This window comes from Sciurus carolinensis, chromosome 11 (assembly GCF_902686445.1).
Source record: "Sciurus carolinensis chromosome 11, mSciCar1.2, whole genome shotgun sequence".
NCBI classification, from domain to species: domain Eukaryota; kingdom Metazoa; phylum Chordata; class Mammalia; order Rodentia; family Sciuridae; genus Sciurus; species Sciurus carolinensis.
In genome coordinates, this window is record NC_062223.1 from 24,501,515 (window position 1) to 24,573,603 (window position 72,089).

The window sequence follows — 72,089 nt, forward strand, 5'->3', positions numbered from 1 at the left end:
ATTAAATTATTGTATTTCAACTTTATTAGATTGTTCATTTCTCTGTTTTTATGTCACTGTGTTTATGAAGATTATACTCATTTGATGTATCCTTTTCAAATTTGGATGTTACTTGTTTATTCTTTCTTGGATTTCCTGGTATATTCTCTGGTAGTTTTCATAATCATTAGCATTTCTTTCTTTTCAAATTCTAACACCTGTAATAGATTTCTTTTGGTGAACTAGATTGATGGCTATATCCAGGATAATGTGAAGTAATGGTAATGACAGCTGAGATATGTCACAGTTTTACTGAAATTATAAAATTAAAGTGGTATGATTTTTCTAAACATGCTTTTTGCATTATTTAGGTGATTAAATATTTTTACCCTTGTACATGCTAATGTGATCAATTGCTACATGGGATTGTATTGTATTAAACTGTTTTCGAGTTTGTGGACTAAATTTTGGTAGGATTATATTATTTTTTTCCTTATATCAAAGGATTCTTATGGTTCTTTTCAGAGTTTTTTGCATTGATTTTTAGAATATGAGTATATAGATATCCATATATGCATCATTATTTTGAAATGTTACAGAGAAATACTTTGATCATATTTCAAACATCCACTCCAATATTTCTCATCCCTGTCACCCTTAATGTTCCACTACAGCATTTAAGGTTAGTTCTGTTGACTCACTTCACTATATATTTTTCTTAAAAAATTTTGGCATTTGTTTTTCTCTCGACTATGAGCTACTACTCAATCCTCAGCACCTGTAATAGTAATAGACACAGTAAATCATTGTTGAATTTGTACTTTATAGAAATATTTTTACCATTAAGAATAATTTATTTTCTGACACAACTTGAGTAGCACTGGGCTGATATTCTCTTTGAAGGTTTGTGAGTAACAATCACACTCAGCATTTATAAAATGTTTATCCTTTTCAGGACTTGTTCTACACATGTTATATGGGTTTCCTCTTGTTACATTCCAATGATTAAGTCTTCCAGGAACATCATGAGGTAGGCACTCTTACTAGAGCCATTTTACAGTTGCACAAACAAGGGCTCATGGACGTTGAAAACCCTGTAAAAGGTTATGACCTGGAGAGTGTCCAGACCCAATCCAAGAAGTCCTGCTTGTGCACAGGTATGGCAGATTTGGTTACCTGGTAATGACAAGGCCTTCAGACCTATTTGCATATAAGAAGTAAGCATCTGTCAATTGTGTCATTTTTAGTAGTGCTTTAGTTCTACATTTATCATGTATAGTTGCTTGTTTAAAAATATCTTAAGTGTTAAATATTTTCAAACTCATATATGTTGAAAGATATTCTGGAGACATTTTCTCCAGACTTCCCATGTATTAAAATTATTCCACATTTGCTTATTACTTTCTTGTCTCTTTTTTTTATCAGTACATATGAATGCATATATATATATATATATATATATATATATCATTATATGTGCATATATGTCACTACTCCATGTCAGTATCATTTTTATTTTTCATTTGTCTTAGTCATTTATTTATATATACCTATTTATAATTTTTTTAAAGACTGAGGAATCAGTTGTAGACTTGATTCCCTTTTAGTCTTAAAACTCTAAGCCTTTCCAAAACTCAAGGTACCTATTGAGCACAGTGCAAAATCAAAGAGTTGTCACTGAGATAGTGCTATTATACAATCCACTCAGCCTATTGCCACTACACCAACTGTCCCAATAGTATCCTCTTTGTGGCATAAGACAATACAAGGTCACTCATTACATTTTCCTGTCATGTGTAAAGCATGGATTCCTTTCATGTGAAACATTCCTGAGCCTTCATTTTTTTGTTGGATCCAAGTGTCCTTAAGTTGTTTTTCAGTCCATTCAAGGTAACCTTGAAACCAGCCTTTCAAGAATGGACTTAAGCAACAGAAGACCACCTGCCCATATTATAAACATGTGTGTGTGTGTGTGTGTGTGTGTGAGTTCATAAGCTCACAATCCTCCACATGACTCATGATAAAACCCCACCTTGAAAAGTATTCTACTTATGAAGAGGCAGAATGACCATCCAGGCCTGTACAAAAGAGCCCTAAAACACCCTTCTCGCTCTTCAGAGACTTGCAGAGTACATGACAGTTGTCTGGTGGAAAGTCCTGTGTGCTCCTATTTAGGCTTGTGTGCTGTTTCTTTGGTTTGCAGTTCAGGTCATGTCTTTGTCAGGAGGTTTGGCATGTGATCCTGAATTCCTCTTAGATGTCATACCTATGGCCATGACTGTTGTCTGAAAGGTTTCTTGCAATGCCACATTTCACGAGGCTAGTGTATTTTCTTTTGTGCATGCCTATTCTTAAAAAAACAATTTGAGCCAACTTTTAGTTGACTCTGGAAGCACTTCCTTAGAACAACTTATAGATAATTTGTTTTCCATGAAATAGCCAGGTACAGAGTTGCATACCTGTAATCACTGTTGCTAAGGAGGCTGATACAGGGGGATCACAAATCCAAAGTCAGCCTCAGCAACTTAGTGAGGCCCTCAGCAAGGTAGCAAAACCCAGTCTCAATTAAAAAATATAAGAAAGGACTGAGGATGTGTGGATTTAGTGGGTAAGCACCCCTGAGTTCAATCTTTGGTCCAAAAAGAAAGGTAATTTGTTTTTTAGGAAATTATGTCAGGTGTGTCCATTCGTTACCTGGTTCAGTTGATTCTCCATTTGTTACCAAGAATCTCTTCTTGCTTTTGGATATTACACTGCAGAAGAGAGAATAGTGAATTTATGTAACCCTGTTTATTCTAAAAGTCTGAACAAAGAATTTTTCAGGAATAAGAGTTCAACCATAATTGAGAAGCCCACATTTTTAACATTCTATCTAGTTTCTACTGGTGTTTGCCCACAAAGGTTTTGAAGGGTCTCCTCCAACAGGAACAGTAGTAAGGGGAAATTCTGGGTAGTGTGTGTTGTGGGTACTTAAATCTGCAGAGGGAGATGCCGGTGACATTGCGAGAAGCTGGATGCTGGAAGACACACACGATGAGGTCCTGTTCCCTCAGCTCACGTGGTGCAGGATGCACACTCTTCTTACCACCTATTCACAGGGTATTAGGAGCATCCTAAATGACTAGAATTCCATTTGTATCCCATGTACTTTTGTTTTGACATGATTCACATAAAGGGGAGGAATATTTTTTAACGTGACTTGGATAAAGAATCAGTGGTTTTAGAGTTTTGCTATTAAGCATGGTACTGACTGGGCTTAAGAGTCATTCCTTCACTTTATATGAAGAAATATATATATAAGCATCTTTCAGAAAGTGATATAGTATTAACTAACTATGCTTAAGAACCTATTAAAATTAACTTATTATTTTTATTTTGGATCTATTCATGAGTATAATTAAAATTTCCAATATTCAATTATACTTGTCCTTGGAATGTTAATTTTGACCATCATGCAGAAACAGAGATGACAAGCTGTGACAAGCTAATAAACCAGAGACAAAGAAACAACGGTTTTTGAACATATTTGACAATAAAAAATAATAACGAGAAACATTGAGAGATGGTAGAAAAGTGGATCTGTTGTACTATCCCTGCTTCTATTTACAACCGTAAAGATATATGCATCCAATACCTGACCACCTAACTATGCAAAAGAAATATTGGATCTGAAGGGAGAGACAAACTCTAGTATAAGGATAGATAAGGACTTACATTGACCACTTTCATTAAGGGACATATCATGTAGACAGAATACCAACCAAGAAACCTGAGACTTAAACTCTACTGTAAACCAAATGGACATAACAGATATTTGCAGAACATTTCATACAACAAATGCAGAATATGAGTTATTTTCATTAGCACACAGAACATTTTGCAGGACAGATCACATGTTAGGCCATAAAATAAACCTCAACAGATTTTTGAAATATCAAATTATAACATAAATATGTTAGGAGATCCAAGATGGTGGACTAGAGGGAGGCTGCATTCCTTGTCGTTCTGTAATTCTGGTTTCAAGAAGAGGATATTTGTTTCTTGGTGAGGCAGTTTTTGCTGCTTATCAATGCCCTGCTGTTTACCCCATTTGTCTACTGTGATCACCTGCAGTCTGCCAGCATATCCACGCCTTTTTTGAGTGCAGATTGCTCACTGTCAGGCGACTATCATCTGCCATTTGCTTACTTCTCACCTGTCCATCGCCTGCCTTACACCTGTCCATCACCCAACACATGAGGTTCACCTCCCGATCATCCGACAAGTGTCAGCAAACTGATCACTGACCGCCAGTGGAGAGCCAGCTACCTGCTGTTGCCTGGAAGTTCACTGTTACAGTACCTGCAGGTTTGATTACACATGCCTGCTGCCATTTTGAGACAACAGACAGGCCCCATAGGACCCCTGGCCAGAATGACTGGGCTCCGTCTCCAGGATCCCTCAGCCCGACCAATCACTCCGTGACTCCGGGGACCTAACATCGACTGACTGCTCACTGCTGCCAGGACCCCCAGACCAACTGACTGTGCCCTATCACTGGGACCCCAGAATGACTGATTGCACCCGGCCTCCAGGATCCCGCAACACACCAAACACACCCAGCCTCCAGGACTCCTGCCTGACCAACCACACCCCGCATAAAGGACCTCCAGCTGACCACATCCACAACCTGAGTTGCAGCTCCCCATTTGCCAACACATTTGGAAGCCAGAGTGGCCATCTTGGATAATCCTGGAAGCTGTAGCTCCGATCTTTAGGTGGGGCAAATACCATCCTGAGATGCCTGCTGGAGACTTGAAGCTCATTGTCAGTTACCTCTCATGCATCAGGCTACTGAAGACTAGGAGGTTTCATTACTGTATGACTGTTATACTGTAGATTTTCTTTTTTCTCCTTATTGAAAAATATTGTTTTTATTTCTTTATTTTTCTTGCTCTCTTTTCCTTTTGTTTACCTGTTCCTTCAGAGTCTCTTTCTCCCTTTTTGCATGCTAACATCCAATTTCTTTTGATTACACTCTCACCCTTTCTATTATCTAGAACTTCTGTATATTCTTTTCTTATCCCATTAACAGCTACATCCTACATCCCTCTGCATCCTCTCTGTCCTCCATTAGAAACTTCAGACCTTATTGCAAACCTGTTTGTTTTACTGAAGATAATATTTGAACTCATTCTGTTTATTATGAAAATTTTGTTATTGTCCTCATAGGGACTATTTGGTCTAGGATTGCATAGTGTCTGAATTGGGCACTGCTAATATTGATCTCCCCTTAAAGAAAAGGTTTTGGAAATGTATAGGGCCACTATAAGCCTATAGGGGGAAATCTGCAATACCCCAGATCTGCACTGCTAGAGGGGAAGATACATGAACAACATGAAAAACAAGGGAAGAAAATGATTCAAACAAATCTAGATTCTATATTAATAGAATCCAATGACAGTATGTTAGAAGAAATGTCAGAAAAGGACTTCAGATTATACATGATTAAGATGATTCACGAAGCAAAGAATGAGATAAGAGACCAAATGCAGGCAATGAATGATAATACCAATAAGCTGAAAGAGCACCTGCAGGAAGCAAAAGATCATTTCAACAAAGAGATAGAGATTATCAAAAAAAAATGGAAATCATTGAAATGAAGGAAACAATAAACCAAATGAAAAATTCAATGGAAAGCATCACCAAAAGACTAGACCACTTGAAAGACAGAACCTCAGACAATGAAGACAAAATATTTAATCTTGAAAATAAAGTTGCCCAAACAGAGAAGATGGTAAGAAATCATGAACAGATCTCCAAGAACTATGGGACATCATGAAAAGACCAAATTTAAGAACTATTGGAATTGAGGAAGGCACAGAGATACAAACCAAAGGAATGAACAACCTATTCAATGAAATAATAGCAGAAAACTTCCCAAACCTGAAGAATGAATTGGAAAATCAAATACAAAAGGTTTACAGAACACCAAAAGCACATAATCACAACAGATCCACAAGGCATGTTATAATGAAAATGCCTAACAATCAAAATAAAGATAGTATTTTGAAGGCTGTGAGAGAAAAGCATCAGATTACATATAGGGAGAAACCAATACAGATAGCAGCAGACTTCTCAGCCCAGACTCTAAAAACTAGAAGGACCTGGAACAACATATTTCAAGCTTTGAAAGAACATGGTTGCCAACCAAGAATCCTATACCAAGCAAAACTAACCTTCAGATTTGAAGATGAAATAAAATCCTTCCATGATAAACAAAAGTTAAAAGAATTTACAAATAGAAAACCTGCACTACAGAATGTTCTCAACAAAATATTCCAAGAGGAAGAAATGAAAAACAACAATAGAGGTCAGCAAAGGGAGGAACTACTTAGAGAAAAAACACTCAAAGGAGAAACCAAGTCAACTTAAAAACCAAAAATAAGCCAAATGACTGGGAATACAAATCATATCTCAATAATAACCCTGAATCTTAATGGCCTACACTCATCAATCAAAAGATATAGACAGGAGGAATGGATTAAAAAAAGACCCAACAATATGCTGCCTGCAAGAGACTCATCTCATAGAAAAAGACATCCACAGACTAAAGGTGAAAGGATAGGAAAATCCTGCCACACACATGGACTTAGTAGCAAAGTAGGGGTTTCCATCCTTATATTAGATAAAGTGGACTTTAAGCTAAAGTCAGTCAGAAGGGATAAAGAAGGACATTTCACACTACTTAAGGGAACCATAAATCAGGAAGACAAAACAATAGTAAATATTTATGCCCCAAACAATGGTGCATCTCTATATATCAAACAAATCCTTCTCTATTTCAGGAATCAAATAGACCACAACACAATAATTCTGGGAGACTTTAAGGCACCGCTGTCACCACTAGATATATCTTCCAAACAAAAACCAAGCAAAGAAACCATAGAACTCAATAACACAATCACTAACCTAGACTTAATAGACATATATAGAATATTCCATCCATCAACGAGTGGATTCACTTTCTTCTCAGCAGCACATGGAACCTTCTCAAAAATCGAAGATATGTTATGTCACAAAGCAGCCCTTAGAAAATGCAAAAAAAAAATAGAGATACTGCCTTGTGTTCTATCAGATCATAATGAACTGAGAGTAGAAATCAATGACAAAATGAAAAACAGAAATTACTCCAACACCTGGAGACTAAATAATATGCTATTGAATGAAATATGGATAACAGAAAACATCAGGGAGGAGATAAAAAAAATTCTCAGAGGTCAATGAGAATGACGATACAACATATCAAAATCTATGGAACACTATGAAAGCGGTACTAAGAGGAAAATTCATTGCATGGAGCTCATTCCAGAAAAGAATGAAAATTCAACAACTAAATGACCTAACATTACAGCTCAATGCTCTAGAAAAAGAACAGAATAACAGCAAAAGTAGTAGAAGACAGGAAATCATTAAAATCAGAGCTGAAATCAATAAAATTGAAACAAAAGAAAAAATTCAAAAAATTGACAAAACAAAAAGTTGGTTCTTTGAAAAAGTAAACAAAAGAGACAAACCCTTAGCCACACTAACAAAGAGAAGGAGAGAGAAAACTCATATTACAAAATTCGTGATGAAAAAGGAACTATCATGACAGACACCACTGAGATACATAATATAATGAGAAGCTACTTTGAAAATCTGTATTCCAACAAAATAGAAACTACCAAAGACATTGACAAATTTCTAGAGACATGCGCCTCCCAAACTGAACCAGGAGGACATACACAATTTAAACAGATCAATACCAAGCAATGAAATATAAGAAGCCATTAAATACCTACCATCCAAGAAAAGCCCAAGACCAGACGGATTCTCAGCCGAGTTCTACAAGACATTCAAAGAAGAACTCATTCCAATACTTCTCAAAGAATTCCAGGAAATAGAAAAGGAGGGTAACCGACCAAACTCATTGTATGAAGCTAATATCACCCTCATACCCCAACCAGGAAAAGACACATCAAGGAAAGAAAGTTGTAGACCAATATCCTTGATGAATATAGATGCAAAGATCCTTAACAAAATATTGGCAAACCATATCCAAAAACATATTAAGAAAATCATGCACCACAATCAAGTAGGGTTCATCCCTGGAATGCAAGGATGGTTTATCATCTGTAAATCAAAAAACGTAATCCATCATGTCAATAGACTAAAGAATATGAATCATATGGTTATTTCAATTGATGCAGAAAAAGCATTCAACAAAATACAAAACCCATTCATGCTCAAAACACTAGAAAAAATAGGGATAGTAGGAACATACCTGAACCTTGTAAAGGCTATTTATGCTAAGCCCATGGCCAATGTCATTCTTAATGGAGAAAAATGGAAACCATTCCCTTCAAAAACAGGAACAAGACAGGGATGTCCTCTTTGACCACTTCTATTCAATATTTTCCTCAAAACTCTAGCCAGAGCAATTAGAAAGACTAAAGAAATTAAAGGGATATAAATAGGAAAAGAGGAACTTAAGCTGTCACTTTTGCTGATGACATGATTCTATATTTATAGGATCCAAAAATCTCCTCCAGAAAACTTCTAGACCTCATCAATGAATTCAGCAAAATAGCAGGCTATAAAATCGACATGCATAAATCTAAAGCATTTTTGTATGCAAGCGATGAAACATCTGAAAGGGAAATGAGGAAAATAACTCCATTGCAATAGCCTCAAAAAATAAATAAATAAAATACTTGGGAATCAATCTAACCAAAGAGGTAAAAGATCTGTACAGTGAAAACTACAAAACATTGGAGAAAGAAATTGAGGAAGACCTTAGAAGATGGAAAGATCTCCCATGTTCTTAGATAGGCAGAATTAATACTGTCAAAATGGCCATACTCCAAAAGTGCTATACAGATTCAATGCAATTCCAATTAAAATCCCAATGATGTACCTCACAGAAATGGAGCAAGCAATCATGAAACTCATATGGAAGAATAAGAAAACCAGAATAGTTAAAGCAATTCTTAGCAGGAAGAATGAAACAGGGGGTATCGCAATACCAGAACTTCAACTATACTACAAAGCAATAGTAACAAAAATAGCATGGTACTGGCACCAAAATAGACAGGTAGATCAATGGTACAGAATAGAGGACACAGACACAAACCCAAATAAATACAATTTTCTCATACTAGACAAAGGTGCTAAAAATATGCAATGGAGAAAAGATAGCCTCTTCAACAAATGTTGCTGGGAAAACTGGAAATCCATATGCAACAGAATGAAACTAAAACCATATCTCTCACCCTGCACAAAAATCACCTCACAATGGATCAAGGACCTTGAAATCAGACCAGAGATCCTGCATCTTATAGAAGAAAAAGTAGGTCCAGAGCTTCAACTCGTTGGTTTAGGATCAGACTTCCTTAACAGGACTCCCAATAGCAAAAGAAATAAAAGCAAGAATAAATAACTGGGACAGATTCAAACTAAACAGCTTTCTCTCAGCAAAGGAAACTATCAGCAATGTGAAGAGAGAGCCTACAGAGTGGGAGAAAATCTTTGCCAATCATACTTCAGATAGAACACTAATTTCCAGAATCTATAAAGAACTCAAAAAACTCTACAGCAAGAATACAAATAACCCAATCAACAAATGGGCTAAGGAAATGAACACACACTTCACAGAAGATCTATAAGCAATCAACAAACATATGAAAAAATGTTCACCATTTTTAGTAATAAGAGAAATGCAAATCAAAACTACACTAAGACTCCATCTCACCCCAATTAGAATGGCAATTACAAGCAAGAAAACAAGCAACACTAGGTGTTGGAGAGGACTTGGGGAAAAAGGTACACTCATACATTGCTGGTGGGGATGCAAATTAGTGCAGCCACTCTGGAAAGCAGTGTGGAGATTCCTTAGAAACCTTGGAATGGAACCACCATTTGATCTAGCTATCCCACTCCTTGGTCTATACGCAAAGAACTTAAAATCAGCATACTACAGAGATATAGCCACATCAATGTTCATAGCTTCTCAATTCACAATAGCCAGATTGTGGAACCAACCTAGATGCCCTTCAGTTGATGAATGGATAAAGCAACTGTGGTATATATGTACAATGGAATATTACTCAGCTATAAAGAATAATAAAATTATGGCATTTGCAGGCAAATGGGTGAAACTGGAGAATATCATGCTAAGTGAGATAAGCCAATCTCAAAAAAACAAAGGATGAATGACCTCACTGATAAGCAGATGATGACACATAATAGGGGGTGGGAGGATGGCAAGAATGAAGGAAGGAGGGATTATATAGAGGGAAAAGAGGGGTGGGAGGGGTCTGGGGGAATGAAAAAACAGAATAAATCAGACATCATTACCCTATGTAAATGTATGATTACACAAAATGTATGCTGTTAGTCCATATACAAACAGAAACAACATGTATCCCATTTGTTTACAATAAAAATAAATTTAAAAAATTATGCCATGTGTTTTCTCTGACTATAACAAAATAAGAAGTCAATAACAAAGGAAATTGTGGAAGTTGTGCAAATACATGGAAATTAATCAACCATGTTCTGGTTGCATGAAACAACAAATGCTCTGAAACAACAAATGGATTAATGAAGATAGAAAAAGAGAAGTAAAAACCTTTTTAAAACCCTCAAACTGACATAGAACATTCATAAACCTATAGGATGAGAAAAAAGCATTACTAAGAAGAAAACTGAGAGCTGGGAAGGCAGATTAGCAAGAGAGCACTTGCCTGGCATGTGTTACATCCTCAGCCCTGAATACAAAGGCAGAATGAGTAAATTTGACACCAGTAAAAATTGAATTATTTCAAAAATAAAAATCACAGCATGAAAAACATAATAAATCCTTTTAAATGTTCTACCAAAGTTATCTTTAAAAGTTAAAATAATTAACAAAATTTTAGCTAGCCACATTAAAAACAAGAAGACCCAAATAAACAATATCAGAGATGATAAAGAAGGTATTGCAACTGACACCACAGAAATATGGAAGATCATTAGTGATTTTTATAAGACAAAATACACACCAACAAAATGCCAACAAATAAAAGACACATAAATTCCTGTGCACATACAATACTAGTATTGAAATGTGAAGAAACAGATTTAAGTAAAACAATATTGGGAAAAAAACTCAATCAATAATGAAAGTCACCCAAGAAAGAAAATAAAATCCTGGGACTGGATGGCTTGATTGAATTCTACCAAACACTTTGAGGGGGAAAGCTACTGGGGACTGAACCCAGGGGTGCTTAACCACTGGACTACATCAACAGCCTTTTATATATTTTTTGAATTTTGAGACAGGGTCTCTAAAGATGCTGAGACTGGCCTTGAACTTGTAGTCCTCCTCCCTCAGCCTCCTGAGTGACTGGGATTATAAGTATGTACCATTGCACCTGGCTCTACCAATCTTTTAAGGAAGAATTAATGCCCCTTGCTCTCTCTTTGAAAAACATTTTTAAAAATATTTATTTATTTTTTAATTTTTTACAGACTGTATTTTTTTAAGGGAAATTTTGAAAAGTTCAATTTCATTAAGTCAAATTTAGAAATGTATTTTTTGCCAAGAAAACTTCCATTTCCTGATACAGAATTCCATGCAGTAGTCTCTTATTTTAACTGTTTTTTTTTTAATTCTTTTTTTTTGGGCAGATTTATACAGACTGTATTTTGATTCATTGTACACAAATGGGGTACATTATTTCATTTCTGTGGTTTTGCACAATGTAGATTCATTCATACTATTCGAGTAATCATACATGTACATAGGGTAATGATGTCTGTCTCATTCCACCATGGTTCATACCCTCGCCCCTCCTCCCTCTCTTTTCTCTCTACATAATCTAAAGTTCTTCTGTTCTTCTCACACTCCACACACCACCACCCCCATTATATATCATTTTCCACTTATCAGGGAAAACATTTGACCTTTGGTATTTTGGGGATTGGCTTATTTCTGTGTTATATATATATACCATGGAATACTATTCAGCCATAAAGAAGAACAAAATGATACTCTTATAATTTAAAATCATCATATATAGTTCTTTCCTGGAAGCACACAGGGTCTTTACTGTGTCAGTATTGAAATTATCCAAGTAAATGTGGCAGGAATATGTGCATAAAGAAACCCATGCTCAGGGAAGTATCTCATCTACAGTCACTAGGTTTTTTAAAATTATGATAGTAAAGAACTATATATGATGATTTTAAATTATAAGAGTATCATTTTTAAGAGCCTTTTTCTTTAAAACTGTATCAAATTATTTTTATGGTATAATGTTAATTCCATGGTTTATAGTCATATTATTTTTTCACTGTTTATAGTATCAAATCCTTGACAACTTAAACTATACATTCATGTAATTTATATTGTATAGTTTTATACATTTACATAGTGTATATAGTATAGTTTGGGCACTCTGCTTTTACTGTATGGTCTATAGAATATTCATCCTGGTGAAATCCTACATTGACAATCAATGACAGTAAATACACTAATATTATAGGAAGTAAGATGTGAAACACGAGAATTGGGCATAGACTACCTTTTACCCTTGTGTTTTTAAGAGCTGTACCTTTATCAGTCTGTAACGTTAACATCCACAGAACTCCAGAATCAGAAAGAAGCAGTAATGTGAACAAGATGTGTAGAAGGTTCATCACAGCTGGACTCTAGAGAAAGCTCATCTTGCACATGTTCTCCCCGCTACCAAATCCATGTGAACAGCATTGTCTCACTTTCTTTCTGTCTAAATATGTTCCTGCACAGGTAAATATTGCTAGCCCTTATATATAATGAAATAGGTAATTCTTAGACATGCACTTTTATCTTATACCCCCAAATGTGTTCATAAGTTACAGGAATACTGTTCTTTAAATCCTGGACTCCATCAATAATTCTTATTGATTGATACAGATTCTAATTTGTTTTGATGAAATTTTGAAGAATATTAATAATAGCTCCCATTCATTTAGATTTTACCAGGTGCTCAATAGCACTCATTCTAAGTACTTACATGTCAGAATAACACCCCTAAGAGGTAGATTTGTGGGCATCACTATGCCAAAAATGATGAAACAGAGGCAAAGGGAGGTGTATTCTGTTGCCCATGCTCTCATGCATAGCAAGTGGATGAACCTGGGATTGCTCCAGAATCTACATTATTCATTCAGGTGCTCTATTTTCCATTCATGAATGTCTTGGGTCCTATGTTGATGACCACTGAATGAGAAATTTAGAGTCATTATTTAGTAACTGTAGTTATGACATCTATTTACCACTAGCTAGCACTTTTAAACAATAATAAACTTGGGTATTTTATTTGATTATACAAACCCTAAAGTTGAAAAAGTAAAAAGAATAGGGAAATTTAGGTCAAAACATTTATAAGATTGTAGTTGGACAGGAAAGAATTCTTATTTCATGGAGTTCATTCCCTTCATTTTCCAATGTGAAAATGGAGACATATTTGTAATTGCATTTAGAAAATGATAAAAACTCATGCCTTCTCACACAAGGTAGGGACTTTCCCTCGGGTATGCTGCCTCTTGGAATCTCCATGATGCAGTGTGCACTCTCTGTACTCAGAAACATTAGAGAAAGCCTTGCCCCACTGTTCTCTTACCTTTCAGTTTCCCTTTCTTCCTTCCTTACCCCAACTCAACCCAAGAGTTCTGAAAACAATGCCCTAGCAGCGGACACAGTAGGTAGTGATGGTTACACTGAAGGGTTAGTTCAGTTAAATTAAAAATGTTTGTTGAAAATCAGGATAGTGTATGTGAACATGTTAAGAATTTTTCAGAGGCAAGGATAAAATTGAAAGAATTATAGCTCCTGAAAATGTTGACATTCAGGACCCCATGAAGTAACTGGTACAGGGGGAAATGTACTCTATCGTTTTTGTGGTTATTTGATAAAGTTCAAGTCCATTTTGAAAATATAATGAGAGGTATATGAAAACTGAATGTCACTAAGACATGCACAGTGGATGTCGAGTAGTGCACTCTCAGAGTATTGAGCTAGATTCTCTAGAAGAGGTGATTTTTGGTGCTACAGAGATTATCTTGTAAAGTTATTCCCTGTGAATACAACCAACTCAAAGGACTAACTCTACAAGACTTCGTATAGTTAGGGTTTATTCCACCATATTATCAAATAGGAATCGTAAAAGCAGGTACTCTTTTCCGATTTATTATTTGCTAACTTCTGTGCAAGAGGAAAGATGATTGAAAGAAATATTAAATGTATGAATGACAGTGGGGCCTTTGTCTACCCTTCTTCACAGAGACCCACTGAGATCTTAAGATGGAGTCTCTTACTTGTAAGTCCATCAGAATCATCCAAAAGGAAATACAATTATCAAGGGAAGGCCTACTGGGCTCCTTAAAAGAAGACCTCAACAGGTGCTCACTGAATGTTCACAGTGTGTTCACCACTGCAGAAGACAGAAAGATGAAGGTGTGCTCCATGACAGAGGGGATTCGCGTTCTGTTCAGTGCCATGGCAGGTGCTGTTCTCTGAACTCTCATCTCTGAAACAAGCCTCATGGGAGAGTGAATGGGACAGAATAACAATGTCACAGAATTTGTCCTCCTGGGCCTCACCCAGGATCCTGATGGACAAAAAGCATTATTTGAATGTTTTTACTCATCTACATTGTGACAATGGTGGGCAACCTGCTCATTGTGGTGACCGTCATTGCCAGCCCCTCCTTGGGCTCCCCCATGTACATCCATCTTCCTTGCCTATCTGTCACTCATGGATGCTCTTTATTCCAGTGCCATCTCGCCTAAGCTGATTACAGACTTACTCTATGATAAAAAGACAATTTCATTCCCAGCATGCATGGGCCAGCTCTTCATAGAACACCTGTTTGGGGGTGCTGAGGTCTTCCTCCTGGTGGTGATGGCCTGTGACCGCTATGTGGCCATCTGTAAGCCACTGCACTACTTGAGCATCATGAATAGGCGGGTTTGTATCCTCCTGTTGGTGGTGGCCTGGACAGGTGGTTTTGCACACTCTGTGGTTCAGCTTGCCTTTGTGTACAATCTCCCCTTCTGTGGTCCCAATGTCATCGACCACCTCATCTGTGACATGTACCCATTACTAGAACTTGTGTGCACTGACACCTATTTTATAGGCCTCACTGTGGTTGCCAATGGTGGAGAAATCTGTGCAGTCATTTTAATCCTTCTCCTGATCTCCTATGGGTTCATCCTAAGCTCCCTTAAATCCTACAGCCTGGAAGGGAGGCACAAAGCCCTGTCTACCTGCAGCTCCCACATCACGGTGGTTGTCCTCTTTTTTGTTCCATGTATTTTCATGTATGCTAGACCTGTTTCAAACTTTCCCATTGATAAATCACTGACTGTAGTTTATACTGTCATTACTCCCATGTTAAATCCTTTAATATATTCTTTAAGAAATACAAAGATGCAAAATGCTATGAAAAAACTGTGGTTTAAAAAGTTAATTACAGATAGAATAAGAATGCCCCCTGCTTAATGTGATACTAATTCTAAAGTAACAGGCAGTAAATTCTATTAATGGGTGATATAGTAAACTCTCAATGTATGCTATAGATATGTTTCTCTTTATTTTTACCAAACCAGAGTATATTATTCTTTTACATTAGAGTCAAACTAATGGAGAATATCTGAAACCTGAAAAAAAAAAAAAAAAAGAAAAGAAAACACAAGTTTTATCCTATTACAAGTGCAGGTAAATCTAAAGTTTGTTCTTTATTCCATCATTTCAATCAATCATTTGTTCTATCATATTATTATATCATCTTAGAATGCTATATTTATAGTTTTACATAGCTTCAATAATATATACAATTTATTTGTAGATCACATACACACTTACCTCAAATATCATTGATATCATTGAAACTACTTGCATGTACATTCCTGTTATCATTCCTCTCTCCCTAGAAGTAAATCAAGTGCTAAACATTTTGTTAATCATTTTTTTATTATTTTAAATGTTTTATTCTTTTTAGTTATGTCACAACACCAAGAAACACCTTGACTTAATCAATCAAATAAGCATGGAACCCAACCTACTCCATTTAAATCTCCAGGAAATCCCACCCCTGTTCCCTACTGCCAGTTCTCTCCCTCCACTGTATTGATTCCTCTTGAATCCCTTTATGGCTATTAAAATGTTTAGCTTTAAATGTGCATTTTATTAAAATGTATAATTTATATTTTCTTATAACTTATATTTATTAAAATTGCTGTATATAGAACACAGTTTTCTCAACTTTCTTTTCATGTACCATGTTAACTTTCTAAGCTTTGATCCTGTTGCTACTTGTTGCTTTATTCTGATCATTTCCCTGCTGAGTTATGCCCTGTGAGCATGTGGTGAGCTATGCAGCCCATTTGGTTCTCTAATACCTGGACTTCCTTTTTCTTTCACATGTACTTTTTTTATGGACATCCTCAAAGAAACTACATTGTGTTAAGTAGGATACTTACACAGTCACTTGTATAGATGATTGCATATCATGACTCACTTTGCCATTCCTTGTTTTTTTTTATTCTTTTATTTTAATTATTTTTGTTATGCTAATTAACAAGTAATGTACACTATCTTTTTTAATTGATTTAAGTTTATTGCATATGATGCTTTCATTTTAATAGTTTTACTTTTGAAAATATAAAAGGAAAGTACAATAGGTAACAATCAACATTAAAAATATTAAAATCAGAACTTATAGGAAATAATAAAACTGCAGGATAAGCCTCCCCATCCCTCACTAACCTTCCAGTGCTACTCCCAGATATAGACACTGAACTGAGTTTCTAAGGTTCTTCAAGGATTTGTTCTTAACAAATATGAGCATATTCATATAGAGACCTGAGTGATATTTTTCCTGTGTATGAAAGTTGCACTGGATGTGGTGTCACAGACTGTAATCCCTGTGACTTGGGAGACTGAGGCAGGATCACAAGTTCAAAGCCAGCCCCAGCTACTTAGCAAGGTCTTAAACAATTAATTGAGGCATTATCTCAAAATAAAAAATAAAAAGTGTTGGGGGTGTGGCTTAGCAGTTTAGCCTCTCTGGGTTCAATTTCATGTACCAAAAAAAAAAAAAAAAAAAAAAAAAAAAAACCAAAGTTTGCATTTATTTACTTCTCAACCTCTTGAAGATCTAGTTCACAGATCTACTTTTCTATTTCTACTTTATTTTCAGTTTTCCCTTTACTGAGTTATATTCCTTTATGAAGGAATGACATGTTCAGTGTTCCTCGGGTTATTCCCAAATATTTTCTATCACAAAAAATTATACAACAAAAACTTTTTTTAATGTATCAAGTGAGTTCCTAGGAGTTGGATTGTTGCTGATGGCATACATATTTAAAATGTTGAGCTTCAAAGTTGTTACCAAAATACCACCTGAGATACACTACTGCCTAGAGTCTAGGAGAATACAGTGTTTGTCCATATTCTCAAAAAATTATGCTTTAAAGACAGTTATATGACAACTTAATTAAAGAATTATTTCAATTGTGTATTTTAATTTAAATTAGCTAAATTTAATCCAATTTGAACATAGTTTTACATGTTTAAAATAATTCATATTTTTTCTATGAATTGCCTATTAATGACTATTATCTATTTTCTGGGATTGCCACTCATTTGTGACTAATTTTTATGATTTAATTATATATGTGTAAATTATGATTTTTATAATTACACATATAATTATTATTTTCCATGTTGTGATTCATTTTTGATGATTTATGCCACATAATATTTGACTGTGTAGCAATACACAGTATTGTGTACTTGTATGATCTTTGATCAATATTTTCTTTGGTCCTTATATCTTGTTAGGAAGAGTTTTCCTTATTTTATATTTACCAAAATACTTTTTCACATTTTTTTAGAACATATTTTTAGTATTTTTATGATTTATATTTTATATTTAAGTGTTGGATCCATTTGGAGTTTATTTTGATATTAGAAGTTTACTAAGGTGTTGAATTTCAGTTATTTTTTTCTAGATGGAAATTTGTATAGGTGTATAATTATTTTTCTCAGTGTTTTGAAATCCAAGTTTTATTGTATTCTAAAACTTGCTTGTGTTTGAATCAGATTAAGTTTGCCATTCTCATATATCTATATGTATATCTCTATATATATGTATATAAGTATACATATATAGAGATATATACTGGCAATATACTTTTCACAATTAGAATTATTTGGGTTGTTTCCACATGTATGAAATTATGAGTTAAATTGTTCTAATATAATACTATGTATACTGATGGATAGGTTGTCTCTTAAATATAAGTTTTTATTCATTTGGATAAATAAGAGTAGAAGAGCTGGTTTTATGGTAAGTGTATGTTTGACTTCATAAGAAATTGCTAAACCATATTCTAAAGTCGTCTTTCAATTCCCAGCTATCATCAAATGACATTGAGTTTCTCTCCATCCTTGTCAGAAGATACATTGTTGAACTTTTTAAGTGTAGCCATTCTCATTGGTGTGCATTGATATCTTGTGGTTTTAATTTTTATTTTTTGAACGACTAATAATATTAAACAACTTTTATGTGCTTGATTGTTATTTATATATCTTCTTTGGTTATTTGTCTAATTCTTTTGCTCATTTTGAGTTATTTACTACTACCAAAAGTTGAGTTTATTATTTATTCTGCAAACAAGTCCTTTGATAAGTTTTATGATTTGCACAGTTTGTCCCTATGTGTGACTCATCTTTTCACACTCTCTCAGAAACTGTGTGAACAGTGGAATCCATCATTTTTTATGGAGTACAATACATTGTCTTCTGTTGATCATGGTTTTATTGTCATATTTAGGAAATTTTGCCTGACTCAACATGACAAAGTTTTTCTCTGATGATCCTTTGTAGATATGTTATAGTTTTAGAATGTTTAAGTCTCTAAACCATTTTGGGTTAAGTATTGTTTATGTTGTGAAGTACTAATCAAAGTCCATCTTTGCAAATTAATATTCAATTATTTCCTCACTACTTATTGGAATACTGCTGTTCTAAATTGAGTTGCCTCTGCACTTCTGTCTAACTCACTGGAAGTGTATGTCTATTTCTGAACTATCCGTTCTGTTTCATCAACCTATGTGTGTCCCATCTCCAACACTTCATAGTGTGTATGGAAATTCAGCAGTGCCAGTCCCGCAACCATATCCCTGTTCAAATGATTTTGGCTATTCTAGTTCTTTTGTTTTGCCATGCAATTTTTTGAAATAGCTTGTCCATTCTTACAAAAAAGAATTATTAGTTGTTATTTAGAATTTCTTTGAAGTATGGATCAAATAGAGGAGATTTGAAATCTTGGCCCATCTTCCAATTCATGGCTGTGGCTGTGTTTCCCCACATATTTTCAGCTCCTTGGATTTCTTTCATCAGTATTTTTGTAGTTTGAACATATTATCGCTCATGGTAACACAGCGTATATGGTCCTCAACTTTTCTTGTCAGGTTTTTGAATATTGATTCAACATTATTTAATATTGACCTTAGGCTTTCTGTTTCATCTGGATTCAGTCTTGGTAGGTATTATGTTTCCAGTATGGCATCCTTTTTTTTTTTTTGTTATTTAATTTCTTGGTATAAAATGGTCCAGAATAACCTCTTAGAGTTCTTGTCATTTCTGTGGCTTGTATTATAAAGTGTCTTCCTTCTATTTCAATTATTTAAATTTGAATTTTCTCACCATTTTTTCTTAATTAGTCTAAGAGGTTTGTCAATTCTGTTAGTCCTTATGAAAAACCAACTTTTTGTTTTATGGATTTTTTTTGTTTTTGTTTTTGTTTTGTGTGTGTGTGTGTTCCCTATTTATCACTGTTCAAGTCTTTATTATTTCCTTTCTTCTGCTAACTTTAGGATGATTTCTTCTTTTTCCAATTCATTTAGTGTAAAGTTTGGTTATCATTTAAGGTCTGTTTTCTTCTTTTGGGGGGGGTGGGTATTGGGGATTGAATTCAAGGCACTCAAACACTGAGACACATCCCCATCTCTATTTTGTATTTTATTTAGAGACAGGGTCTCACAGAGTTGCTTAGCACCTCGCTTTTGCTGAGACTGGCCTTGAACTTGTGATCCTCCTGCCTCAGTCTCCAGAGCTGCTGGTATTTCAGGAGTACACCACTGTGCCTGGCTCTTCTTTTATAAATGTAGATTTTTATTGCAATAAATTTCCCTCTAGGTGCTGCTTTTCAATTTTCCACATATCTGGTAAGGATGAATACCAAAAGAAAAAAATTGAGGAACTCATACAAGATAAGTAGCAAGATAAAGGGGGGGGGAGGAAAAAGGAAAAAGAAAAAATGAGGAAAGTATCTCAATAAATATTTTCAAAAGAAGATACTGGAAAGTGAAATTAACCAAATTATGCTATGTGCATGCACAAATATATCATGTGAACCATGTTTGTGTGTAATTTTGATGCACCAATGAAAAATGCAAGAGGACAAGTGGAGTAGAGATAGAGGTAAGAAGAGGGAGAAAGGAAGGGAATGGAGAAGTAATGGGGACTGAAATGGAGCTTATTATGTCATGAGCATGTATGGGTAAAACAATTAAAAAGAATGCATACAAATGACCAACAGACCTGTCAAGCAGAAGTCTGCATCACTAATCATCAGGGCACACAAATCAAAACTACAAAGACATATCACCTCCTATCTGTTCAAATATCTATTATTAAAACGATAAAAATATAACATACACTGTGAAGATGTGAAGAAAATAACCCCTTGTATAGGAGAGACAGTGTAATGAGCCTGAAAATGTTCCTATGTACATAGACTTATACCCCACAGGGAATCTCAACATCATGTACAGCCTCAAGATTATGATTTTAATTAGAATAATTCATACCATGTTTCTATAAATATGTCAAAGTAGATTCTATCCCCATGTGTAACTAAAAAGAAAATATAAAAATTAAAAAAAGAAATCCTTGCACACTGTTGTTAGTAATCTAAATTGGTATAACCATTATGGAAAACAGAGGGGAGTTTCCTCAGAAAAAGAAACTATTTTGTGTTCTAACCACAAAAATAAGTGAAAGAAAATATTATTAACTGAGGCAATGGATTTGTTAATTGCTTAATTGTGGTGATCCTTTCACAATGCAATCAGATATCAAAACATCCTGCTGTATGTACATTTGAAGTATATGTGATTTCTATTTGTCAATTATACATCAATAAAGTTAAAAACTTTAAAAAAGAGAAAATGATATTAAATATGACTACTATTCATTGTAGTTTAAAATTTTGGGGGTTCTTTTTACCTATAAATGTATTCCAGTAGAGTTAATTAACTTCTCATTTATCTTGGTATCTTAATTATATAGCATGGTGGTTTCAGTATTCACATAAAAACACAGTTGGGCTGAGCATGATGGTGCATGCCTATAATCCCAGAGGCTCTGGAGGCTGAGGCAGGAGTATTCCAAGTTCTAAGCCAGGCTCAGCAACTTAGTGAGGCCATAAGCAACTTAGTGAGATCTTGTCTCAAAATTCAAAAAAATAAATAAATAAAAATAAAAGGAGTTGGGGGATATGGTTCAGTGATTATGCATCCCTGAGTTCAATCTCTGGTACAAAAAAATTTGATTATTGTCAATCTCCAATTCCCCTGATATCCCTTCCTCCCCCCACCCCATCCTCTACTTGCAGTTACATTATTGTGTTTCCAATTCACTTAGATAAGACCAAGTCTTTCCCTCTAGAGAGTGATTGTTCAAGGGAAGAAACCTGTTTGGGAGAGATTATTTCATTTGAATTTGTTCCAAATACACTAACAAACTAATCTATTAAAAGTAGTTATGATGCTCAAGGTCATAGACTGTGTCTGTACATATAAGTGGAAGTATTGTTTCCTTTTAGAATGACCTGAGAGGTTTTTGAAGCCCAAATTCTACCAAGCTGGAGAATGTTTTTAGCTTATGTCTAGTCCTTGAGACAAAACATTGTCTTGTTATATCCATCATTGCTTATCTCAATTTCCTGGGAAGAGATTGAGCAGATATAGAGGGACATGATTTTAATTAAGAAAGAAGGTGCTGTTTGAATCACTGAAAGATTGAAGACTTCTGCCTCTACCTGGGAGAAGCCTCCAGCATCAGCTTTTTCATGAGGTTCAGTCCCAGCTTTTGACTTGTTAGCTGCAGAACTTAACAGACACACAAACCACCATGAATCCTCAAAGTAAAGCTCTTTTTATTTGCTTCACCATCATTGACTGAAAAATTCACTAAACTAATTTAAATGTTGTTAAACATCTTTTGTTTATTTGTGCCACCCATAATGTGTTTGGCCAAGATAATTTACACTAATTAGATCAGTGTTTTAGAAAATTTGCAGATACAGCATGAACTTTCTTCTATGAAGATGTTTTCCCAGAAGGTGAGAATATTCAAATGTTTTTGTCCAAGAAAAACTGACATTATTTTTAAATGTATTGACTTAGGTAAATTTACATTTCTCTAAAAGACTGAGATAATGGAGATCTGTGGAAATACATCTGTTTTTTGTAACCACTTGGTACTATTCATGGATCCAATGATCAGCCATATATTTTCATGTCTTCATGAAGAATCACGGGTACATGAGGCACCAAGCTGGCACCTTCAGTGAAAAAGAATTGATTTTTTAGAAAGAAAAAGACCCAAGATGTAAGTTCTTGGAATAATTCAAAATGAATACTCATTGGAAAGTCCTGTGATCTACTGAAATAAAGTTCTTACAGTTTATGCTTTCTTGTAGGAGGTATATTAATTGGGAAAATTAAGTTGGCAAAACAGAAATTAATCAGAACAAACAAAATACATTTGGTTTTTGTGTTATAGCCTAATAAAATGTTAATTTTTCATTTGACAGATAAAATTGACACATGTTACTAGCATAACAAATAATCCAGTGCATTTATTACTTTAATATTATATTTGACAGAATGTTAGAAGTATAATTATAAAATTTATTTGAATTGATGAATCTAAAATTTCATATCATATGAAGAGTGTTAGAATGTAAAGGACCAAATATCTAATTATGTTCTGGAAGCACATAGGGTCATTTATGTTAATCTTAAAATGATCCAAGCTAACATGTTAATACACACATATAAAGAAACAGGGAAGTACCTCATCTACCACCACTCAGATTTATACCACTGCTAAAGAACTACTTCAAAATCATAGAATCATGTTATGTATATATGTATGTAATGTGCCAAAGGGAATATCTCCTTTATGTTTATATAGAAAGCACCAATAAAAATAAATAAGTAAAAGAGTGAAAGGAAGATTAGTAGAATAGAAGAGAGAGAAAAGAAAGAGGGAGAATAAGAGGAAAAGGGATGTGGAATGGGGATTAAGATAAAATTCCTGGTATATATAATTTTATCAAAAGGAACCCGAATGCTTTTGTAATTATGGTGCTGTAATTAAAAAAAAAATTATTTTACTGAAAAAATGATAGGATTATCATTTTAAGAAGCCATGTTCTTAAAAACTGTATTAAATTATATTTATTTTCCTAGAAAAGAATTAACCTCATGGTTTAAGTTGAATGCATAATAAAAATTTTTATAGTATTAATTCTTTGATAATGCACACTATGCAAAATAGTTTAGTCTATTTTTACACCATTATGTAAATAATTAAACTGACCAATAGAAATTTCCTGCTGAAAGCCTACATTGATAACTAATGACAGAAAGGACATTAACTATGCAAAAAGTAAGATGTAAAAGAGAACTGAACATCTAATTACGTTCTGGAAGCACATAATTAGACTACTTCATACCCTTCCATTCTTTAACAGCTGGGCCTTTATTAGTCTGCAGCTTGGACGGTGACAGGACTCCTGAATCAGATGAAAGAAATAATGGGAGGGAGATGTGTAGAAGGTTCATCACAGCTGGCTTCTGAGAAAACTCAGACTCATTCTGCACACGTCCTTCTCCACTGACGGCATCCATGTGAATGGAATCTCCTTGCTTGCTTCTAAATACGCTCCTTCACAGGTGAGTATTGCTAGTACTTACTCATGCATAATAAAATCTACAATCCCTAAGACACACAATTTTATCTTATGTCCCAATGTGGTCCATGAGTTACAGGCTATAATCTTCTTTATATTCTGAACTATGTCATTAATTCTTACTGAATGTATAGAGAGCCCAGCAATTTCATTTGATCCAATGCTCACGGTGATGCATTCAGAAACCTTAATAACAGCTATCATTTTTAGATTTTATAAGGTTCCTAGCAGTGTTCCAGGATTCCACATGTAATTTTTAGAAAACCCCTGGTAGGTAAATGCTGTGGGTATCCCCATACTAAACTGATAAAATGAAGATGCAGCAAGGTACATTCTGTAGCCCAAGTTCACATATACTGCAATCCAAGTACTGTGTCTCCAGAACCCACATTATTCACTGAGCTGTGCTCTCTCTCCAAGGATGTCTTGGGTCCTAGTCAGGCATACAAAGGATGAGGAATTTAGGGTCATTATTTGAACACAGTAGTTATCACATCCCATTTACCTAGCCATTTTCAAGAAATAGCACTAAGTTCAGAAATTGTTATTTGGTTATGGAAATATTAAAAAAGAAAAAATGTCAACAGAATAGAAAAAGGTAGGGTTAATACACAAGTATTGTAGATAGTTGGATAGGCAATGGTGCTGAGATCATTCAGTTCAATTCCTTTATTTTCTGCTGTGCCAATTGAGATCTATTTGTAATTACATTTAGAAAATGACAAATCTATGCCTTCTTATGCTGAGTATGGAATTTTCCCTTAAGAATGCTGTCTTTTGGAATCTGGACATGACGTTATTGGGAGCACACTTTGTACCTAAGAAGCATTATGTAATTAGCCTTGCTACACTGTTCTCACCTCTCTTGTTAGTGTCTGTCTTCTCCTCCTTCACTATCCAGCCTGCCTCAAGAGTTCTTAAAGCAACCTACCAGCTGCTCCTGCAGTAGATGGGGACAGTCAAGGATTAGTAAAGTTCAGTTAAAAATATTCTGAATATCAAAATGCTGTGTGCAAATGTGTTAAGAATTTGGTATAGGAAAGGATAAAATGAACAGACTTACACCTCTTTAAAAAGTAGAGTCAGATGAAATAATCCCTGCAGGGAATAAAGTGATTAATAATTTTGTAGTCATTTGATATACTTCAGGTCTAGTCTCCTGAAATTTAGTGAGAGAGGTATGAAGACTGAAAGTGCTTGGAGAGATATGGGACAGTCATGTAATAGAAGTGTAATAGTGCACTCTCATGGCACGGAACTAGACGGCCCAGAGAGGTGCTGGTTTTGGTGTTACACACAATGCATTGCAAAGTTTCTCCCCACAATACTGATGAATCAAAGAGCTAACTCTGTTATTTTATATATTTAGGGTTTATTGCCACTTCTAGAGTAGGACTTTGAAAGCAGAAACCCTTTCCCTGTTTGTCATCGCTGGCTTCTGTGCCAAGATGAAACATTTGACAGAAGGAGTAATTAAATGTTTGAATGATGGTGGTGCCTTTCCCTATCTTCCTCTGCAGAGATCCACTGATAACTTGAGATAGAACCTCTTACTTGTAAGTCCATCAAAATCATCCAAAAGGGAAACACAATTGACAAGGGAAGGTCTACTGGGCTCCTTGGAAGAGGACCTCAACAGGTGCTCACTGAATGTTCACAGTGTGTTCACCACTGCAGAAGACAGAAAGATGAAGGTGTGCTCCATGACAGAGGGGATTCACTTCCTGTTCAGTTCCATGGCAGGTGCTGTTCTCTGAACTCTCACCTCTGAAATAAGCCTCATGGGAGAGTGAATGGGACAGAAGAACAATGTCACAGAATTCGTCCTCCTGGGTCTCACCCAGGATCCTGATGGACAGAAAGCATTATTTGTCTTGTTTTTACCCATCTACATTGTGACAATGGTGGACAACCTGCTCATTGTGGTGACCATCATTGCCAGCCCCTCCTTGGGCTCCCCCATGTACATCTTCCTTGCCTATCTGTCACTCATGGATGCTGTCTTTTCCACTGCTGTCTCACCCAAACTGATTATAGACTTACTCTATGATAAAAAGACAATTTCCTTCCCAGCATGCATGGGCCAGCTCTTCATAGAACACCTGTTTGGGGGTGCTGAGGTCTTCCTCCTGGTGGTGATGGCCTGTGACCGCTATGTGGCCATCTGTAAGCCACTGCACTACTTGAGCATCATGAATCAACAGGTTTGCCTCCTTCCGTTGGTGGTGGCCTGGGCGGGAGGTTTTGTACATTCTATGATTCAACTGTTTTTTTTCTTCCTGTCTCCCCTTCTGTGGTCCCAATGTCATTGACCACTTCATCTGTGATGTGTACCCATTACTGTACCTTGCGTGCACTGACACCACCTTTATAGGCCTCACCATGGTTACCAGAGGTGGAGCAATCTGCATGGTGGTGTTTGTGCTTCTCCTAATCTCTTATGGAATCATCCTGAACTCTCTTAAAGCTCATAGTCTGGAGGTGAGGAGCAAAGCCCTGTCTACCTGCAGCTCCCCATCACAGTGGTTGTCCTCATTTTTGTTCCCTGTATTTTTATGTATGTTAGACCTGTTTCCAACTTTCTCATTGATAAATCTATGATTGTAGTTTATACCATTGTTACTCCCATGTTGAATCCTTTAATATATCCTTTAAGAAATACAGAGGTGCAAAATGCTATGAAAAAAACTGTGGCATAAGAAGTTAACTACAGATAGAATAAGAATGCTCCCATGCTTAACACGTTACTAATTCTAAAGTAACAAACAGGCAGTAAATTCTCACAAAGTATCATGTTAGCTCAATGGAATCTCTATGGATGTTTCTCTTTATTTTTACAAAACCATCAAAAAAGCAGAATATATCATCCTTTGAATTAGAATCAAACTAATAAAGAATTTCTGGAAGATGAATAAAAGGCACAGGTTTTTGTCCTATTACAAGGAAAGATAAAACTAAGCTCTGTTACTCTCTCAGCATAGCAAATTTACGTACCTGCACTATGCACATTGTTTTAGGATCACATCTGGTCCTCAGGTCAACCTCTGTGCATTTCAGCTCTGGGTATTTGGATGGCAGATGATGTTGTGTTTAACTGAACACACCACAGTGAGCAGGTTCAACAGATACTTGGGGTTGATGATGAAAGTAGATTCTAGTTCTTGACTAGAGGATAGATAATTAATTTCTGAGATCTATACCAAGTCAAGATGTAAACATTCTTATGATGGTTCACGAGTTGTTAACATGTGACATTTTGCCATTTTTTAAAAATAATAGACACTTCTTATTTTTTCTTCATAATGCCAAAGTATTAGTAAAGGTATGTATTATTTTTCATAAGAAGCATGTTTCCATAGCATTGTATTCAACATCAATATTTCACTTAAATACTTTAGAAGAATTTACTCTCATAAAATCAAACCTGTTTTTCAATTTTATGGAAAAACAAAACAAAGCAAAAACAACCACCCAGTTTTTCTGTCTGTAGCCGTCTTAGAATATCACAAACCATGAAGTTTGAGAGAATTATTTTCTTTTCTTTGTTTTTGTTTTTGTGTTTTTGGTTCTAGGGATTGAACCCAGGGGTGCTTTGCCAATGACACACATCCCCAACTCTTTTTAAAATATTTTATTTAGAGATAGGGTCTTGCTAAGTTGCTTAGGGCCTTGCTAAGTTACTGCGGCTCTTTGAACTGTTGATCCTCCTGTGCAGCCTCCCAAACCACTGGGATTAAAGGCACGTGCCATCATGCCTGGCTGATAGAATTGTTTTCATTGCAATGTGGGAATCTCCTCTGTGCTTCATAAGTTTTCTTTTTTGAAATAAATTTTTGTTGCATTTTGAAGACCTGCCACCTGGTGATATGGTTACATACAGATAATAAAAAGGTTACTGAAATAAAGCAAATTAACATATTCATCATCTCACAGAGTTACCTATATTCTTTGCCTTTGTCAAAAGTATAGCTAAAATCTATTCATTTATTGCAAATCTCAAATATAGTGCAATACCCAATAATGAGCACTAGTCAGAGGATCAGAGGACACAAAGAAGCAGATGCAGTTATAGAGGATTAATGTGTCTATGGTTCTATGCACAACACATTTACTTTTATAACTGAAAATGTATTTTAGAATTTTGATCATTTTTCTTGTACCAGGTATTTAATCCAGGGGCACTTAACCACTGAGCAACATCCCCTTGTATATATTTTATTTAGAGACAGTGTCTCACTAAATTGCTGAGGGCCTTGCTAAATTGCTGAGGCTGGCTTTGATGTTGGGATCCTTCTGCCTCAGTCTCCTGAGCGACTGGGAGTACAGGCTTGTACCATCATGCCTGGCTAGAAATTTTATAATTTAAAATGTTATAATTTTCATGTATATACAATAAGTTATTTACGTTTTGGAGCTTCTTACCTAGAGTAGTGGAACCATCACTGAAACTACCTGTGCATGTCTTAATGCTACCATTCCTCTCTCTCCACCCCAGAACAAATTCCCATGGTAAACATTTTGATAGTCATAATTAAAAAATAGTTTAGCTACAAATGTACTAGAACTCACCATCTAGATTTTCTTATTACTTACCTTTATTATAATTGCATTACATAGCAACAGTGGTCTGAATTTTATTTTGATCCACCATGTTAACTTTCTAAGATTTGGTCATGCCATAGTCTCATCCCTTCTCCTGTTGAGTATTACTCCTTCTGTGAATATGTAACAGATTACGTATGCATTCAGTCATCGTTCACCTGGGGTGTCTCCTGTCTTTATATTGCACATAGTCTTGCTGTGCATGTCCTGACATAAATTGGTTTGTGTCAGGTAGAATATGTAGACCTTTACTTTTTCAGGTAATCATGTTTCCCCCCATGCTGTTCTACATGCTGGGCCCTCACTGTCAGTGTTTAGCAGTTCCATTGTTCTGCATCCTAAATCAAAACCTGACTTCATGACATGGTTAATGTTTTTGTGAATGTCCTCAGTACAAGGCTGAGTTCGTGTTTCCCATTTTCCTGATTGCTACCAAAGTTGCCATATTTTAACATGTCTTTCAGGTGTTCATTTTTCTATGAAATGTGTTTTTATGACTTTTTCCAACTTTTATGTATATTGTTTTCCCATTATTAAAGTACTGCAGTTCTTTAGGTGTCATGTGTACTAATTCTTTATTTATTTATTTTTTTTTTGTAATACTGAGGCTTCTCTACTTGTGTGTTTTCATTTTTACACTTTTTCATTTCATTTGATGAATCAGATTTCTTAATTTGGTATCTATTTATTTATTGGCACTGGGGATTGAACCCAAGGACACTTAACCATTGAGCCAATCCCCATCCCTTTTTATTTTTTATTTTGAGAGAGGAACTTTCTAAGTTGCTGAGGCTGGCTTTGAACTTGCGATCCTCCTATCTCAGCCTCGCGAATTGCTGGTATTACAGGCTTGCGCCACAGTGCCTGACTCTTTATATATTTAGTAAATTCAGAAAACTGCACATATTAGTGATGTATGCATGTTGCTTTGAAACATGTTTACATTATGTGGTGGTTAAATTGAGCTAGTTTAGATATGAATTACCTCACATAGCTTGTTTTTGTAGTAAGAATACATGCAGCCTCTTCTTTGAGTTATTTCAGGAACACAATAATCCACTGTTATTAACTACAGAGAGCATGCTGCCCAGTGGATCTCTGGAACATGCTCCTTATTCCTGAAATGTCATGTTCTTTGACCGCACACTCATTTCAGCCCTGGCAACCACCTGTTCTACTCCCCTCACCACTTTTTAAAAATTTCCACATCTAAGTGACGTCATGTGGTCTCTTCACTATTGTGGGCATATAATTTTTTGAACATGTTTGTGATTTTGTATTATATGTCTAATTTTTGAGTCATCTAGAGTTTATACTGATATAAGGAGTTTAATTAGGGATTGGATTTCAATTACTTTATCTAGGTGAATATTTTATATATGCATAATTATTTCTTTCACTGTTTTGTTTTGAAATTGTAACTGTATTGTATTCTAACATCTTGCATGTGTTTGGATACAATTCAGGATTCCATTCTCTTCCACTGATGTATAAATACATCACATATGTATATCTTCTGATATAAACTATACTTTGACATTTGGTAAGTCCAATAATCCTCATTTTCCCTCATCATAATTATGACTATTCTTGCATATTTGTTTTAAATGAAATTAAAATTTTCTATCTAGTAAAAATCTATCAATAGTAGTTACAGTGAAATTTGATTTAGAAAGAATGATTTAGTAATAGTTTATAACTTTAGAGAACTGAGATTCTCCTCCACAAAGAAGGACTTCTCATTTAACAAGTATTCTTTTATAGTTACTAGTCCTTTATATTTTATTGATGTATATCTATGATATTTCTTTTAAATCCATTCTTTTGGAATTTGTCTTTTATGTTAGTTTTGTAATTGGGTCTTCTCTTCTATTTTTTTTTTAGTGTTTGTTGTTTGAGCGTAGGGATTTTTCATTTTCAATACTATACAGCATTCGTAGTGTACAACTCATCCCTTTTAGTCTGTAGTTCTATGAATTTTGACACATAATTATAGTCATGGAACCATCAGGGTAATAATGCCCACTGTTTCATCATCCTAAATTTTTCTCTGTAACCTTTTGGATTCAACATTTCCCTTTCCTCCATGTCCTGGCAACACAGATCTATTTCTGTCTGTGTAGTTTTGCAATTTCCCAGAATGTCATATGTAAATAGCTATGAATGAATCATACAATAGGTGGTCTTGGAATCTGGCTTCTTTCTCACAGTATAACTTATTCATTATACTGGGTATGGTAGACCATTTACTTTTATTGCTGGTTAGTTCTTTCATATTAAAATGTATCTTTTTTTTAACCCTTTTCCAGTTAGAGTTACTTGGGTTGTTTTTAGATTTTGGAATTATGAAAAATTGTGCATATTACATACCTATACATATATATATTTTGTGGATATACATACATAAATATACATGTGTGTGTGTGTATATATATATATATATATATATATATATATATACACATTTTGTTTAAATGTAAATTTTTATTACACTTGGGAAAATACCTAGGAGTTGAAGACCTGGGTTTTTTGGTAAGTGTATGATGTTTAAGTTCATAAGGAACTGCTAAACTATTTTCTGAAGTGCAGACTTTCATTTCCCAGTTAGTAAGAAATAATATTTTCAGGTAAGCTTCTCTCCAACTTTGTCAGAAATTGGTATTGTTAAGGCTTTAAATTGTAGTCATTCTTACTGGTTTGTAGTGATATCTTGTTTTGCTTTTAATTCTCATTTTTAATAACTAAAAATATTGAGCACTTTTTCACATGCTTAATTGTCACTTATGTATCTTCCTAGGTTAAATGTTTCTTTTATTCTTTGCTCATTTTATATTAAGTCATTTACTACTATTGAAAATTGGGAGTTTATCATATATTCTACAAACAAGTCCTTTATTAGCTTTGTGATTTTCACATATCTCTGTGTTGACTTTCATACTCTTAAAAATGTCTGAACAGTAGAATCTGTCTTTTTTGGTAGAGTACAATGTATCATTTTTTCTTTCATTGATCATGGTTTTATTTCCACATTCAGGAAAACATTGCCTAATCTGAGGACATAATATTTTTCTTTCATATTGTCCTTCAAAAGTTTTATAGTTTTAGGTGTAACATTCAAGTCCATTAGCCATTTGGGGTTAACTTGTTTGTGCTGAGGTACTGATCAAAAGTTCACTTTATGCAGATGAATATCCAATTACCTCCCCATCGTTTGTTGAAAGCCTTGTATTTCTTTATTGAATTGTCTGCACTTTTGTCAAAAGTCATCCAATGTGTGGGTCTGCTTCTGGCTATCCTGTCTTATTGATCTATATGTACATCCTTTCTACAATGCACAGTTCATGTTACATGTAGAAATCCCTTGGTGCAAGTCCTTCAACTAAGACCTTTTTCAAACTGACTTTAGCTGTTTTAGTTCTTTTGTCTTTCCATAGAAATTTCTGAAAAAAACTTGCTGCTTTCTACAAAGAATATCAATGGGTTATTTTTTTGAATGACTTTGAAGCTATAGATCAATTAGAGGAGATCTGAGGTCCTGATGAGTCTTCCAATTCATGGCTATGACACATTTCACTGCATATTTTGACTATTTTGATTTCTATCATCAGTATTTTGAGGTGTGAACATACTAGTCCTATAGCAAGTCTGGTCCTCTTCTTTTCAAAAGTTTTTTGAATCCTCATTCAACCTTCTTATTTACTATCAGTCTGTTTAGGCTATTTCATCTGAATTCAGTCCAGGTAGGTATTGTGTTTCTAGCACCATATCCATTTCTTTTTTAATTTTTATTTTAATTGTTGCATTATAATTATATATAATTGTGGGATTACTGTTGCAATTTCATTGATGTTATCTAATTTGTTGGCATATAATATTTTAGAATAATCCCTTCTGATCCTTATAATTTCTGAGGTTTCTACCATAATGTGTCTTCTTTCTATTCTGATTTTATCTATTTGAACTTTACTTTTTTTTTTCATAGTCTAGTTGAGGGTTTTGTCAATTTTGTTTGATTTTATAAAAAAATCAGGCGATCCAAGATGGCGGCCTAGAGGGAGACTGCACCCCCGGTCGCTCCAGAACCCAGGAGTTAAGAAGGGGAGGCATTGAGAGACTCGGACTGAAGTGGAGCCACGGGTGAGTCTGCCCACTGGGTAAAGCTCGGCCCGGGTGGCAGGCCCAGATAGAGGTGGCTTATCGGAGCCGGGCAGGGCAGCTAGAGTCATCCACAGGCAGTCCTGCGCACTCCGGCGATGGGCCCCGCCCACACAGCCAGCTTCTCCAGGTTCTCGGAACGGAACTGGTCCGCTAGTGAGAGCCTGTCTGAACAGAGCACGCTCCGAGTCCCGGAGCTGCTGCAGTGCAGTGTACTCCTGCAAAGAACCAGCGGAGAGCCTCGATCTGCAATCAGCCTCAGGGATAAGGACAGGGCAGCCGGAGACCTCTTCAGGCGGCTCTGCCCACTCCGGCTGCGGGCTCTCTTCACGGGGCGATCCAAGATGGCGGCCTAGAGGGAGACTGCACCCCCGGTCGCTACAGAACCCAGGAGTTAAGAAGGGGAGGCATTGAGAGACTCGGACTGAAGTGGAGCCACGGGTGAGTCTGCCCACTGGGTAAAGCTCAGCCCGGGTGGCAGGCCCAGATAGAGGTGGCTTAGCAGAGCCGGGCAGGGCAGCTTGAGTCTTCCCAAGGTAGTCTTCCACACTCCGGCAGTGGGCTCTTCCCACACGGCCAGCTGCACGGTGCAGGCCCACAGTGAGAGCATTTCCGCACAGAGCCAGTTCCAAAACGTGGAACCAGTAGGGGGCTAGGGGCAGTATTCTTCGAATGAGCTGCTTTATCAGATTCCTCCAAGACATCAGGCTACTGAAGGCTGGGAGGTGATACACTGGAAATCTACTGGGACACTATAAGCCAATAGTGGAAAACTGCAATATCTCAGGGTCCCACTGACAACTGACCATTATGAGAAAACAAGGGAAGAAAATGTCCCAAACAAACCTAGATACTACATCAATAAAACCCAATGACAGCGGAGCAGAAGAAATGTCAGAAAGGGAGTTCAGAATGTACGTAATTAAAACGATCAGGGAAGCTAATGAGGAGATGAAAGAGCAAATGCAGGCATTGAAAGAGGAGATGAAAGAGCAAATGCAGGCATTAAATGATCGCACCAATCAACAGTTAAAAGACCAAATACGGGAAGCAAGAGATCATTTCAATAAAGAGTTAGAGATACTGAAAAAAAACCAAACTGAAATCCTTGAAATGAAGGAAACAATAAACCAAGTTAAAAACTCCATAGAAAGCATAACCAATAGGATAGAACACCTGGAAGACAGAACCTCAGACATTGAAGACAAAATATTTAACCTTGAAAACAAAGTGGAACAAACAGAGAAGATGGTAAGAAATCATGAACAGAATCTCCAAGAACTATGGGATATCATGAAAAGGCCAAATTTGAGAATTATTGGGATTGAGGAAGGCTTAGAGAAACAAACCAAAGGAATGAACAATCTATTCAATGAAATAATAACAGAAAATTTCCCAAATCTGAAGAACGAAATGGAAAACCAAGTACAAGAGGCTTATAGAACTCCAAACATACAAAATTACAACAGACCCACACCAAGGCACATTATTATGAAAATACCTAACATACAAAATAAAGACAGAATTTTAAAGGCCGCGAGAGAAAAGAATCAAATTACATTCAGAGGGAAACCAATAAGAATATCAGCAGATTTTTCAATCCAGACCCTAAAAGCTAGAAGGGCCTGGAACAACATATACCAAGCCCTGAAAGAAAATGGATGCCAACCAAGAATCTTATACCCAGCAAAACTTACCTTCAAATTTGACGATGAAATAAGATCCTTCCATGATAAACAAAAGCTAAAGGAATTTACAAAAAGAAAGCCAGCATTACAGAACATTCTCAGCAAAATATTCCATGAGGAAGAGATGAAAAACAATGATGCAAATCAGCAACAGGAGGTGCTAGCCTAAAGGAATAGCCAAATAAAGGAGAAACCAAATCATGTCAAAAACAAATATGAGTCAATTGACTGGGAATACAAATCATATCACAATAATAACCCTGAAAGTTAATGGCCTGAATTCATCAATCAAAAGACACAGACTGGCAGATTGGATTAAAAAGAAAAATCCAACAATATGCTGCCTGCAAGAGACACATCTCATAGAAAGAGACACCCATAGACTAAAGGTGAAAGGATGGGGAAAAACATACCATGCACACGGACACAGCAAAAAAGCTGGAGTATCCATCCTCATCTCAGATAATGTGGACTTCAAACCAAAACTAGTCAGAAGGGATAAAGAAGGACATTACATGCTGCTTAAGGGAAGCATAAATCAGCAAGACATAACAATCATAAATATCTATGCCCCGAACATTGGCTCATCCACGTACGTCAAACAAATCCTTCTCAATTCCAGAAATCAAATAGACCACAACACAATAATACTAGGCGATTTTAACACACCTCTCTCACCACTGGATAGATCGTCCAAACAAAAATTCAATAAAGAAACTATAGATCTCAACAACACAATCAGCAATTTAGACTTAACGGACATATATAGAATATACCATCCAACAAAGAATGAATACACTTTCTTCTCAGCAGCACATGGATCCTTCTCTAAAATAGACCATATTTTATGCCACAAAGCTACTGTTAGTAAATACAAGAAGATAGAGATACTACCTTGTACTCTATCAGATCATAATGGATTGAAATTAGAAATAAATGACAGAATAAAAAACAGAAACTTCTCCAATACCTGGAGACTAAATAATACACTATTATATGATGAATGGATAACAGAAGACATCAGGAGGGAAATAAAAAAATTCTTAGAAGTAAACGAGAACAAAGACACATCATATCAAAATCTCTGGGACACTATGAAAGCAGTACTTAGAGGAAGATTTATTTCATGGGGTGCATTCAAAAAAAGAAGTAGAAATCAACAAATAAACGAGTTAACACTACAGCTCAAAGCACTAGAAAAAGAAGAGCAGACCAATACCAAAAGTAGTAGAAGACAGGAAATAGTTAAAATCAGAGCCGAAATCAACGAAATCGAAACAAAAGAAACAATCGGAAAAATTAATAAAATAAATAGTTGGTTCTTTGAAAAAATAAATAAAATTGATAAACCCTTAGCCACACTAACAAAGAGAAAGAGGGAGAAAACTCAAATTACTAAAATTCGGAATGAACAAGGAAACATCACAACAGACACGAGTGAAATACAAAACATAATTAGAAGCTATTTCGAAAATCTATACTCCAACAAAACAGAAAACCTTGAAGACATCAACAAATTTCTAGAGACATATGAACTACCTAAACTGAACGAGGAGGACATACACAACTTAAATAAACCAATTTCAAGCAATGAAATAGAAGAGGTCATCAAAAGCCTACCAACAAAGAAAAGTCCAGGACCAGATGGGTTCTCAGCCGAGTTCTATAAAACCTTTAAAGAAGAGCTCATTCCAATACTCCTCAAACTATTCCATGAAATAGAAGAGGAGGGAACCCTACCAAACTCGTTCTATGAAGCCAATATCACCCTGATACCTAAACCAGACAGAGACACATCAAGGAAAGAAAATTTCAGACCAATATCCTTAATGAACATCGATGCAAAAATTCTCAACAAAATTTTAGCAAATCGCATACAATTATATATTAAAAAGATAGTGCACCACGATCAAGTGGGTTTTATCCCAGGGATGCAAGGTTGGTTCAACATTCGGAAATCAATAAATGTCATTCACCATATCAACAGACTTAAAGTTAAGAATCACATGATTATTTCAATAGATGCAGAAAAAGCATTTGATAAAATACAGCATCCCTTCATGCTCAAAACACTAGAAAAAATTGGGGTAATGGGAACATTCCTAAACATTATAAAGGCCATCTACGCTAAGCCCATGGCTAATATCATTCTAAATGGTGAAAAACTGAAAGCGTTCCCCCTAAAAACTGGAACAAGGCAGGGATGCCCTCTTTCACCGCTTCTATTCAACATCGTCCTTGAGACTCTAGCCAGAGCAATCAGACAAACCAAAGAAATTAAAGGGATACGAATAGGAAAAGAAGAACTCAAACTATCCCTGTTCGCTGATGACATGATTATATATTTAGAGGAACCTGGAAATTCCACCAGAAAACTTTTAGAACTCATAAGTGAATTCAGTAAAGTAGCAGGGTACAAGATCAATGCTCATAAATCCAATGCATTTTTATACATAAGTGATGAATCTTCAGAAAGAGAAATTAGGAAAACTACTCCATTCACAATAGCATCGAAAAAAATAAAATACTTGGGAATCAATCTCACAAAAGAGGTGAAAGACCTCTACAATGAGAACTACAGAACACTAAAGAAAGAAATTCAAGAAAACCTTAGAAGATGGAAAGATCTCCCATGTTCCTGGATAGGCAGAATTAATATCGTCAAAATGGCTATAGTACCTAAAGTTCTATACAGATTCAATGCAATTCCAATTAAAATCCCAATGATGTACCTCGCAGAAATAGAGCAAGCAATTATGAAATTCATCTGGAAGAATAAAAAACCTAGAATAGCTAAAGCAATCCTCAGTAGCAAGAGCGAAGCAGGGGGTATTGCAATACCAGATCTTCAACTCTACTACAAAGCAATAGTAACAAAAACGGCATGGTATTGGTACCAAAATAGACAGGTAGATCAATGGTACAGAATAGAGGACATGGACACAAACCCAAATAAATACAATTTTCTCATACTAGACAAAGGTTCCAACAATATGCAATGGAGAAAAGATAGCCTCTTCAACAAATGGTGCTGGGAAAACTGGAAAACTATATGCAATAGAATGAAACTAAACCCCTATCTCTCACCCTACACAAAACTCAACTCAAAATGGATCAAGGACCTCGGAATCAGACCAGAGACCCTGCATCTTATAGAAGAAAAAGTAGGTCCAAATCTTCAACTTGTTGGCTCAGGATCAGATTTCCTTAACAGGACTCCCATAGCACAAGAAATAAAAGCAAGAATAAACAACTGGGATAGATTCAAACTAAAAAGCTTTCTCTCAGCAAAGGAAACTATCAGAAATGTGAAGAGAGAGCCTACAGAGTGGGAGAATATCTTTGCCAACCATACCTCAGATAGAGCGCTAATTTCCAGAATCTATAAAGAACTCAAAAAACTCTACACGAAGAATACAAATAATCCAATCAACAAATGGGCTAAGGAAATGAACAGACACTTCACAGAAGAAGATGTACAAGTAATCACCAGATACATGAAAAAATGTTCAACATCCCTAGTAATAAGGGAAATGCAAATCAAAACCACCCTAAGATTTCATCTCACCCCAATTAGAATGGCGATTATCAAGAATACAAGCAACAATAGGTGTTGGCGAGGATGTGGTGAAAAAGGAACACTCATACATTGCTGGTGGGGTTGCAAATTAGTGCAACCACTCTGGAAAGCAGTGTGGAGATTCCTCAGAAAGCTTGGAATGGAAACACCATTTGACCCAGCTATCCCACTCCTTGGCCTATACCCAAAGGACTTAAAATCAGCATACTACAGAGATACAGCCACATCAATGTTCATTGCTGCTCAATTCACCATAGCCAGATTGTGGAACCAACCTAGATGCCCTTCAGTTGATGAATGGATAAAGAAACTGTGGCATATTTATACAATGGAATATTACTCCGCAATGAAGAATGATAAAATTATGGCATTTGTAGGCAAATGGTCGAAATTGGAGAATATCATGCTAAGTGAGATAAGCCAATCTCAAAAAACTAAAGGACAAATGATCTCGCTGATAAGCGGATGAGAACATATAATGGGGGGCGGGAGGGGCTAGCATTAGGTTTAGGGTTAGGTTTAGAGTTAGGCTAAGGAGAGCAGTAAGAATGAAGGAAAGAAGGACTGTGTAGAGGGAAAAGAGGGGTGGGAGGGGCGGGGAGGGGTGGGAGGGGTGGGGGGGAGGGGAAAAATATAATAAACATCATTACCCTATGTAAACGTAAAAAAAATAAATAAATTAAAAAAAAAAATCAAATTTTTACTTTATCAATTTTCCTATTATTTTAAAATTCACTATTTGATCTACCACTGTTCTAATCTTTATTTCATTTCTTCTGCTTCTGTATGATTTGTTCTTTTTGTAATTTCTTTTTCTCCTTTTCCTCCTCCTCCTCCTTTTCTTCTCTTTCTCCTTTTTTGTCTTTATCTTTCTCTTCTTCTTCTGTAGAATTTTATTGTAATAAGCATCCCTATTAGAATTGTTTTCCCCTTATTCCATATATCTGGTAAGCGATGAATACCAAAACATTTTTCTTAAAACAAGAACTGATAAAACTTAATGGCAAGAAGAAAAAAATCCATCAAACAACAAAAACAAAAAGGTGGGAGGAAGAGAATAGGAAAAAAATGAGAGGAAAAGGAAACTATATCCACAGGTATTTTCAAAAGAAAACATAAATGACCAGTGGGTATATGAAACAGAGGTCAATGTCAGCATTATCAAAGGAAATCAAACTCAAAACTGAAAGGAAATATCATCTCACATCCATCAAAATAGTTATTATCAAAAAGAAAATAAAGCAAATATTGGTGAGAATGTGGATAAAAGAAATCCTCACGCAATGTGATCGAAAATCATTCAATCATTGTGGAAAATAGTATGGAATTTCCTGAGAAAATTAAAAATAGAACTAATATATCCTCCAGCAATCCTCCTTCCAGATATTTATTCAAAGGAAACAAAACATGGAAAACATGGATGCCAAAGAGATCTGCAATTCCGTGATCATTGCAACATTATTCACAATAATCTGCATATGAAAACACCAGCATGTTCACTGCTAAATAAATGGATACAGAAATATATAATATACATACATGTCATGTAATTTAACCTCAAATTGTGAAGATACTTTGTCATTTGTGACAACACATGTGTACACAGTGGACATTATGCAAGTCAGAGACAGAAAAACATCTAATGTCGATCTAACTTAAATGTAGAATATAAAATGCCAAACACATAAAAGCAGAGAGCAGATTGCTATTGTTGGGTCCAGAGAGTGAAAGAAGATCAGAAAGGCTCTAAGGAAGCCTTGGTGCTTTGTAGGTTGTGGTAAAGGCTACAGAGTTCCAGTGCATGAGATAAATAATATACAGCATGGTAGCTACAGTTAGCAAGATTGTATTGTATACTTAAAATTTCCTAAAAGGATAGATTTTTAGTGTTCTAACCACAAAAATAAGTGAAAGAAAATAATAACTCTCTGAGGTGATTAGCTTAGTTGTGGTGATCTTTTCACAATGTATACAAATATCAAAAAATCTAGTTGTATACTTGAAGTATATGTGATTCCTGTTTGCCAATTATACATCAAAAGAGTTGAAAATTTAAAAACAGAAAAAAATACCAATGGTACTAGTTAAAATATGACTAATATCCAGTGCAGATTAACATTTCTTCACAGATTTTTATAATTATAAAATATATTCCAGTGATATTTACACTTAGATTATTTTTTAATTTATAGTTGCATCTGAATTACATAGAATGGTGAGTTTTGTTGTGGTGTATTTGCACAAACATAAAAGCAAAATGGGTCAATTTTACTCCCCAATTCCCCCAAACCTCTTCTGTCCTCCCACCAACCTCCTCTCTCTCTCCCCACTCTCTCCCTGGACTTTAATGGTGGTCACTCTTCTACCTGCAGTTAGATTATTGTGTTTCAAAGTCACTTGGGTTGCTGAATTTGTAAATGATTGGGGAAAATTTAGTTATGTATTTTTATCACTAACTAGTTCCTTATTATCAGATATATGTTCTATATGAGGTAAGTACTTTGAAATATTTATCAATGGGTGATATGTCCCAATATATTTTGGTGAAGATTCTTTGAACACAGGGAGATATTTAGAGTCATCTTACACCTGTTTCCTCATTCCCGGATCCTGTACTAATACACGTTTTAACAATTGGCTCAATTGAAACTACGTGATAAATGTGAATTTTTTCTTGGGGGTGAACCCTGCTTCATCTGCACTCGAATGGGTTTTTCAGTGACTTGTTCTGAAATCAGTTTCCCTCACCTTCTGATTGTGGGTTCAGAGGTCAACTGAAAACCCAGAAGTTAAACTGTATATTCACTGAATTCACCTATTTAGGTCATGATTTTCATAGGAGAGTTTGTATGATTTCATTTCTGTCCACACTAGACTCACTCCTTTTGGTGATTTGACCTCAAGTTGTTCATTTAGGATCTTTCCCCCAGAGATCATGTTTCTGTAAATCTTATTCTGTATAGTTATTATTTTGTGGCATCTCTGGAGATGCAGAGTCTACACTAAGAATTATGTTGAAGGTCCCAATGAATTTAATTAGAGAAAAGTCACCCTTGGAGAGGCTGCTCTTGCATGATTGGACAATATCTGCTGTGGTTCAAATCTAAAGCACTCAGACCTCTGCCCTTACCTCAGAGAGTGCAGTCTACATCAGTATTCACTTGACTGCTTTTTAAATTGAAATGATAAAATAAAAACATGATAAAACAGGGATTAAAATTATTCTTCATTCTTTAGACAACCCAAAAATCAGTTACGCTGTATTAAAACAGACTAGTATCCCTGACAAAATCAAAATGTTTCAAAGGCTACTTCATTATTTCACTTGTATTGGTATAAAACAAAAATAGCAAATATTTATCTTTATATATGTGATTCTCTCTTCCACAAAATTCATCTTTTTTAACCTTTGGGTGCTTATTCAATAATTATTTTTTATTTTGAATAATTTTGCCAACAATGAAGATTTGGGGTTTCTTTGTTCATCACCAATCTTCAGATATCTTGATAAAATGGCATTCTTTTTTAAAAAAATTTTTGGTTGTTTATTTTATTCATTTATTTATATGCAGTGCTAAGAATCAAACCCAGTGCCTCACACATGCAAGGCAAGCACTCTATCACTGAGCCACAATCCTAGCCAATAACAACATGCATGATATTCATTTTAGAAATGGCAACAATTTAAAAATGCAAGACATTTTTTTCTGAAAATATTATGAGTCATATTTCCTGCAAGTATGGGAAGAATTGGTCATGTGGATGCATCTCAAGGTTCACATGTGTTAAAACTTGCCTGCACTGACACCTATGCTATTGCCCTGACAGTGGTCGCCAACCATGGGGCAATCTGTGTGGTCATCTTTGTTCTTTTGCTCATCTCCTATGGTGTCATCCTGCACTCCTTGAAGAATCTCAGTCAGGAGGGGAGGCACAAAGCTTTGTCCACCTGTGGCTCACACATCACTGTGGTGGTCCTCTTCTTCATTCCCTGCATTTTTATGTATGTGAGACCTCCTTCTACCTTACCCATTGATAAATCCTTGACTGTGTTTTACACTTTTATCACCCCTATGTTGAACCCCTTAATCTACACTCTGAGAAATGCAGAGAAAGAAAACGCCATGAAGAAACTGTGGACTGGAAAATGAATGTGAGGTGGCAGAGAAATGTAGACTTATTTTCAATGAGGAGATGCTCCTTTCAGGAAAGCCATGTGTGATTATTTTGTTTTAGTAAGATTTCCCTCAGCTGTAGTATTGTGCATGATGAAAAACTTTCATTATGTGTATTTTCCAACGATCAGCATAGGTTTTAAGATTATCAGAAATTTTTATGGAAAACACATGTTCATTTTGGGGGTTTAAAATAGTTCTCTTGAGACTATAGATTTATGTGCTATAATTGATATTGTAAATTTATTTTACTTATTGAAGATGTTCTCAATTTTTTCTTAAATAAAATTAATCATTTTTCAGAATAGTGCTCATCACAGATTTGAAAGAATAAAATAAGAAATAGTATGTAAATATTTTGTAAATATTTGGTTTATTCCTTCCCTCACTGACACACATGCTAATAGATCATATTAGATTTGAGGTACATACTTTATTTTTGTAAGACACTTCAAATAAAATCTTTTGTTCATATTGACTAGCATATTAAGATTGAAGAGGAATAATACTTCAGTTTTAATGTTCATGGTAAAAAGTAAAGTATATGAAAAGAATATGAATGAACAAATGCAGAAAAACAGTTAAATCTTACTTTCCCATTTGGAAAATCACATGAATTCCTCAGGTGGAGTAGTTGTGTTTGGTGTCATATTTTCATAAGAATAAAAGCACTCCATTAATCTTCCTGGACAGCTAGAATATCTGATGATGCCTCTGCCAGTTTTCAACCTACCCATCTCTTTCTTATATGTTTATAGCCATCAGAAAGAGACCAGGCTCTGCCTTTCATACACAAGGTTATAGTCCTGGAGCTACAAGAATATAATGCAGAGACTGACACTAGACATTTTAGAAAATATTGCCAAAAAAGATGCTAGCAATATATGCTATTTTAATTCTAATCTCTGTATTTTAATTACTTCAAATTATACAAGCTTATGATTTATCCTAAAATTTCAATTCTACATATTTCTAGAAAATATGTGATAATTTGATACAAGCATACAATGTGTAATTAGTATTTCCATTTCCTTAAACTTGAAAAAAATTTTTATTAATATGAGGAATTGTACATATTTATGGGGTACAGTATGATTTTATACAAGCATACAATAAGGTACTTAATGTTCTATCTCCTTGTCAGTTTATGTTTGGAGATTTCAACCTCTTTTATTAATAGAATGCAGATTATTAGGTAATGAAGAGTTCAGACACATTGTTTTATTTGATAGAAATCTCATTTGTGTAATCTTTGTGAACTTTTTTTTTCTGATTTAGGCTTGAAATAAATATGATGCTCCTAATCTGGTAAAAAACATCAAAGAAACTAACTTTTTCAGTTTCCCCTGTTTAGTTTACATTCATAAGGAATTAAGACTTTGGAGAAATAAATGTTTTTTTTCACTGGTAAATAACACTGTATGAGTAATTTGTAGTATCATTTTTATGAACATCTTTATTACATCCTCCATATTTGGATATGCAATTAATTTTCAATTTTTTTGAGTTTTAACGAATGATGAGATAAATATCTTATCTAATTATCTATTTGTGTTCATTTGTCTATAAGTTCCCTGAAGTCAGGAAAAATGACTTCTCTGTTCACTCTGTTCCTTGAACAACATTTGGGACATAAAAACCACTCTATGAACTTTGTCAACTGCTTATTTGCTTGAATCTTTAATCTGTTGGAGCCAAAATTTTCACTGATTAAATTTGATGAACTCTTTCTGTGTTAGATATGCATATGTATATATTCTTCTTTGACATGTGCAATAAATATTTACCTTATTATGTTATCATTGAGTCTTTTCTATACAGATGTTTTTACCTTAATATCTTTTAGTTTTCAGTGCTACTATCAATACACATGAGAAGATTCCATTTCCTGCCAGCAATGTTATAAATTTTAACATCCAATTTTAAAATAACTTCTCAGAAAATTTTGAGTTCTAATCCATGATTTATTTTGTTTGTTATAAGGATATACCTAAACTTTTCCCCTCAAATAGGTAAGATAATCTGTCAATGCAATTTATTCATCATTAATTTATCAGAAATAATTTGAAATTTCTTTTGTTATGTCAACATTTTCCATCTAGAATGTTTAAACCTGGACCATTTCTTTTTTATTTTTATTTTTTAAATTTCTTTTTAATTTTTTTTTAATATTCATCCCTCTATCACTAACACACCATTTCAATGGTCAAAGATTTTTCATGCTTATTTCTTAATATTAGGGCTGTTTTTTTCCAAATACTCACCCTTCCCTTAGTCTTCCTGACAAAGCTCTAGATTATTTTGTAAAGTTTAAAACTTCCAATAAGTTAAATTTAGAACCACAGAACCTTTCATGTTAATTTTGAAGAATGTGGTACATAATAACATCTAATTTTTCCATCCAGAATGATACATCTATTATTAAGCCTTGATCAATAAATCTCAACTGAGTTTTTAATCACAGTCATAGTGTCTACTCATTTGCTTTTTTGTTTTCTCATTTAAAAAGGCATTTTATTTACATTCGATTTCCAGAAAGAACTCAGTAACTTTTACTGCCATGAATTGAAGTATAAATCTATGTATACATATATGTGTCTGGTCACCTGGCAGTCTGTATCTGACTACATGCTTCTGTCTGTGTTTGACCTCATATTAATCTGTATGAGCACACACAGGTGAGTATTCAATGATACTTTGGACCATATCCATCTGAGCACAAGCACCTTTGTATGAACACACATGGTCTATATTTGATAGCATAGATCAGTATATAAAATTTTTTATGGTATTACCATACTTTGAAATCCCACTTTTAAAGATTATTTCATAGTACACAACACAAGGCTCCAGTATTTTGTTACTTAAAAGGATCACCCTTTTATTTTATTTCAAACTTGGTGGGGAGGAGTGTTAATTTGGCTTTCTTCTGTTTCAAGTGGCAAAGACTTAAAATGTTCTCTGTTATTGAGCTAGGAAGTGGGTGAATCTAAAAAAAATAAAATAAATTGAAAAGGTCAAATGCATACAGTAGAGAACAAAACAATAAAAATCAGGGTAAAAGGTAAATGTTATAAGGGAGGAAATTGGGAAATGTGTATCTAAGTATGAAAACTACCAAATATGAACAAGTCAAAAGATCTAATGCACAGCTCCAGGATTACAGTTAATAATAGTGTATTATGTTTGTGATTTTTGCTGGATTAGATTATAGTTGATCCAATAACACCATGTTGTTGTACCTTAAATATATATAACAAATTTATCTCAAGCATTACTCTATGTACTTCAGGAGAGTCCACATTTTCCACTTTAATTTTCCCTCAGAACACAATCTGTCCCTGGATTTCTTAATCTACTATTCATTGCAACCTTGATTGCTTTAGCAAATCGTCTAGACCAGATGAAGACTGAGCAGGACTTCCCTTGCTCTCTGAGTGATGTTCTGGGTGAGATAACCATGGGTGAGCTTCCTCCACCTAATGCTGGACCATTGTTCCAGAGACCTCAAGAGTATCATAGATTCAGATCTCAAGATTGTCTAGACAGTACACACACACACACACACACATATGCACACACAAATACATATATACATATGTATATATGTATATACAAATACATATATATATACATATATATATATACATATATGCTGTGTGTGTGGTTTTACATGAAATAGATTCAGATTTTTTTCATGCCTGCTAACCCAACCTCCATTTTGAAACCTATGGCTCAAGAAGTAACTTTAACTTTATGACTTGACTTAATTATAATTAATACGTATTGGTGGTACATATTAATGGAATCCAGTGTGATATTTTCGTACATACACACAATGAGCGCTCATCACAGCTAACCATCCCTCTTCCGTCCCCACCTCCCCAGTCCCCCAGCAGCCTTCCGAGTCTGTAGGAATCACTATTCTACTTTCAGATCTTTTAATTTTTCCCATGCAAGATACTTGTCTTTCTGTGTCTGGCTTATTTTGCGTAATGTGGTGTCCTCCAGTTCCATCGATTTTCCTGTAAGTGACAGAATTTTATTCTTCGTTATGGGTTAATAATACTCCAAAGTGTATATATTGCATATTTTCTTTATCTATTTGTATGTTGATGATTAACTAGGCTGATTCCATATCTTCACTATTGTGAATAGTGCTGAAATAAACATGGGTACCCAGGTGTCTCTTTTACGTTGACTTTATTTCTTTTGAATATATACTCAGGAGTGCTGTAGCTTGATCATATGATAATTTTATTCTTAGGTTTTTCAGGAACCACCATACTGTTTTCCACAGTGGCTCTACTTATTTACATTCTTGCCAACAGTGTATAAGAACTCGTTTTTATTTCAGAATGCTTTTTTCAAAGTCTATAGCTGCCATAGATAGTGGTTTGTCTTCTAGACATGACAAAATCAATTGAAAACCTTCTAGAAAGGATTAAACATTCTAGACACTACTAAGAACATTCACTATTCATGGAGGAGGTCAAAACAACAACATTAACAGGAGTCTGAAAGTGGAGGAAGTAACTGCAGATGAGTTGGAAGTAGTAAGAAAACTAGAATCAGGAGTGAAGTCTGAAGAAGTGAATGACTTGCTGCAATCTCATGATAAAACTTAACAGATGAAACATGGCCACTTAAGAATAAGAGAAAAACAAAGTGATTTCTTAAGATTGATTCTATATCTGGCGAAGATGTTTGGAACATTGCTGAAAATGAAGATGTTTGGAGCATTGCTGGAAGGACAACAAATTATTTAGAAAATTGCATAATTCAACTGGTAAAGCAGTGGCAGGATTGAAGGACACTGACTCCAATTTCAAAAGAAGTTCAACTATGAGTAAACTGCAATCAACAATCAATGCATGCTACAGAGATTTCATGAAACGAAGAGTCACTCAATGTAATCTCCCTGAAGTATGCCTGCATATGTGGTTGTACTGCCCCACTGACCACTTACAAAAGAAGGATTTAGGATTTATTTCTCCAGTTATGACTGCTATTAGTACCCTTCCGATGTAATCCTCCTTGAGGTGTGCACAAGCTGCAGAAACCCACTTCACAAAGGACTCAAATGCTATGCAGAGCAGTCCCATATTACCTCTATTTCAATAATTAGGCTCTGGTGTCACTAGAATGCAACTAGGATATATGGTCTTATTCTAAAAGAATGTAGATTTTTCAATTAAAATTGCACAAGCTAAATGATATATTTGGGTAGGAATTAGAAGAATGTGTGTGGAAATTAACATTAGGTATATTGGAATGGAGAAGGACAAAGTATCAGGCTGCATGGGGGAATGTTCATTAATGTAAGGATAACATCTCACAGAGATACATGGTGCAAAGTGTACATGATAATTCAAACATAATGAGGGGTCTTCTAAGTATCTACATTTCTCAGCCTTTAGTAGGCCATTCCAAAGTTCAATTCATCTTCAAATTTATTCTTCATTATGGATTAATTACTTCAATTACTTCTAGGTGAAGAGACATGTGTTTACACTGTTGAACTCTATGGTTCTGGGTGATTTGCTTTACATGCTAGAGAAAAATTCTGTGGTTAGCAATGATTTGACAAAGATTTTGAAAAATGTTTCTTGTGCACTTCAAAATAATGGGGACCTTTCAGTTATTTATGCACTGTTCTTTTACATCAATGGATCAATTGTGTTAATGATGTTTAAAATTTAAATATCTTTAAGAACATTTATGCATGTCCTTGCATTTATTAAATTGTGGTGAAATCTTGTATTGTTGCTGATTTGTCTATCTCTCCTTTTAGATCAAACAATTAAAAAATATCTTATGAAGCTATGTTTTTGGGTTCATACTGGTTCACAACTGCTGTATCTTCCTGCCACTGACCTTTTGCCATAACAAAAATAAAAACAAATCAACAAAATCTCTCTTTTAAAATGTTTCTCACCTTGAGCTATATTTTATTTTTTTGTCTGATAATTGCATAGAAACAATGTTCTTTTGGTCAGGATGTATGCAGTTTATTCCACTATTTTAACCTTTATTTTTAATTTTGTTATTTAACATGTTTTTCCCCCTAAGGCTCTTGGCCATTGAATTCTGTTTTGTAAGCAGGGGAAATGTGTTTATTAAGGTTTTTATGTAAAATTGACCAAGTATTTTGATATAAATCCATCAGGCTCTTATTTGTTCTGCATTCACTGATGTTACATTTAGTTATTATTAATTTGGATTTATTCCCATGATACCTTTTCATTAATATCAGTTTTTATTCATTTTGGAGTTGGGTGCAGATCCAGGGCTGTGCACCTGCTGAACTTGTGTTCCACCACTGCACTTCATTCCTTCTAGCAGTTCCTTTGTTTTTCAGGTTAGAACTTCCTCTTCTTCCCAAAGAGCATTCCACACATCTCTCTATGGTATAGTTGGTTGGTCGTAAAATTCTCTTGTTTTGTCATGTGATCAGAAAAGCCTCTGTATTTTGTGATCATTTCTTTCAGCTTTTAAATTAGTGTTCAAAGCTATGTTGAGATTTCATTTTCAGTCAGAACTGTGATGATGCCATTCCTTTTATCTTTGAGTTTTCCATATACTTTTAAAGAAATTGCCAGTCTTACTCTTCACAAAACTAGAAAAATAGTCCTAAAATTTATTTGGAAGGATAAAAGGTTGAGAATAGCCAAAGCAATTCTAAGCCAAAAAAGTAATTCTGGAGGCATCACAATGCATGACTTCAAATTATACTACAGAGCTGTAGTAACACAAACTGCATGGTACTGGCATGGAGACAGACACATAGGCCAAAGGCACAAAATAGAAGACACAGAGACAAACCCGCATGTCTACAGTCATCTGATTCTTAAAAAAGGTGCCAGAAACATATATTGGAGAAAAGACAGTCTTTTAACAGATGGTGCTGGGACAACTGGTTATCCATATGTAGAAGAATGAAACTAGATCCTTATCTCACACCCTGCCCAGAAGTCAATTCATGGATCAGAGACCTAGGAATTAGACCAGAAATGATGCAAGTCCTGGAAGAAAACACAGGGTCGACACTCCAGATTTAGTCACTGACTTTCTCAATAGAACTCCTAAAGCTCAGGAAACAATGCCAAGAATTAATAAATAAGATGGTATCAAATTAAGAAGCTTTTTCACAACAAAGGAAACAATTACAAATGAAAAAAGAAAACAAAATGGGAGAAAATCTTTGCTAGCTACTCATTTGGCAGAGGATTAGCATCTAGAATATATAAAGAATGCAAAAACTTAACTGGAAAACCAAATAACCCAATCAACCCAATTATCAATTAGGGAAATGAAAATCAAAACTACACTATTTCATCTCATACCAGTCAGAAAGGCATGCATCATGAAAATAAGCAATAATAAACGCAAGAGAGGATGTAAAGAAATGAATCAACCCTTTTACACTGCTGGTGGAATTATCAATTAGTATGACCACTGTGGAAATCAGTATTTCCATACATAATTTTGAGGTTCCTCAAAAGACTAGGTATGAAACCACTATATGACCCAGCTATACCACTTTTTGGAAATTATCCTAAAGAACTGATGTCATAATACTATAATGATGCAAACATGGTCAAGTTATAGCAGCAGAATTCACAATAGCCAAATGGTGGAACCAGCCTAGGGATCCTTTAATGGATAAATAGATTAAAAAAATGTGATATGTGCACACAATGGGTTTTTATTCAGTCAAAAAGAAAAATGAAATTATGGCATTTGTTGATAACTGAATGGAACTAGAGAATATCATGCTAAGTGTAATAAGTCAGACTCAGAAAGTTAATTGTCATTATGTTTTCTCTCATATATGGAGGCTAAGAGGAAAAAAAAAGAAAGTTTGGATTGACTCTCATGAAAATTAAAGGGTGAACAGTAGAAGAAGGGGTGGGAAAAGGGGAGGAATTATTGGGGAGTGATATTGTCCAAATCGTATTGCTATATCATGTGCATGCTGGAATATGTAAAAACATTAGGTGCAACTATAATACACCAATAAAAAGTGTGGGTAGAAAAAAATTGGGTAGAAAATATTTATTTTTCTTAATACAGTGTGTCCTTAAGACCTCTTGTAATTATTCCATATATTCACTCTTTTTGTAAAATTAATTCTTTTTAAAATATAACTTCATGAAACTTTAAGTTCCCATGAACTTAAAATTGAATAACTTCCAATAGTTTCAAAAACATTACAGCCATACCTGTTCAAGTATTTTGCCTGCTCTGCTAGTTCTCTTTCTCTTCTCTTTTTTGGAATTGTAATTAAATTAAATACCTAAGCATATATTACAGTTTATTTTTTTGCAGGACTAGGGATCAAATCCAGGGTTTTGTGCATGAAAGATAAGTACCCTAACACTGAGCTATCTTCCCAGCATTATTCTAAAAATTTTGCTCTATCTTTTGTACTTATTTTATACTATCTCCTGAATCTATTTTATTGCTCTTGTTTGGTATGCATGATATTTTGTAAACTTTCTTACAATTTACCAATTCTCTCTTCACCTATGTCTAATCTGCTATTAAATAAATCACATCTTGAATTTCAGTTGGTATGTATTTTAGTGTTTATAAGTCAATTTATTATCCCTGTATGATTTACATATTTCAAACACTGAGCCTATTTTAAAATGCTTATTTTTTATTATCTGAATAATTTTTGTTTTTATTGTTCTTGCTTTTTAATCAGGCTTTGTCTTCTATATTTTTACTTGAGTGCCAAATACTGTGTGTAAAACTTTGCAGAGGCAATTCAAGACTTTTAAATATTGTTTTCTTCTTTAGGAGAGGATTTCCTGTGTTTCTAGCTGGTATTTAGTGTTGGAGAAGTAAAAAGAAACCAAATAGCCTTAATCCAATCAGGCAATGAGATGATGGATCTGAGTCCAAGTTTCTTTGGGGAACATTGTAGTGTTTACTGCCACCACTTCAGGAGTTAAAGGATTAGAACTTATTGACCTCAACAGACCCTCCAGTTCCAAGCTCCCTGCCTCTGACCATTGATGCTTCTTGGGTAAAAACACAGTAAGGCTTTCCTCTGATGGGGTGTGATTGGCTAAGGAAACTGGGGCTGCTTCCTCCTTCAGCCTGATTAAATGTCACTGGCTTCACCTAAATGTTTCATGATCTTGAAATCATAGTTTACTAGTCGTCACACTCTGGAATTTTTCTTTTCACATGCGATGTTTTTCATAGCATTTGGCAGTCAGCTATTCTTTCTTTGCAAGACCCAAGTCTTCCTCTAGGGATTATTCAAGGGAAGGAACTTGCTCAGGAGAGATTACTTCATCTGAATTTGTTCCAAATATGCTAACAAACTTATCTATTTAAAGGAACAAAGGTGAAAGCATTTATAGACTGCATTTGTACACCTAAGTGGAAAGATTGGTTTCTGAAAATGCAAATTCTGCCCAAGCTGCAGCATGTCTTCAGCTGGTGTCTAGGTCTTCAGGTGGATAAATGTTGTTTTGCTTGATTCATTGCTGCCCTCAGAAGTTTGTGGAAGGTCTCTCTTTCCTGGGATAAGATTAGAGAGATGCAGGGACAAGTTTTTAATTAGAAGGGAAGGGGCCCTTGGCAGATGCTGTTTGAGTGACTGCAAGATTGAAGAGATCTGCCTCTACCTGTGAGAAACTTGCATCATCAGCCTTTTCTTGAGATTAAGTCCCAGCCTTTGCCTTGTTAGTTGCAGAACTTCATAGGAAGGCACCTGAATTACCATGAGTACTCAAAGTCAAGTCCATTTTGCTTCACCATAATTGACTGAAATAAGAAAAATTGTGTACCCAATTTTAGTATTGTTAAATGTTTTATTCATTTATTTGTGCCACAGAGTAATGGGCTTAGCCAGATTAATTTGCACTAACCAGGTCAATTTTCATGCAAACATAGAAGCTTTTTTTTAACCACAAAAAAATTTTCCAGCAGGTGAGAATACTCAACTACCTTTATACTGTAATTATTTTTGAAGAAAACTGTGTATTTATTTTTATTACTGCATTCCAACTATAAAAAATATTGGGTTAATTGTGATTTATTTGTACATGCATATAACATACTTAGATCATGTCTACCACCGCACTGCCCCTTCTTCACTCTTCAGTAAATGACATTTAAATGTCCTTATTCCTTAGGCTTATACTTTTTTTCACACTTCTCTGAAAGGCTGAGATAATGGGAAGTCAACATGGAAATATGAAAATCTCTAACCACTTGGAAATATTTATAGATTCACTGATCAGCCATACATTATCATATGTTCTATGATAACATACAGCTACAAGATATCTATAGTCACCCTCAGTGAAAGCAGTATTCATTTTTCTGAACCAAGGACAAGCCCCAAGATGTGAATTCATGAAACAATTGACAATAGATACTAGTTGAAAATTACTGTAATATACTGAAATACAACTAATGTCTTAAATGAAATATGTTCTCATTGGAGGTATCTGAGTTGGGGGAATGAAGGTAGCCAAACACAGAAATTAATTAGAATTTCAAAGTACATTTGTCTTAGTATTGCTCTTTATTTGTACATTATTTTCCCTTTTGCCAAATAGTGATATATATTAAATGTCTAACAAATAAACCAGTGAATTTATTGCCTTAGTTTTATGGTATATTTTAGTCTGCATAATATGCTAACAAATAAGTATAATTGCTTTTAGATACATTTAAATTAAAAAATGGAAAATCACATAATATACCAAGTATGTTAGAATGTAAAGGAATAAATTTCTCTTATGTTCTGGAAAATTATATGATCTTTTATATGTGAATCTTAAATTCTGGACAAATGTGTTGGTACATATACGTAGAGAAAGTCATGCTCAGGGAAGTACCTCATCCACTATTACCTGGAGAGATTTATAAAATTGTTGTAAGGAACTATATATGGTATTTTCCTATTATGGTTTTATGTTTTGAAAAAAATTATAAAGCACATTTTGTATACCCTATTTTTACCATGTAAATAATTTCTAATAGGAGATTTATTCTGGTGAAAGCCAGCATTAATGATTAAAGAGATTAACATTATAGGAAGTAAGATGTGAAAACAAGAAATTTGGTCATGTACTATACTATACTCTTAAGTTCTCCAGCAGGTCTAACTTTATTGGTCTATGACTTCAGCAATTCCTGAATCAGATGAAAGCATTTATACGACCAAGACATGTAGAATGTTCGTCAGAACTGACTTCTAAAGGAAACTGAGACTCTTTCTGCACATGTCCTCTTCCAGGGCCAAGTCCATGCGAACAGAATCCTCTGTTTTTTTTTTTTTTTCTTGTTTATATATGTTCCCTCACAGGTAAATATCACTCTTGTACATACACACACACACACACACACACACACACACACATATATATATATATATATATATATAGATATATATACATAGCCCCTCAGAAATGTAGATACATATATATATGTATATTTTATATATATATAGATATCTTCTAGTATGTATTAGATATTTTCTAATATTATTTATATATGTCCAAAAAGTGTCCATGTATCATAGGAATACCATTCTTTATACCTAGAGTATGTCTACTAAATTGACTGAGATCCTGATAATTTATTCTGATCCAATGCTCACAGTGAAACATTCAGAAAATTAAATGGGTATTGTTTATTTAGATTTTACCAAGTGTCCAGCTGCATTCTAGGCACTTTGTATGTAATAAAAAAGCAAACTTCAGAGGCAGATGCTATGGCAATCCCTATGCTAAAAATGATGAAGTGCAGACACAGGGAGGTTTATTCAGTTGCTCATGCATGGACCTAAGTGACATAATGCAAGCAATGCATCTCCAAAGTCCATGGCATTCTTCATGGTGCTTTGTTTTCTCTCCAAGGAAGTCTTGGGTTCTGTCTGGTACACAGTGAGAAACTTAAGAGTCATTATTTTGTCACTATAGTTATCATACCCCATAACTACTGTCTGGCACCTTCCAAGCAATAGTCATAATCTTGGAAATTGCTATTTGATTATAAAATACCAAAAAATAACAAATTGTCAGCAGAAAAAAACAAGTTTGAGCTGCACTAATAATGTTGGACATAGTTGAACTGGAAAGGATTCTGGGATCATTTAGGTCAATTCCTGTATTTTCCAACATGCAAACTGAGACATATTTGTAACTGCACTTAGAACATGACTGATACTTGTGCTTTCTTACACTGAGTGTGGACTTTCCACTTGAGGATGCTGCTTCTCAGAGTATGTACACTGAAGTCCTATTTTTGAGCACTCTCAATCCCTAGGAAACTCTGCATCTACAACCTTGCCCCACTATTTGCTACATCTATTTTCAGTTACTATTTCTTTTTCCTTTATTGCCTATGTTAATCTAGGAGTTCTGAAAATAAAGTTCTAGCAGCTAATGTAGCAGTTGATAATAGTCATGAGATAGTTCACTTGGGTTAAAAAATGTTTGGTGTAACTTCTGAAAAGGATGATAGATAGGATGAAGTAAATGCCATAGGCAGCAATAGACAATTACTTGTGTAGCTATTTGATACACTTCAAAGTCCATTTTTTTGAAATTTAACAAGAGATTCCCAAAGACTAAGCATCCTTTGTGATGTGAAAGACTGGTCATCTAATTAATCACTGTGGGATGCAATTGGACTGAGTCAGATATTTCAGAAGTGTTAATTCTGATGTTATACAGATAATATTGTAGAGTCACTCCCCTCAAATGCGACCAACTCAAAGGACTATGTCAATTTGTAGTTTTAAAATTTATTGTTATGGATAGAGAATAGGGGGCTAGGGAGATAGCTCAGTTGGTAGAGTGCTTGCCTTGCAAGCACAAGGCCTTGGGTTCAATCCCCAGCACCACAAAAAAAAAAAAAAAAAAAAGAATAGGAATTGGAATACAGGAAATCTTTCCCTATTCATGATTGTTGGGGAACCTGTTTACAATATGCATTATTAAATATGTAAATGACTGTTGACTTTTGACTACTCTCTTCTACAGAGTATCAACTAAGGCTGAGAGAAAAATCATTAAACTTTATATCCCAAGCAATCATTAGGAGAAATAGAATAATTATAGAAAGTTTACTGGGCTCCTTGGTAGAGGATTTCAATAGATGCTTACTAACCATTTTTGTATTTTCACCACTGTAGAAGATAGAAAGATGAAGGTGTGCTTCCTGACAGAAGGAACTCAGGGACCTGCTCACAATTTCATGACAGCTCCTATTCTCCTGAACCCTCGTCTCTGAAACAAGTCTCATGGGAGAGTGAATGGGACAGAATAATAACGTCACAAAATTTGTCCTCCAGGGCCTCACCCAGTATTGTGATGGACAAAAGGCATTATTTGTCATGTTTTTGCTCATTTACATTGTGACAATGGTGGGCAACCTACTCATTGTGGTGACTGTCATTGCCAGCCCCTCCTTGGACTCCCCCATGAACATCTTCCTTGCATTTATGTCACTCATGGATGCTGGTCTATTCCACTGCCGTCTCACCCAAGCTGATTAAAGACTTACTCTGTGAGAAGACGATTTCCTTCCCAGCATGCATGGGCCAGCTCTTTTTAGAACACCTGTTTGGGGGTGCTGAGGTCTTCCTTCTGGTGGTGATGGCCTATGATCGCTATGTGGCCATCTGTAAGCCACTGCACTACTTGAGCATCATGAATAGGTGGGTTTGCATCCTCCTGTTGGTGGTGGCCTGGGTGGGAGGTTTCGTACACTCTGTGGTTCAGCTTGCCTTTGTGCACAATTTCCCCTTCTGTGGTCCTAATATCATCAACCACTTCATCTGTGACATGTACCCATTACTGGAACTTGCGTGCACTGACACCTATTTTATAGGCCTCACTGTGGTTGCCAATGGTGGAGCAATCTGTATGGTCATTTTTATCCTTCTCCTGATCTCCTATGGGTTCATCCTAAACTCCCTTAAATCCTACAGCCTGGAAAGAAGGTGCAAAGCCCTGTCTACCTGCAGCTCCCACATCATGGTTGTTGTCCTCTTTTTTTGTTCCCAGTATTTTCATTTATGTCAGACAGACCTGTTTCTACTTTTCCTATTGATAAACCCATAAGTGTGGTTTTCACAGTTATCACTCCCATGATGAATCCTTTAATATACACCTTTAGAAATGCAGAGATGAAAAACACTATGAAAAACTCTGGTGTAAAAAGTTAACTACAGGTTAAATAAGAAGGGATCTCCCACGTTGAATCCTTTGGGTACTAATTCTAAAACAAGAAACAGGTGGCAAATTCTAACAAAGGTTACTGTGGTAAACTCAATGTATGCTTCTTTTTATTTATAATCATCAAAGAGTAGAATAAATTATCTTTTGAATGTAGTATCAACTTTGAAAAGAATTTGGGATGACGTATAAATGGTACTATTGTCTGTTCTATTATAAGTAAAAGTAAAGTGCAATTCACCTTAAAATTCATTTTTTAAATTTATATTAAAATAAGACTTTTTAAATAAAGTGTTTATTTTTAAATAAAAAGAAGCAACATTTGAAATTTGATATCATCCAAAAAATGAGAAAGCAATTTCACTAATAGATAAATTCATGGAACCAAAAAAAGTAATTCTTAAATTTTAATATTCATTATTCTATCAGTATGGCACATTTCTGTAGCTGCCTATGTATTTTTGTTTTAAGATTAATTTTATTTGGTAGTCAATATAATTTTTTTGTTCAAGACATTAGCGGTGAATGATTTTGTTAATGGGATGTCACTGAAGAAAACCAATTTGAGTTCTTGATTACAAAATTTGAGTTCTTGATTACAAAGCAGGTACTTGGTTTTAGAATAACCTCTAACCCAGGTTGTAAAGATTTTTGTCTTTCTCTGCTTTAGCGATCATATGTGGTTTTACTGTTCTTTGAAGAATAAGTGAAGCTTATTTCATGTCTGATTGAAAATATCTATCCCTTGGCCAGCATCTCCTCATCTCCCTTACTCCAATTTCAGTAACCACCATTCTGCTATTTCTGAGTTTAGCCTTTTAGATTCCACACATAAATGTGAATTTGCAGTGTTTGTATTTGTGCACCTGACTTATTTTACCTAACATAATACCCCACAGGCTAACACATGTTACTATACATGAAAGAATTTCCTTGTTTTTATGGCTGAGTAATATTCCCTGTGCATATACCACCTTTTCTTTACCCATCCATTCATCCATCCATCCACTGATGGACACTTAGCTTGATTGCATATCTTTTTTATTGTGAATAATACGACAATGAAAATAGAAGTGTGGATTCTTTTAGAGATACTGATTTAATGCTCTGTAGGTTTAGACCCAGGAGTGAGATTGTTGGATCTGTGGTGGTTTCCCTTTACTCACTTTCTCAGCAACATCTGCCTTTCATATATTTTTTAATAACAGCCATTCTATTGCTCTGAGGTGATATCTCTTTGTGGTTTTAATTTCATTTCTGTGCTAATCTTGAGAAATGATCAATCAGATTCTTCACCCATCTTAAAATCAGATTTTGGTTTTAATACCATTACTACTATCATTATGAATTTTCTTTTGTTCTAAAACCATTTGTAACACATTCCTTAAAAAATCATCCCATGTTCATTATATTAAATGTTTAATATTTATGCATTTCTACATAACCTTCTTCAGGTTGATTGTTTCTATGCCAATGTCCTTTAAGTTCATCAAAAATCTAAACAGAGTTTGATAAAAGTGCCACCCCCAAAACTCTTATTAAAACAATATATTCCAACATTGATATTAGAATTTCATAAGGTTATATAAATCTAGGATTTTGACCATAATGTATATAATGTATAATTAATTTGAAATAGAATTGACATCTTGATCACATTCAATCATTCTCTTTGAAAGCATAAACAATCTATCTTTATATTTAAGACTGTGAGATTCTTCAGCAATTCTTTGTGTTTGTTTCCATAATATAAATCTTTCACTTTTTTGTTCGAGTTTATAGTTTGTAATTTGGGTTGCCTTAATTAAAGATATCCTTCCTACATTTTATTTTTTACATCACTGTTACTTGTACTAAAGAAAGTCCAACCTCAAATTCAGTCACTTTCCTCACCTCCCTTAGTTAAAATGACAGATTTTCAGTTTACTCTTGGATTTGCTTGATTAAAAAATGATACTGGGCTGGGGATATAGCTCAGTTGGTAGAGTACTTACCTTGCAAGCACAAGGCCCTGGATTCTAATCCCCAGCAATGCAAAAAAAAATGATTCCATCTTAACTACTGATTTTCTTTCTAGTTTGTCAAACCTCTCATTATTATATGTTTACAATGGTTAGTATAGGAAAACAGGGATTCATAACTGCAGAGTTCAAATTCCCATCTCAGCTGGTCCTTTCCCTTCACCACCTTTCTTATTCCTGCCTGGGTGCTCATGAGGAATATTAATTAAATTTTTACTATTCAAAATTTAAAATTATGAAATAATAATGAGAATCTGTTTATATTTTATTGTTCTTTATTTCCTCGGAACACTTATTTTCTCCTTTCCTTTGCCATCAAATCTCCCAAGAGCACTTTTCACTTGGGTTCATTCTCATCTTCCCTAGTAGCAATGCATTTTTGAGAATGACATGTCAAAGAGATTTTCTCTTTGCTCTTAGATTAGTATTTTTTCTATTAATTTTCCTAAAGTTTTCCTCCAGGAGAAGCATCTGAAAATATAGAATGCACTGGAAGGATCCTGTGAACACGTATTCATTCTCTGGGGCACACTTCCTCAGTGAATTTAATTTGGAACAGCCTTGGGAACAAGCTGAACATCTCAGTGAAGTATGTTTGTATTCATTGTTTATTAAGTGCCTCATCATATCTTCCCTTACCTGGGAGAAAAAATTCTCTTTGGGTATTAATGTTACTGTCAAGAGGCCACTTCAATTGCAGACATGAGCCATATCAACACTATCAGGTCGATGCTTTCAAAATGTTCAAAAAATTCCTTGTTTTAGATTCTCCATTACTGCACAGTATGGACTAAAAATAGGCTTGTTCAGTTTGATCAGAAAATGTAGCAGTGATGTCTTAATTTTTTTTGCTTCTTGATATATATTCTAAATAGCAACTCTCAAATTTGATGATACTTAAGCTTATTGACTGATTATTCTTGAGGCCATCTCTGGATAAATCCATGATTTAAACTGTAAAATGTTTTTGAGAGTACATGCAGGCTACAGGAGTTATATTTCTGTGTGACAACACATTTATTGCAGTCACACCTGGATTGACATGGTGCAGTCCTGACTTATCTTTATCAGACTGAGTCATCATCTTTTAGCACCAATGGTAAAACTGCAGAAGCTTGGATTTGGAGCAAGTGCCCAAAGAAGAAACAGAAACCCCAGGTAACATATTTATAAAAGCTCATCACAGCTATTATTAATAGGACAATAGAGGCTTACAATGAAAGAATTGCATACCTTTCTTAATAAGCAGGCTTTATAATTTTCCTCAAAAGTTTTATGCCTCAACCAAGAAGGGAGTAGATGCATTTCCTTTATTTTATAAAATGTTACTAGAATAAGTACAATGGCAATAATTTTCTCCAAATTTTGTATTAGAAATATTTTAAATTCATACCAAAATAGAGAAAATACAGGGCACAATAAAAAAATATAGCATGACACATAATTATTATCTTTAATATATTTTATCGTATAAAACGTCATATATGTTTTCTTTAGAGAATCTAACAATTACTTGTTTTTACAAATGGTGACCCTTGCATATGACATAAAATATCTCTCTCTAGGCATATGCCAAAATTTATTATCCATTTATTAGTTGATGAATATTTGGGTTGCTTCCACTTCTGTGCTATTGTAAAATATGCTGGTAAGAACAAGAGTGTATGAATGCTTTTTCAGGTCTTTGTTTGCTATTGTTTTTAGGTATATGCCGCAACTGACATCTAGATATGTAAACTCCATATTTGCATATCAATTGACTATCAAAACTTATATTTGAAGTATAAGTTAATAACCTCTCATTATAAAATGTGGAACCTCATGTTCAGAGAAATTTAATATTTTGGGGGGATATCCAGGATTTAACTCAGGGCCAATCAACCACTGAGCCACATCTGCAGCCCTTTTTTATATTTTATTTAGAGACAGGGTCTCACTGAGTTGCTTAGTGCTTTGCTATTGCTGTGGCTGGCTTATAACTCATGATCCTCCTGCCTCAACCTCCCAAGCCTCTTGGATTATAGGTGTGCAAAACCAGGCCCGGTGAAATTTAATTTATGAACCCACTTTTACCTATTTCAAAAGACGTTTCAATGTGAATAGAAGTTCTGAATTTTGTCAAGTACGAACTCTACAGAATCTTAAAGAAAATGCCTTTCTTACCATGGATATTTTCTTATGTCTATTGTCCTAACAATATAGTGAATGCAACTGGGCACATGACATTATGTACTTCATTAACCCTTTCCCTAACCCATGAAGTTTATATTTAGTTTTAATGACTAATTTAAAAGATGGTTATAAATTGTAGAGAAAGAAAAACAATGAATTTTTCTATAGCAGTGTGATTGGTAAAGGGAGGACAGACTTCATAACTGTACAGAATAGAGATCTAATCAATCCATCCATCCTCCAGGAATGCTCCACTGGGTACTTAGGAGAGTGGGAGTTGGGAAAAATTTATATAACTCTACAAAGATATGGCTTTAATTAGTTCTATGGGGTAAACAAATAATACTAAAATATATCTTGGACTCACTATGTTCACTATTTACCAGTTTTCTGAGACCTTACGTGCATTATGCTATTTGATTCATAAAATTCTGCGACCTGTTGGATGCTCTAACAATTTTCATTCTGTAGACAATACTGAGTAATTTATCTAAAGTCCCACTTGGGGAAACAAATTTTGAGGCTCAAATTCTCAAATCAGAATTTAGAACCTGACATTTCAAAAGCTACACTAATGTAGGCATCCCAATCTAACCATGCAAAATTACTAGGTAAAGCAAAACATTACTGGCAAACAATTCATAAGACAGGCAAATCATACTCCTTGGTTATCACTTTTTTCTATTGGTTCCAAAAGTTTATTCAACTACATACAGGTTTTCCAACCAGCAATATAATTTTCTATGAAGAAACTGACTAGGAAAAAAATGTGGTAGTTCTTTAAAATCATCTTGTTTTAAAGATACAAAATGAGTTGATTTGACTTTTAGTAGGACCTGAAATTTTAGTTGTCTCATTTCTATTATTGTTCAATCTTTGGAAAAAGCTAGTGTTTATAACAAGTTCAGTCACCACAATGATAAAGTATAGAATTTTGTGACAAATCAATGGTTTGCAACAGTCTAGAGTAATAATTTCCTTAAGAATGTTTTTAATACTGAAATATTTTTGGTGCAGTTACAAAGCTGAATCTAAAGAAGTGCTGTAAGGATTTGACAAATCAACAAGAAAGACCCTCCTATGAGAAGGTATCTCTAAATGCTCAGAAAGCATCTGTGAATGGTCTTTACTTTCCATTATAAACATAGATATAGAATCATAATTGTTAATGAAGATAGTCTTGTATATATGGAGTATCAGAAGCCATAAAGATGAAAGTTTTTCTTTAGGCAGATGGTCTTTTCTGTTGATATACACCCAAGTTCATAATCTGATTTTTCCATTTTTCTCTTACTTGTAAGTATAAATATTTCCAGAAATAAGTGCTGGTACTAATGCTCCCTTTAGGGAACCTCCTGATTGACAGTTCAAGAGATCTGAGACATCTGTACTCTCTATTAATGCAGTTCACAGTCTCCTCACCAATTTTACCAATTTTAAAGCATGTTTCTTTCATTCAGCTTATATTCTTTGCTGGTCTATCTGCTTTCTTCAGTTATGTCTTATTTCTTTATGCTCACAATTATACTCCCCCTCAGATGCTTGAGTGTAGTTTTGATTACCTAGAAACACAAAACAGAATATTTCCCTGACTTTCACACATAACCATCAAGAAATGTAACACTGAAAAAAAAAACATATTAAAATAATCCTGCCAACAAGAAATTGCACATATCATAATAAGACTAGCCCAGGATCACATCTGAATGGTCTGATACAGGATTTATTTTCCTCAAATAAGAATGTCTTTAATTCAACATGAACTCAGATAGCCAAGAGCTACCACTATGAACAAAACACTTCATGAAATGATGACTTGTAATAAAGTAATCTTTAAAGTAGGCCTAGCCAAATCAATTAATAAAAAAAGATCTACAAGAAAAATGTGACCATATCATTTCAGACAAAGTTGTCAAAGCATTCCGAAACTCATACATGTAAAACATACACAGCATTTCCAATTAGGAATAAAGATAGGACACAATTTTCACAGGATAACTTAGGTAAAATCAACAAATATTTCCAGACTATTAGTATAGAGTTTCTTCTACTACCCATGATTCTGCTTCAAATCTTTGACATTTGGAATTGATTTGTGGCTAGCCATTATTATTAACTGTAAACAAACTTGAAAAGTGGAGAAAATGTTTATGCAGTGTCCATCCACTTTGATGTACATATGGAGCTTTTCCCCATGATTCTGTTTCAAATCTTTGACATTCTGAATTGATTCCTGTTTAGTTAAAATAATTTTACTGGTGGTGATGACCTATGATTGATATGTGGTCCTCTACAAACCTCTGACAGGTTTGCAATAACCTAGGTTGCAAAAAATTTCAATTCAATGTGTGTGTGTGTGTGTGTGTGTGTGTGTGTGTGTTAACAAAATCCTTTGCTTTAATTGAATTTTCATGACTGGGAATATGTTAATACATTCATCTTTGCTCATTTGATCTCTGATGAGTTTTGAAATTCAGTATAGTTAAATAAAGTCTTCATGAGCACTCACAGTGTCCCTGGATCTTTAATTGCTATTAGTAATTCCTAGATTGCTGGAACTTATAGGAAAGTAGTAGGTGGGCAAATATTTACAAATTGGCTTATAATTTTATGCTGTATTTAATTATAGGTATTATTTTACATCAATACAGAAGTGAAATCATTACTCATGAGCTTGTTTTCACAGATCTTGGAAGATGAAATTATCATCAGGAAAATAAAAAATATATATAGTGCTACACATGAAGTCTTCTTGAGAGATATTCTGGAGAAAGTGATTCCAGATTGAATAATTTGTGATTCACTTTGTCTTATGACACATAGGAGATAAAGTTAATCCAGGAATAAGGATGGTAACAGTACTGAGAAAATTTTCAGTTGTACTCCAAGTTAAAAGAGAATGTTTGAAGGGGGAAACTAAGGCCAACAGTTATGTCTTTGAGGTTACACCAACTGCTCAGTGAAGGGTTGAGATTAATGAAATTATAAATTTTCAACAGCAATCTTGGAAGGTGTAAGACTCAAAGGAAAATATCTAAGTAATCCTGACATCATCAGTAGATGGTCTTACTGGTTTGTAAATATTTTAGGGATTGTTAAGATGATCCTTGGCATTCAGAATCTCTCATGAAGACACTGCATATGATTAGTTCTAGTGCTTGAAAATAAAATAACCTAAAAAGAAATATGTAGGTTTTCTTCTAAAAGTTCTTAAGAGAAAATACATTGGAAGTTGATACATAAAGATTCTTGCTTTAATCTCAATGTTTAATGCAATGACAATATTAGCCATTATTTAAAAAGGAGAGTAAATGAACTATAGTTAAAGCCAACTGGGAGGAATGTGCATTGTTAGTTCCTTTACACATTTTATATCTCTTAATGCAGCAGCAGGTATTATTAGTTCAGACTGAATACATTTTCTACAAGAGAAAAATGAGACTCAGTGAGGCTAAGGGAGGCTCCACATATTTTGGGCTTTACCCTCTCTGCCATTCTTGTTACAACACTTCTTGCTTGTGGCATGCAAAACATCAAAACATGGACCTGGTCCCTGGCTCTGCTGTTCTCAGATTTCTCTCCTTGTTTATTTTGGGGGTGACCTTCCCTTTACCTTGGTCTCCACTTTCCAGGTTTCCCATACTCTCTTCATTCCTCTTGTGTCAGGGAAAAGTCATCTGGCCATCTCATTCCCACCCAAGTATGAGCATCATCAAAAGTGGGATGCACTGGACACCAAGAATGAATAGTTAGTGGTTCAATTTCAAGGAAGTTGACACATGGGTGAGAGAGATGCTTGGAGGAAGAAGAAGCCATGCAGTCAGGGAGGTAGCTTGACACCTAATGGATATAAGGTTGAGAACTTGAAGAGACAAATGAGTTTCTGCAGGGATTTCCCCAGACTCTTCCATAGCATTAATGTGGTTACTTGAAAGTGGCTCTATGGACGGTTACAATGGGGAAATTTTGACTTATTTTATCAATTTTTATTTAGTGCTTGTAGTAAGTCAGACAATTTCATGAGCTAAATACACAACATGTCCCAGTACAAACAAGGGTTGTATTTATACTTAAAATTCATCTGGAAATAGGAGTAAAATAAACAAATCAAAATATTATAAATAACATAAACCAAGGAGTGGAATAGCTGGGTCAAAAGATGTGTCCATTCCAAGTTTTCTTAGGATTCTCCATACTGCTTTCCAGAGTGGCTGCACCAATTTGCAACTCCACCAGCAATGTAAAAGTATGTCAAAGACTGTATGTTTTCCCTGATAAGTGGAGAATGATAAATAATGGGGCTTGGGGGATGGGAAATGAGAGAAGAATGGAGAAACTTCAGAATACGTAGAAGAAAATGAAGGGGGGTATAAAAAATGGTGGAATGAGACAGACATCATTACCCTATGTGCATGTATGATTACATGAATGGTATGAATCTACATTGTGTACAATCATAGAAATGAAATGATGTACCCCATTTGTGTACAGTGAATCAAAATACAGTCTGTAAAAAATTAAAAGCTAAATAAAAAATAATAAGAAATAAATAACAATTTTGTTAAAACAGTAATGAGTATGCTGAATAAAATAGTTCTAAGGTTGTAATGCAGAATCTAAGAACTGGGAGTAGACTTATTTTCTTCTGAAGCATAGCTAGAGAATTTTAGTTAGAACCCCCCAAATAAACCACCACATTATTTTCTATTTCTTCTTAAAAAATAACTTACCTAGTGCAAGTATTTATAATAGACATGATATTTCATGTCCTTACATATATAAAAATGGCATATTGGGGGAGAAAAAATCTTACTGATTTTCTGTTTAAAGCACAGATGCACAAAACATGCATAACAGGTAGATATTAAAACTCCAGAGCAGGTTGATTAGGGGAACAGAAGTCTTTAACATTTCCTCAGGAGGGTCATAATAAAAAGATAATGTTGAAGACACCTGCTCCAATTCATGTCTAAATGGTCAGGTAAGAACATGGAGTAAATTTAGAGTGTTAGTAAAGGAATCCAAATGCACAGCTTAGCCTTTCGACTCTGAGGATCATATTTGATAAAATGGAATCACTCTTTTTTTCCCTAGAAGACTCCTCAGGATTTATAGATGAATATGTTATGAACTATGTGTGATCTGTGAAATATAATATGAATATAGTATATTACTATTTTTTACTATTGAAGTTGAAAAGAATTCAGGCATTAAACCCAAATATTCCCACATCAAAAATTTATTATTTGAGAATGCTGCTATGGAATGGGAATTTTTTTTTGACTGAGGTACTTCATTTTTTTTTTTAATAATGGAAACTAATCTGCAGGTAGATGCGACCCTGTTTCAATAATAATCCGAAAAGATTGAGTGACAGATTAACTGATAGAAAAATTTGGTTCTGGAACTTGCTAGGTAGCCAAAATGAGCTATTCCTTTCTAAAATTTTATATTATTAGTCAGACATGGTGGTACATGCCTGTAATTCCAGTGACTCTGGAGGCTGAGGCAGGAGGATCACAAGTTCAAAGCTAGTCTCAGCAACTCAGAGAGACCCTTAGCAATTCAGTGAGATCCTGTCTCAAAATAAAAATTTTTAAAAAGGACTGGGGATGTGGCTTAGCAGTTGTGCCCCTGTATTTAATCATTGGTATTAAAAAATACATTATGAACAGATGGTACAGTGTGGCCATTCTCTATTGAAGAGAGTTTAGTCGTGGAGCAAATAACTGAATGGTTAATACTATGATCTGTTTTTTGCTTGTGGAGCATCAGTTTGTCCTGGTTCTAGTGAGACTCTGCCTCTGGGGAAAGAGCAATCACTGCAAGTGTGGATGGGAATTTACTGGTGCAGTGATTAGTTCTGTCAGTGGAGAAACAGCCACCAAGGGATGCAACTGGAATGAGGCAAATACGGACATTTTGGAATTCTGTGCCACTTGAAACTGGTGCTCTGTCCTCCTTTACCCCAGGTCTGTTACCCAAAGGATAACATTTTATTGATGGTGTTTATTCTAAAATGTGGACTGGAAATTGTTTATAAATTTAGCTCAATGTGCTGGAATATGGTAGGCACAGTGCCACCAATCTTTTGTAAGCAAGTTTGTTGGCTACCTTTTTTTGTTGTTGTTGTTGTTTGCAACTTATCCTATTTATAGGAAATAAATTCTCTGCCAACTACAATGGATATTCTTATTTAAGTCTGTGGATACTTAGAGCACCTTTTTCTAATTGTTCTTTTCATTAGACAGTTTATTCCTATTGAAACGATGCCCTGTGTGTTTGTTCTCTGTGCAGGTCCTGACTTACTTCAGACCTCTAATTTTCTGAGATTCCTAATCCTGGAGGAGAAAGTTCATGTGAGTACATCTTGGATGGGCTATGTCTTTTGTCAACCTGATGTGATCCTAGGCAATTGACTCACACAATTTTTGCCTTCTACTTATGGGATTATCAGGTACCAGACCGAACCTTGAAGGTAGTCTTGAAATTTTACTTGAGTATTAGATATGTTCCTGTTAATTTAAGGAATGAGTTTGAAGTTGTAGAGATAATTGAAACCACCTAACATGTGCACAATTATGTTTTAAAAGTGTCAATATTTCATTTTTTTGTTCTATTTATATGCACAAGCTGGTCTCAGGAAGAAGAGCCTTGAGCTGTCAACAATTTGTAGCTAGATTTACATTAATCTCTTTTGGCAAGTTGTCAAAAAATAATATTACAAGGAGGATTTGATGGTAGTGATTCAACACCAAATTAAGAGTCCAAGGTATGGTGCAGCTCTTGAATTTGGTTAAAGCATGTCTAAGAAAGGAAATGTTACAGATGAAAGATGGTAAATAGGATTTGAGTTAGGATGCCAGAATAATAGCCATGCCCAGAAAATGACACTCTCTTTTCTGCAGGCAGGAACTGGCACTAGCAGTGCTTGGGCTTCATGGTTCAATACCATTTTTCTCAGATGAACTTCATTTTATGGATTCAATTAAATTTAATTAAATGACTAGTGTGTACTAGTGTAGCACAGTATTAGAAATATGACAGAATCATAATAAATTAGCCATCCTTAAGCATCTCCATTAGGAAATAAAACCAACATGCAATTGTAATAAAAGTATGAGCCAAGAAGATAAATGAATTGTTGCTAATATGATCCATAGAGGTGCATGTAATAAAGATCATGATGACAGGGATGAAGCTGGTAGAGGGGAAGAAGTAACAGATAGAGAAGGAAAAGGAGAAGATTTGCTAACAGAGGGCACAGGCAGAAGTAATAGAAAGCTGGGAGTTACATTGATTTGCCAACTCAGGCTGTGTAGGGATGGTATCAGCTAGGTTGTAGATCTGGGTTTCTGGAGCAGATAAAGATGCTTAGGTCTTAATTTTCTTTATAAGCACATCTGAAAAATGATTAGAATACTTGTAAAGTGTGTTAATGGTTGTAACTCTGAGTTTTACATTTGGAATAGATAGATGATAGATAGAAATACAGATACCAAGTACTTGAAATTATAATAAGATAAAACAAGATGGATTGTTATTAGCATTAATTTTGGAACTTGGAAAATCTGGATTAGAATTCAACCTGAGTATTTACTAGTTGTAGGAACTTACTGTCATTATATTTCACCTTTTTAAGTCTCATTAAATCATCTCTAAAAAGGAAATATTTTATGGGATATTGAGACATAGTAGGAACTAGTTGACTATCAGAACTATACAATAATAATAATTCTATTTTTTAATTGAATTGAATGTAGATGGAAAGAATATAATTCATAATAAAGTCCTTCAGATAGAACTTGTTTCAGTTCTTCAACTAGCACATTCTAAGTATTCAATTTATATATGAAATATATCAATGGAAATTCATATATTTTCTAAGATTTTGGGTGAGAGAAATGAAGGTCAACAACCTAGCATGATCATCCAAAAAACAGACAAACAGGAGCTGAGAGAAGAGTTTGCATGCAGGTGGTTTTTTTTATAAAATTGAGTGGAAGCACTGGGGAGAATGAGACAGGGAAATAAAAGAATGTTAAGCTGGTTCCATTTATCAATTTATCCATTGACTTCTATCTACCCATGGTCAGTGGATTCCCCTAGGTTGTTAATGTCTCCATGTCCACAGGAATAGGTATGTGCTACCAGAATGAAGCAGAGTTTCTTAAGTGTCTCAGGCACAAGCAGCGGGACAGAGAGCAAGAGTTACGCCTGTGGGAGGAGGAGGTGGTGAGGGATCAGTAGGGTCAAACCGCTGTCAGGCTTTGATTGTTAGCTGGATTCTGTGGCAGCAGCTGGAGACAAAGGCAGGTTAGGAGGGTCTCGGACAGCACCACCTAATGGTTGCTAATTAAAAAGAATAATCTTTCTGCAGATTTTCCAGTGCAGAGTGACATGTTGTCCTCAGCCCACATTCAATGGAGAATTCAAACAACGTGACTGAATTCATTCTTTTGGGAATTACAAAGAATCCAGAGCTGAGGAAAATACTCTCTGGTTTGTTTCTAATCATGTATGTGGTCACAGTACTGGGAAACCTGATCATCGTGGTGACCATAAGTGCAAGTCAGAGTCTGAAGTCTCCCATGTACTTTTTCCTTGCTTCCTTGTCCCTCATGGATGTCATCTACTCTTCCATCATTGCCCCCAAGTTGATCATGGACTCCCTCTCTGAGAGCACTGCCATCTCCCTCAAGGGCTGCATGACCCAGCTCTTCGCAGAGCATTTCTTTGGTGGTGTGGGGATCATCCTGTTCACCGTGATGGCCTGTGACCGCTAGGTGGCCATCTGCAAGCTCCTGCACTACAGCAGCATCATGAGTCCTCGAGTGTGCTGCCTGATGGTGGGAGGGGCCTGGGTGGGCAGATCCATGCATGAAACAATACAGCTTCTCTTCATGTACAGAATACCTTTCTGTGGCCCCAATGTCATCGATCACTTTATGTGTGACTTGTTTCCACTGTTGGAGCTGGCCTGCATGGACGCCCACGTCCTGGGTCTCTTGGTCATCCTCAACAGTGGGGTGATGTGTGTGACATCTTCCTCATCCTGCTGGCCTCCTACATGGTCATCCTCTGCTCCCTGAGGTATTACAGCTCTGAAGGGAGGCACAAAGCCCTCTCCACCTGTGGGTCCCACCTCTCAGTGGTGGTGTTGTTCTTTGTGCCATGTATTTTCTTGTATGTGAGGCCTGTGGTCACTTATCCCATAGACAAGGCGATGGCTGTGTCCTTTACCATTGTGGAACCAATGTTAAATCTCTTGATTTACACCTTGAGGAATGCAGAGGTGAATAGTGCTATGAGGAAACTATGGGTGAAGTGAGGGGCCCTGGTGGTCACTAGATTACATTCCAAGGAGCACATTTTCCTTACAAAGCTGATGGAGTCTTATCCTCCCCATAATTCCAATCCACTGGGCATAGGCAACCAGATTAATCTTTTAATTTTATTTTATTCATTGTTTGTTTTTAGTTATACATGACAGCAGAATCCATTTTTAACAGACAAGTCAAGATAGTACACACAAGTCCTGTCCAACCATGATACGCCTCTAGGGCCTCATACAAGTGCGTTTTGTACTGTCTCACCTTGTCCACAAAGGAACACTTTCAAATTGAATTTTATTTTGAACAACCCTAGTCTCCCCAAGTTTAGGTTTTTTAATTAATTTATTTAACCCCCTCCTCTCTTTTGTTTTTGTTTTGGTACTGGGATTGAACTCAGGAGCACTAGACTACTGAGCCACATCCCTAGCTCTATTTTGTATTTTTTATTCAGAGACAAGTCTCACTGAGTTTCTTAATAGCTCACTTTTGCTGATGCTGACTTTGAACTAGCAATCATCCTGCTTCAGCCTCCTGAGATGCTAAGAATGGAGTCTTGTGCTACCATGCTAGTCTTAATTTTCTCTTTGACATGATCTTTCCCAATGCTTTTGCTTGACTGGTTCCCTGCACTCTTTTTCCCTCCAAATGAACTCCTGCCAGAAAAGAAAAGAGAAGTATTTCCTGATGATTTTCCCCACTCCTGCCCTTTAGATGTCCCCCATTTCTACACCCAGGTTGTATCCTCAACATCTGCAATCACAAATTTTACCTTAAAATACTTCTTGAGGTTCAGGTTCTGTTCCTGGCTCCCTAATCCTTGTCAAGGCAGGGATTACTTTTTTTCCTTCTTGCTGTAGCCTCAGTGGTTAGAACATTCCTGGTCACCCAGAATATGCTTAATAAATATTATTGAATGCCTCCATGTCCAAAACAGACTTAGGGGTTTCAAATATTTGTGAATAACCATGAAGAGTGGGAAGGAAAATATTTGTAAGCACTTTCGGGATTAAAATCCCCTCAGTTGACATACTGCCAAGTGTCCTTTTGGAAAGACTTTTCATTTTTTAATGTGTAGTTTAATACAAAGGTCAAAGTATGCCAAAATTATCAACTATCTCTTGACATTCTTCAGAGAAACATAACAAGTTTCACTTGTGGTCAAGTCAAGATGCTTTAAAATCAAGGATCTATGTCTTGAAGTCATGTATTCTCCATGAGACTGGAGAAACTGTGTAGACTTTATTTATTTATTTACTTATTAATTTTATTGGTTCTTTTTAGTTTTGCATACCTAGACTTATTTATTTAATAATGGGAAAATGATTTTGCTGTTACCTTCAAGATATGTATTTCCAAATCCAAAGAATGTTCATCTTCTCCCTGATGCTTCCATAAAAAGGACTAGGAAGGCACTGATCAGGTTTCCAGCCACTTCCTTAGATGAGGTACATGGTAAGCCTAAGGTCCTAGCATGATTTAGCAAACTGTTTCCTTATTAAAACAAATATGCATGATATATGTGAGGGCAAAAATTTCAAAATGAGTTATGGTTTCAAATATAGTACATTTAAATCAAATATTTTTTGGAAATAAATTATGTATGTGCAAGAAGAATCTAGCTCTAATAATCCCCAACCATATTTATAACTTCAAGATTCATTTGTTCATTGATAGACAGTTGCTGAGTTTGTACAAAGTTCAGATATTTTGCTAGGAGTTGGGTTACAGCAGTGAATAAGAAAACTCACCTTCCTTGTGTCTTGGATTTATATGTTAGTACAGGAGACAGGCAACCTATGAAGATGAAAATCAATGTCATAGAGTCATCGCATGATCAGATCATCGTAATGGAGTACTGCGAAGGTGACTTGGGGCCTCTACAGAGGTGGGCAAGGGGGCTTTCTGGGAAAAATTTTTTAACTAAAATCTGAATGATGAGAAGAACCATCCTCAAACATATCCCTGGGAAGATAAAATATGCAGAGTGAAACCTGAAGTGAGGAACGTGTAGGTAATCAGTGCACTGCTGTTGGGGTGGGGCTCTGGTACCAGAGGAGAGGGGAAAGGC

At 35.2% G+C, this 72,089-nt stretch overlaps 4 pseudogenes; all 4 read left to right on the forward strand.

The window, feature by feature from the left end:
- Positions 1-14,578: 14,578 nt before the first annotated feature.
- LOC124959230 (olfactory receptor 4A5-like) lies at positions 14,579-15,526 on the forward strand (annotated as a pseudogene).
- Positions 15,527-25,870: 10,344 nt separating this feature from the next.
- On the forward strand, positions 25,871-42,253 carry LOC124960110 (olfactory receptor 4A15-like; annotated as a pseudogene).
- Positions 42,254-55,568: 13,315 nt separating this feature from the next.
- LOC124959231 (olfactory receptor 4A16-like) lies at positions 55,569-56,613 on the forward strand (annotated as a pseudogene).
- Positions 56,614-69,109: 12,496 nt separating this feature from the next.
- LOC124995326 (olfactory receptor 4C6-like) lies at positions 69,110-70,017 on the forward strand (annotated as a pseudogene).
- Positions 70,018-72,089: the final 2,072 nt, after the last annotated feature.